Genomic DNA, 72,089 nt, shown 5'->3' with positions numbered 1-72,089 from the left:
AGCACAAACAAGTTTACAGGTCTTCCAACAGCCTTATACATGCTTACTCCGGCTTAAACACGAGCACTCACGCTTCCACGCATGCACTCTGTCTTACTCAAGTTTACAGGCGTGCACATGCGCGCATACCCACTCAGCAAGAAACTTTGGTGTTATCCACAGTATACACCTTCCATTTCTTGGCTTTCCCTGGCCTACCTGTTGACACACCTCTTTCCATGATGTCTAACTGACACCTAACAGATGCCACTGTCCTCCAATGAGCTGCACTACTTTCATACATACCCCCCTTGTGATGTCACCTATCTCCTATTCTGTTCCTCCCCATATCCTACTCCTACACTCCACTGACTGTGCTCATTTGCTATGTAAAAGTGCGATTCACTATCCTAACACTCATTTACATAGGATTGCCTACTAATGTTTGGTTACATGTCTTAGACTGGGCTTCTCCCCTTAGCAACCCCTACTCGGTGGCCATGTTGTCTTCAGCCTGCTATTCCCTTACATTGTAATTTGACAATTTTCATAAATTCCATGTTTGTGGCTTTTATTGCCTTATTTTATGATTTTTATAGCACACCCCGTTTGCTGCGCTACACTTAAACATGGGAAATCGGTGAAAAAAATATATTTTTATTTTAATTTTGCATCAGGGAAACTTTCCAATTGCCATATATTTGGCCATTGGCATGCTTCCTCAACCATATGCAACCTTTATTTGGAGCTGACAAGGCTCCATTGTGCTATTTGCAGAAGGGTACTCAGTTGTCAACTGAGTACATTTCTGCAGCTAACACATCTCCTACTCAGACAGGTTTCTGCTTCCTGGATCGCAAATTTACCTCATTTGCATGCCTTTCGGCTGCAAGTGAGGTAATTTGCATATCACAGCCCTTTCCGTGTAGGAGACATGTTAGGAGCTCTCTTACATGCCCCTACAGGCTGTTTGTGGATCACTCATCGGACATGATGGCTGCATGGGGTCTTACTCTGCTCGTGGACTCCGTGCAAGCCATCGTGAATCTGGCCCTATGGCTTTTGCATATTTTTGCAGGTATTCTGCAGGTAGTAGTTTGCAGAGAGGATGGTAGGTTTACGTTTTTGAATAAGGGTGCAGACAAGGGATGTAGGAACAGGTTGAAAGTGAAATGATGGAGGTGTGTTAGAGATGGAGGTGGTTGAAGGTGAGGTGTCAGGGGATAGCTGATTGGCAAGAGATTGGATGGTCTCTGTGAAGAAAGTGTTAAAGGTATTGGCTATTTGCTTGGGACTATTGTGTTCAGAGCCTAAAGGGATGGGTGTGACTGAACGACCTGGGTGTAAGAGTTTATTAATGCCTGACCAGAATTTTTGTGGTTTGTTTTGGTGGGTTTGTTGGAGCTGAAAGTAAAAGTTTCTTTTGTCCAACAGTATGGCTTTTTTAGTTTCATTTCTTAGCTATTTAAACTTTAATTGATCTGCAGGGTGTTTAGTAGTACGCCAATTGGCTCAGAGTTTGTTTCCAAGTATGATTTTTTGTTTGGTAGCTTTTGAGAGCCATGGGGCCGGTTTAATTCTAGTTCTAATTGCATGTGTTGTTGCATGGTGGTCTAGAATGGTTAAGAATTTAGAATTAAAGTACTTTACTGCTTCCTCTAGAGGTAGGTATTTTAGGGGTGACCAATCACACGCTGTAAGTTTTTTATGAAAGCTGTCAGGGTTAAAATTCTTGTTGGTCCTTATTGTCCTATAGGTGGTTGGGTTTGGAATGTCACTCTTATATCTGATTATGAAGGTGAGTGAATGGTCACTTATATCTTTGGGGGAGGGTCCCTACTTTGTAAGTTTGGTGATGACTATTTATGAGAATCCAATCTAAGGTGCTTTCCTTGTTATTAAGTTTATTGGTCCTTGTGGGGGATGTAATGGTATGAGTAAAATATTACAGGTTAATATGAGTAGTTGGCTGCTCAGAGGTACAGCTTCTTCAGTTGATATTAACGTCACCGAGTACTATGGTTTCTTGTGGGTAGGTATTAGAAAGCCAACTAAGGATATCCTCTAGGGTGTTAGAGTTATTACCTGGGGGAAGATAAACACAGATGATATAGATGGATTTACATTTATTAAGTTGCATCTTGGAAATAAGGATTTATGCATTACTATTTATTGGTGGTTTAGAGTCTATAGAGGTCACCTGTAATACAGATTTATATAGAATAGCTACTCCCCCACCCTTCTTAACTTTATAGTCTAGTCTCAAGATATTGTATTTGGGTGGAAAAAAATCATTGTCTTGCGTTGCTGTCTTGAGCCATGTTTCAGTGAGACATAGGATGTCAAATCAATGTACATCCATGAGAGCATGCAGGTGGGCAACTTTATTATTTATGCTCCGAGTATTAAGATGGGCTATCAGGAGTGAGTTAGAGGGTCTGGTGAGCACTTGTGTGTTAGCAGGAGTTGGGGTGTTAGGACTCTGTAGTTGTGGTAGGGTTTGGACCAAGATTTGGGTGAATATCACCATCTATTAAGGAGTGGACTTGTATTCTCATTGTAAGTTTTAGAAGTTTACATATTAGGTTCTGGAATTTCCTAGCTCTTGGACTATAGAATGTGATGTGAGTCAATCTATGATATTTAGCTGGTAGGTAGTTTGGTGTGCTGGGTGTGTTTCTATAGCTATGAGAGACTACAAGTGTTGGTGTGGAGGTTTGCCTTATGGGGAACTGAAATCCTAGGCAGTTGAGGTGTTCATAGAATGTAAGTAGGTAAAGTATAGATAGAAAAGGTTGGAGTGAGAATAAGAGTAGGAACATCAGGAATGGTGAGGTAGATGTTGGTGGCATAATGGAGGTATTATATATAGGTTAATGTATAGGGATAAGTACTGACAGTGTTCTATGTTAAAGACCAGTGGGAAGTAGGTTATATCACTTTAATGAAGTGGATCATGTGATTGGTTGTATGGATGGGGTGTGTGGTTAGGGTGTACAAATGTAAAAGCACTGGGGGCGGGGGAGAATTGGGGGCAGGGTAGGGGAGTGAAATGAGCCCGCAGGGCGAACGGAGCAGATAGAGCCAGTGAAGGACTAAACCCTTTGAGAACAATCAGTGGAGTGCTGACTGCTAAGATAAGTTTAGGAGGAGATAGGCAGGGTAGTTGGGTGATGTACAGTAAAAAGTAGAAGGATAGAGTGGGACTGCAAGTAAGATAAGTATAGGAAACACTGGATGCCTGAGAGTTATTAAGATAGTAAGGTAGATGTTCAAGGAGATTAGTCCTAGGAAAAGGGTGTCATCTAGTGGGCAAAAGGATATATTGCAACCTTGGCTACTCATAGAGGCTAGCAGGTCTAGAAGTAAAAGGAGGGAGAAACAGGAGATATATGCAGAGGCTATAAGAGGGGAAGGTATGGAAGTTGGGAGAAGTGAAGGTTTTGGCTGCTGGCTGTCCTGGCTAGGGAGTGTACATTAAAAACCTGGAGTTTCTTTAAACAAATTAATTCTTTACAACAATATTTTAGTAAACATACTTTCTTGTTTCCTTGTGGGAATGATGCTCAGGGAGAGGTTTGGCTCTGTTCCTTAGCTTAGGGAAGAGACAGCAGTTTTTATTTAAATATAAGGTTCTTGGTTGTCAGACAGGGCAATTTCCCAAACCCTAGTACAGGACATGCAGGTTGGAGAGCTGGGTACATAAAGGGTGAGAGAAAACAAATTGGTAAAGTAAACAGTAGGTTGGACACACTTACTAAGTAAATAACAACTAAAGATAATGAATATATAAACCCAAAATTGAGCAATACAAGTTACAGGACATTCCTCTGGCTTTCTAATATTATTACAGTGTTATACTAGACTGCAGTGACAGTAGAACATACATGCATGGAATCGAGCCATACTGCATATATTAACAAAGCTGTATTTTAGAATCAACAATCCCAGTGAACATATTTTATTGCTATTGGTTTGAAATATCTGTGAAGTCCACACACAATATCTGCCCATGGACTGGGCTTCCTTACCCATATACTTTATTACCTGATGTCTGAGGAAGAGAGACCATTATGTGACCAATATTGGCCTGGAGACAGCGTTGGATAGTACTATGAGCTAAGCAATACAGTTTGTAGGTCATTAGATTTACTGGCTACAGCTATTACAGTGTTGCACTTGACTGCAGCAACCTTAGCATATACAGTCAATGCATACAGCTCAACTGCAATGGTTTTAACAACATAATCCTGCTGAACAATATTCTGCTTACTGTTATTGGTATTGTAATTGTTTTATTGAAATACAGTTCTTATAGTTCATTTATTGCACTACAGCTCTGCAGCTCTAATCGACCATTTATTGCACTACAGTTCTATTTGCCCATTTATTGCACTGCACTTTTTCTTGTGTATACTTTATTGCAGTAAATGCTTTACTCTTTCTTACTTATTGTACTACTGCTGGCATACTAAATCTGTACTTACCACACTCACAGTGCAACCTGGCCAGGCACCTGGCATGTGACTCGATACTGTGAACCCTCTCAGCTGCAGCTGTTGAGAGAGAAGTACACTATTATGCATATCAGTTTTGCAGACATTCTACTTGCATTTTGGTAAGACAGAGGAAGACATACATACTTGTGGTGCATTCTCATCTCAAGTTTCCTGGACCCAGGTGTCCAGGGTTCCCCTCTTTCTCCTTTTCAGGTCATAATAATGGCAATGACACTGCTGACCTGTGTGGGGATACCAGTAACACTGATAGGTTCCCTGTCTAACTACTCCCAGGGCTCTGCCTTACACTCTTGAGCCCTAGAATTCACCCTGCATCAGCTAGGGTTCATGGTTTTGAACAAGGATCGTGACCATGACCCTGGACTCCTGAATGCCCCACCACTGCACCTGAAAGTGCACACCTTTGCTAACACCACCACCCATGCCATCAGTTAACTGAACTCCAATGACTTGCAGAATTTCTGACTGTTGGGCTTAACATGGGCTATTTTCCCACCCTTACACACCATTCAGCAACATTCAAAAAAGCACAGCATGATTTAGCAGCACACAAACCAACTACATGAAGCCAAGCAACATTAAAACTCACAGAACCATGATTTTAGTGAGGCTTAGCACTGCTCAAACACTGGTAGCTGTTAGCATGTTTATGCACTTCTTACCATGAATGAGCAGTGCTTAGCAGAGCGCAGCAATGCCAAAATTCACAATAGTTTCATAAAATGAAAAAAATATATATATTACATTCATTTAAAGTCATACTCTGCCTGTTATTGGCTTGAACCCAGCAACTACTACACATAAGGCCGTAATTCTACCCATGTAGCTAGTTGGATGTTATAAAAGCTGTTATACCTTCACATGTATTACTAGCCTACCTGTTATCATTGCTGAGCACCATGCTGTACCACTCAAACATGCTTAAACACACGTATAAATAAATAATTAATTGTATCCAGTTTAAATTTTTGGATGTCTGGCTGGTGTCAGCTAGGTTTGTATAAGATCATCTTGTCTCTGCTGCACTCCATACAATGCAAATGAAATTTAAAATAAATAAAAAATATATCATTATGATAATTAATTACACACAGTTTCTATTTTTAGATGTCTGCCAGGTGTCAGCCCTGTACCGCACCTCTTTAACATGCAGTAAAAATAAACAAATAAATAAATAATTAAAAAAAAAACATAGCACATCATAAAAATGTCATATTATACAGTTGACACACTTCAACCCAGCCACTGGGGATGCACAAGCCAGTGCATTTCTCTGTGCCAGTCCCAAGCCCGGATAAATGGGGAGGGTTGCTTCAGGAAGTGCATCCAGTGTAAAACCTCTTTCAAATTACTTATGCGGAGAGCATTTCATATTTCCATACTGGATCAGTCGAGGTCCGGGTTAACAACGACTGCCACCAGTACAGTTAGCCAACAGGGTGCTGACGGAAATTGGGCTACTGTTGGCTGAAGGAGAAGAGGAGGGGGAAGGCATGCCCGAAGGCAGGAAGAGAGGAGGAATGTTAAGAGTGTAGTAGTGAGGGTAGGAACTTTGAATGTTGGCAGTATGACTGGTATAGGGAGAGAGCTAGCTGATATGATGGAAAGAAGGAAGATTGATATATATAGGCCAGGTATATAGGAGGCGGGTTCAAATTGTTCTGTAATGGTGTGGATGGCAGGAGAAATGGGGTAGGGGTTATCCTAAAGGAACAGCATGCCAAGAGTGTTTTGGAGGTGAAGAGAGTGTCTGATAGAGTGATGTTTATGAAGCTTGAAATTGATGAATGTTGTTAGTGCATATGCTCCACAAATTGGGTGTGCGATCGATGAGAAAGAAAATTTTTGGAGTGAGTTGGATGAAGTGGTGGTGAGTGTACCCAAGGGTGAGAGACTAGTGATTGGACTGGACCTCAGTGGGCATGTTGGTGAAGTCAACAGAGGGGATGAGGAAGTGATGGGTAGGTATGGTGTTAAGGAGAGGAATGCAGAAGGTCAGATGATTGTGGATTTTGTGAAGAGGATGGACATGGCTGTGGTGAATACGTATTTTAAGAAGAGGGAGGAGCATAGGATGATGTACAAAAGTGGTGGAAGGTGCACACAGGTGGATTATATCCTATGTAGGAGGGCCAGTCTGAAGGAGATTGGAGACTGTAAAGTGGTGACAGGGGAAAGTGTAGTTAAGCAGCATAGATTGGTGGTCTGTAGGATGACGATGGTCATCAAGAAGAGGAGGAGGTGTGTGAAAGCAGTGTCAAGGATTAAATGGTGGAAGTTAAAAAAGGGTGATTGTGAGGTGAAGTTCAGGGAAGAGTTAAGACAGGCACTGGGAGGCAGTGAAGAGTTACCGAATAGCTGGGAAACTACAGCAGAGCTAGTAAGGGAGACTGCTAGAAAGGTGCTTGGTGTGACATCTGGACAGAGGAAGGAGGACAAGGAGACCTGGTGGTGGAATGAGGAAGTACAGGAGAGTATACAGAGGAAGAGGCTGGTGATGAAGAAGTGGGATTGTCAAAGAGATGAAGAAAGTAGACATGAGTACAAGGAGATGAGATGCATGGCAAAGAGAGAGGTGGCGAAGGCTAAGGATAAGGCGTATGGAGATTTGTATGAGAGATTGGACACTAAAGAGGGAGAAAAGGACCTGTACCGATTGGTTAGACAGAGGGACAGAGCTGGGAAAGATGTGCAGCAGGTAAGGGTGATAATGGATAGTGAGGAAAACGTACTCACAAGTCAGGAGAGTGTGTTGAGTAGATGGAAAGAGTACTTTGAAGGGCTGATGAATGAAGAGAATGAGAGAGAAAGAAGGTTGGATCATGTGGAGATAGTGAATCAGGAAGTGAAACAGATTAGCAAGGAGGAAGTAAGGTCAGCTATGAAGAGGATGAAGAATGGAAAGGCTGTTGGCCCAGATAACATACCAATGGAAGCATGGAGGTGCTTAGGTGAGATGGCAGTGGAATTTTTTAACCAGATTGTTTAATGAAATTTTGGAAAGTCAGAGGATGCCTGAGGAGTGGAGAAAAAGTGTTTTGGTACCTAACTTTAAGAATAAGGGGATGTGCAGAGCTGCAGTAACTACAGAGGGATAAAATTGATCAGTCACAGCTTGAAGTTATGGGAAAGAGTAGTGGAAGCTAGGTTAAGAAGGGAGGTGATGATTAGTGATCAGCAGTATGGTTTCATGCTGGGAAAGAGCACTACAGATGCAATATTTGCTCTGAGTGTTGTTGGAGAAATACAGAGAACGTCAGAAGGAGTTGCATTGTGTCTTTGTGGACTTAGAGAAAGCATATGACAGGGTGCCTAGAGAGGAGTTGTGGTATTGTATGAGGAAGTCGGGAGTGGCAGAGAAGTATATAAGAGTGGTACAGGATATGTACGAGGGTAGTGTGACATTGGTGAGGACTGTGGTGTGAGTGACAGATGCGTTTAAGGTGGAGGTGGGATTACATCAAGGATCAGCTCTAAGCCCTTTCTTATTTGCAGTAGTTATGGACAGGTTGACAGATGAGATCAGACAGGAGGCCCCGTGGATGATGATGTTTTCAGATGACATTGTGATATGTAGTGAGAGTAGGGACCAGGTTGAGGAGACTCTGGAGAGGTGGAGATATGCTTTAGAGAGGAGAAAAATGAAGGTCAGCAGGGCTAAAACAGAATATGTGTGTGTAAATGTGAGGGAGGGTAGAGGAATGGTGAGGATGTAGGGAGTAGAGTTGGTAAAGGTGGATGAGTTTAGGTACTTGGGATCAACAGTTCAGAGTAATGGTAAGTGTGGAAGAGAGGTGAAGAAGAGAGTACAGGCAGGATGGAATGGGTGAAGAAGAGTGTCAGGAGTGATTTGTGACAGACGGGTACCAGTAAGAGTAAAAGGGAAGGTCTACAAGAGGGTAGTGAGACCAGCTATGTTATATGGGTTGGAGACGGTGGCATTGACGAAAAGGCAGGAGTCAGAGCTGGATATGGAAGAGTTAAAGATGTTAAGATTTGCACTGGGTTTGACTAGGATGGACAGGATTAGGAATCAGTATATCAGAGGGTCAGCTCAGGTTGGACAGTTTGGAGACAAAGCAAGAGAGACGAGATTGCGTTGGTTTGGACATGTGCTGAGGAGGGATGCTGGGTATATTGGGAAAAGGATGCTAAGGATGGAGCTGCCAGGTAAAGGAAAAGAGGAAGGCCTAAGATAAGGTTTATGGATGTGGTGAAAGAGGACATGCAGGCGGTTGGTGTGAAAGAGCATGATGCAGAGGACAGGAAGAAATGGAAACAGAAGATCTGCTGTGGCGACCCCTAATGGGAACAGCCGAAAGAAGATGATGATGACAGTTGACACACTTCACAACATTACAACAGTGGTGGGGAGCATTACAGGGAGCCTCACTCTCATCTGCAGCCACGGGTAGCCACTACAACTCTACCTACATTCAATATCCATGTTCCTCGGCTCTCCCTTGGCAGCACGCCATCATTAATATGCATGGTGTGCTGCCGAGAGGGAACCATGGCCTTGTACACAGATACATTCCATGTAGGTTCTACACTGTGCTTACACGGATTTTATTAAATCCCGGGAACATTCTTTAATAAACCATTCTAAATGCTTTACATTACAAAGCCAATCCAAAAAAAATATATACATCTGAAGATAGAAGGCAATTTATTTCCATACCTGACATCCTTTACATTTTCAAGCCCTAAAATGTTTGGAAACAGTTACAATAAATTCACTGCTCACTCCAAAACAAGAATCTCTTTGCTATTCATCACCACAGAACATTTTGACAAAGAATTCTCCATCAGACCTCCAGCCCGCAGACCTATAGCTTCTATAGCCCACCACAACATATCCCTTCATTCTACATCAAAAATATATCCTTAAAAGAAACCATAAAATCTTTATCTCATCATGGTTATCTAAGTTCTAATGGACTGCATCCATGATTCATTAAACAATATACAGAATCTCTCTCCTTTCATGTGTACCACCTATTCAATCTCCCACTAATGCCACAAACATTCCCTGGACTGTGAAGACAGACCATAATCATTTTCATTCTTAGATCAATCGCTAAAACTATATACAATTAGCTAGCTGGCTTTATTTAGTACTTTCTCATCACAAACATGGTTTTATGAAAACTAGAAGTGTGCAAACTGCTCTTCATGCACTTTTTCCCACAATATTTGCTAACAGTGTGAATGGGCTATTCACTGGAGAGATTCTTACAAACTTTGTTAAAGCCCATGACTTATTATTTGTAAACCACTTTGTTTTCATTAATTCCCTAGTATACTCCAGCTTTGGGCACCCTAAAATGAGTGTTTTTTTAGTTACTTCAATAGCAGAAGCTTTACTATAAAAAAACACAAATGCTACCTACTCACAGCATAACATCACTTTATAAATAGTGACAGCACACAATGTTCAATCCTTGCCCAAATATTCTTCTGTATATTCACAAACTCACTACTCTTTGACCTCAGATTAACTGACCATGTAAGCATATGTAGTGTAGATGCCCTCATTTTATTTGACTACATCCACAGCAACCATCCATCCAACATACTCTTAAGGGCATTCTTAACAAACTCCATTAATACTTTGATAAAAATGAATGCTTTGTACAAAGAAAATTAAATTGATGTCCTTTGGCACACCCTGCAGATTAAAAAACATTCTCCTGTTGCTCTACACATTGTACAGATCAACCAACTCACCATGCAGGTGCACTATTTTGAGTGCTTAGGTCCGTTGGCCAATACCTCTCTTAATATGTCCTTAGACACAGACAACATTAAGTCTAAGATTAATTCAACCCTTTATGGCTGCAGCAAAATTGTACACTTCCTCAATCTTGAAGGCTTTGCAGCCACTGGTAAAAATATTCTATGACCCCAAAAGGTATATGGCCTATTAGGGCTCGTCTACAGCTCAAAAAAACTGTCAAAGGCTACCAGAATTTTTCCAATTGAAACTGTAGTTTACTTCCTCAAAATGACCACCACTGTACACCTCCCATGTGTGCCAAATGGCTGTTTATACATGAATGGGCATATCTTCTGTTTCTTAGTGTAATGCTTCTCTTCTAAGCCACAGACTATGAAAAAAAATGTTATGCCTGTTTTGCTCTACTGCTAATAACATTACAGTCCTAATTAGACTTGTTTTCTCCCATAACAGCTCCATCATGCATTCTCCATTCTAGGCCCCAAACTATGGAATGTACTTCCAACAGATATCCATGGCTCCAACAAATACGATAAATTTATGCAAATCAATGCTAATTATCTCAGTAAGAGAGAGCCACTTGTCACTGCTGTATTGGTAAAGCTCTCATGTTGTCATCCTGTACAGTATATTTCCCCCAGTTTTGTACCTCCATTCTGTACTCATCATCAAAATCTTTCTCAGCCTGTCTCTGTCTTCTACTCCATCTTCACTTCATCATAGGTTCATAGGTTCATAGGTTGGTACTGGGCTATTTGCCCGAAGGCATATATTAGTCCAGCCACATTGTGCGGTATTCACCGCCCCTTTAGTAGTTCCCTAGACCCTTGTACTAGCATCTAGTACCCTTGGCCCCTATCTAGTAGTGCTGTTGGTTTGATCCCCGGTGTGAAATTTCTGTTACCCATCCACTCATCAAGGTTCCTCTTGAAGAGTGATAGTGAGGGGCTCTGTCTTATGTAGATCGGGACCCTATTCCATAGTAAGGGAAGTCTCTGTGAAGGGAATCTATCCCTCCAGCATGTTCTATTCATTGTTGTGTTGAGGTTTATATCCCTAGAGCGTGTAGCTCGAGTAGATTTGGTTTTGCTAAGATGGTGCATGTTCAACAATTCTGGGTTGGACATGGCTCTATATGTTAGACAGAGATCACCTCTGAGAAAGCGGTATGCAACAGAGAACAGTCTTAGCTTTTTCAATCATGCTGCATAGGACAACTGTTTGAGGCCAGTAATCCTCTTGGTTAGGTACCTCTGTGGTCTCTCCAGCTGCTGGAGATGTCTAGGCAGGTACATTCCAATTGGTGCATAGTACTCAATAATGGGTCTGATTAGGGAAGAATAGAGGGGCACCATTATATCCTTAGATCTTGATGCGAACCCTTTCGTGATCAGATGGGTCACATAGAAGGATTTTCTAACCACTTTGGCAACATGGTTATCAAAGGAAAGCTGGCTATCTACTTGGATCCCTAGATCCCTTATATCTTCTTCCGATTTCAGGGGATTACCTCTTATGTTGTAGTTTGTGGGTACTCTGTTTTTTCCAAAGGGGATTACTATGCATTTCTTTGCATTTAACTTGAGATCATGGCTTTGACACCATGCATCAGTCTCATTTAGGCCCTTCTGGAGGATCTCCATGTCGGCCAGAGACTCTATTATAGCACCCAGTTTGCAGTTGTCAGCAAACAGTCATCCTCCTTATTTTGTCTTATACCTCCTTTGTGGTGACCTAGATGCAAGAAAATAACACTATCAACTTAATTCCATATTTGGAAGGAACTTTTTTCTGTGCATGTGTATATATCTCACTCTTTGTAATATAATACTTGGGCCATTGCTGGGTAATCTTGATGCACCTGTATTTGTTAAAGTTTTCATTTTATATAGCTTTTGACCTGTAACTAAAATGGGTCCTTGTAGATCAGACCACTTGTCTACTTAAAAAAAAATCATAAATGAATAAATAAATGAATGAATGAATATACAACCCACATTCATTTTCATTGCACTGGCATAATGGGCATGTAGCTCTGTAATGGAATATGAAAGAAATATGTGGCCATGGAAAAACTTGAGAAAACTGCTTTGAGGAGTGGCACCTAAAATAATAGCAGGAAAAGTTAAAATAGAAGGCTGCAAACTATGAATGGTCACAGAAAGAATTAAGTCATAAGTCGAGGAATATACCAGCAGTGTCTCTTGAGTATTTGTTTTTTTTTTTTTTTTTTATAAAAGCAGTCTCCATTCCATTTTTTTTTTATTTTGGTTAACTAAGATCAAGAATGAAACTGGCTTTGCATCCCATGTGTCTTTAGAGTACTGGCCTTCATGACTAACATGCTCAGCATTATAAAACACACGTGGAGATACATATACACACACACACACACACACACACACACACACACACACACACACACACACACACACACACACACACACACACACACACACACACGCACACACACACAGACATGCACACACAAACACACACACACACAGACACACATGCACAGACACACACCCGTGCGCAGACTGACAGATATGCACAGACAGACACACACACACAGACACACATGTACAGACATGTGCACACTCACAAACACACAGACATACACACACATATACACACATACACGCACACACAGACATGTACACACACACACACACACACACACACACACACACACACACACACACACACACACAGACATGCATACACACACACACACACACACACACACACACACACACACACACACACACACACACACACACACACACACACACACACACACACACACACACACACACACACACACACACACACACACACACGCACACATGCACACACACACACACACACATGCACACACAGAGACAAACATGCATCTGCCTATGGTATCCATTCCTTTTGTTGACTTTTTTTTCGGGTGGGGGTCGACCTATGAATTGGCTGAGTCTTTTTGCTGGTTCTTGGGTCGCCAAATGTTAACTAACTTTGAAAATGTTAACAGTGGTCTTAAGGGATTATTCACTTTTCCCCACTGCTGTGTGACCTCCGAGTTGATATATTTAAGAAGAAGGTGTGTGCGGGAGGAGTGTGCATGGGGGCTTGTCCCCATGCCAAAAAAAAAATATAACATACATTTTGCATAATATGTATTTGTAGAAGTGGGTTCAGTATTTTTGTGTTCATTAACAGTGTTTTGCCGGTATAGCCCTATCTATCTATCTATCTATCTATCTATCTATCTATCTATCTATCTATCTATCTATCTATCTATCTATCTATCTATCTAGCCTGTCAACCTTTACTTCAAAGCAAGAAATTAGGGGGAATGATCCAAAATTAGGGTTACTTTTTGAATAGTTATTAGCACAACAACCCAGGGTATACCTCCAAATGAAAGTATAGAAGTCAGAAGGTTTTCAGTAAGCTAATATATTCTCAGTTAAGCATGCCTGAAGCTGTGCATGTAGAACTCATCTATAATATCATTAAAGACATATATGAAGAACATGGTGCTTTTCTTTTAGGAAAGAGGCATGAAAAAGGGAAGCTTGCCAGTACAAATAAAAGAATACCAAATAATTTGTGCAATGCTCTTTTAAATGTTTGTATATATCCTCCTCATAGCTTTATATGCTATTCTTTCTAGCACACAGGCCAGTGTATTTGTGAAAGCTACTGGCATACCAGCTGTTTAGATTATATATAATTACTTATAATTTTAGATATCTCTGTGCCTTGGTTTCCAGATGCAGACACCTTAAGGAATGAGCAGCAAAAGTGTAGTCACACTGGTTATTTCACTTATTCATTTACTCCAGGGTCTCACTCATGCAAACCTTTTTTGAATTCACTTATATAGCATATTACTTCAGTGCAATCAATTACATTTTATATTTAACATTCTCTCTTCTCAGTCCTTGACTAAATTATTTTTAATTGCCAGGTCTTAATCACTCAGTAGAGCTGGGATCAGAAATCCCAGTGCAACAGATTATTGTCTTTCAATTAATTCATGCAGTACTTTTAAATTAATTCATTGCTGCCACTGAAGGAGATCTGAAAATGGATGACAGAATCTGGGCCTTGCATAGATAATGACAGTGATGCTGTAATGAAGATGGTTTTGGATGATGCTCAACTGCATTGACTTTCTTCATGTGGGCTGGACACGGCTGCTGAAATGATGTTAAACATGGCAGCAATAACTATGCAGAAAATATACTCATGAGCTACCCTGCTGTTGCTGACATGATGGTATGTTGAATATTCTCTAAATCAGGTATAACAAGTTAGAGTCTATTTTAATAAAGCCCTACAGAATGTTTGCTGCAGTCATCAAGAAAAACAAGTCTCTGCGCAATAGTATCTCTTAGTGAAAGTATTTGTAAATGCATGCAGTTGTTTTATGCTCAGTTTTTATTTCCCATTTGAAAGATATGCATTTTACAACTATAATATATACAGTAAGAGCTGGTATATCACACTTCTTTGCAGCAGTGCAGTACCTAAAGGAACAAGGCAGCATAATGAACATACTCTGAAACAGAAGGGTCAGAGTGTAAAAGCAGGAGGAGTTAAAAATCAAGAAAATGATTTTACAAGAGTAAAAGCTTGGGGGGACGAAGAATGGCAAGCAGCAGGAACAGAGCAGTAAACAGCTGAGTAAGTTGTTTAGGTTGTGGGCAGCAGCTGAACACTGCGATATTTGTGGTAACTGAAAAAGGTCGATGGGAGACTGGGTAAGCTTCCAGAAAGTATTTGGGCACTGCAGAGGGCAGCCAGCAGACTAGAGGATGCCAAGTAGACAGGTGGCTTATCAGATTGAAAACATTAGGAAGGAATGGGTAAGGAATAGCTAGACATGGGTAAAAGTTATCAGGACAAAGTAAGACACTGAACAGTAGACATGAGGAGACCTGGTGTATTTAGGGAGTTGAGAATAAGCAAGAGCATAAAGGCAAGGAAGCTTGTAGAAAAGGAAGGAAGCCAGAAGAAAGCTACAGATGAGTATGAACCTAAAACAAAAGGAAAGGCAGACATCTTAAGTAACACAGGAAAGACAGAGCCAGTGGTGATCTAGCATGAAACAGAGCTGAAGGAAATGCAGGATAGCCTGGGGGAGGTTGGGGATGCCACCCATATCATTTGCGGTTTAATTTCTCCAGCCCTTTTGGGATTCTAATATCATGACAGGAATGGACCCCATTTCTAAGTCAAAGTATGATTAAAGATTGTAAAATTAGTATTGTTTCAGTTTTTTAAGTTAGCCAAAAGTGCTCTTCTCAGCACCTGCAATGTGCCCAGAACTGACTACTTTTGCAGTTTATACAGATTATCAGTTGCATATCTAACTACGACTGTAAATTTTTTTTTTATGAGACCCATTGTTCCAACTATTTTCGGAAGTGTTTGTCTATCCTTCCACATTCCTCTCATTTCTACCTGCAAATCCCAGTATTTTATGACTTTATGCCTCTCTTTTGTAATCAGTGGATGCAGCAATTTCGATGATCTATGTTACTTTTGTCTTCTTTTCATGGAGTTCTGTATCTGATTTTCTCGTACCTGTTTTTGAACTGTTGATAATGTGTGATCCCATGTGATATAAACTTCATCGTTCTCTATAATGCTTTGTGGCTCATGTTTTGAATGCTTTTCACCTACTTCAGTATTGTAATGTTTACACAATCCCCAATGCAATTAGGCCTTTCAGTATACAGATCCTCTGCCATTAGTGTATCACACCCAGCAACAAGATGTGGGACTATTTGCAGTTCTGTTTTACACAACCTGCATTTGTTTGTTTCTTCCACATGTTCAATGGACTTTGTAACCCAGTGTGTACATAGTCCACTATCTTTAGTCACCAATATTAACCTTGTTTTACATTAACCTCTCCTTAACCATTCCTGCATATGGTCATGATTGATATGGGGATTGTTCTAGAAGTTTTCTCTGCTTGCAATTATATTTTCCTTTGCCACATTTCTTGTCTTATCATCTGATTCTTCTCCTTATATCCTTTCTTTTGCTTTTGGCACATTCGGTTGCTGCTTGATTTTTGTCTTCTTGTTTGATTTCAATTCCTGCTTGACCCCGATATGCTTCTGCTAAACTAAGCAGAGAAGTCATCTTAGACTTTTGCACCTTATGTTTTAAAACTTTCACTGTTTGGATCTGGTGAGGTCAGCAGATATGCATGCAGTCTTACACATGCAGATCTATACGTGCAATCAGTTTTGAGGAGGCCCATGCCTCCTTCAGAAAGTGAAATACCTTATCTTGGTATACACTGAATTTTATATAACATTTGATAAACTTGAAGCATTTTTCTTGTTTTCCTGTTCGACTGATCCAATCCCTTTTGGGGCTAGTCAATCACCCCAAAACTGTAAGTTAGAACAGGAACAGCAAATTGGTTTATAGCTTGTACCTTGCTCCTAGATGTCAAGGCTATTTCCATATTAATTTTAGTCTTCTAAAATATTCCTTATTGAGTTTTATTCACATTTGTTCATATTTTATTATCAATCCTTCATCAGTTCCAAAATATTTATAACTCCCTGCTCAAGTTCCTTTACATCATGTTCCTGTTCCAGACTGATACTGTCTTGGTGCTTCATCTTTCTTGCTTCCAGTATGTTGCTTTTGCACATTTATCAAGACCAAAGGACATTCTTATATCATCTTAGAAAGTTTTGACCACTTGCAGCTGTACTTTCAGCTCCTCATCTGATGAGCTGTATAGTTTTAAATAATCCACAAAAAGAAGATAAGAAGTCTTTACACTTTGTTGTTTTCTGGGACCCAAATTATAATCATGATCTAATCTGTTAAGTAGACAGCTTAATAGGTTAATGGCAAGACAAAAGAGCAGTGGTGACAAAGAGTGACTCTGGAATATCCCCCTTGGAATTTTTATCTCTGGGACACTAGTTTGTCCTGTATCATGGCTTAGCTGCAAAGTGGTTTGCCACTGTTTCATGGTCACTGTAATGTAATTGATCATTGCAGGGTATATCTTATACATCTATAAGCGCTCCTTTATCCATGAATGTAGGATTCTGTCAGATGCTTTTTTGTAATCAATCCATGCCATAATTAGAATCCTTCCCCTTTTACAATTCTCCATTATGACTTTATTTAACAACAAATGATTATTTGTTCCATACGGCTTTCTTTCGTTACCCTTTTGTTCTATTGCCATGATTACGTTTTCTTTTAAATGACTATAAACTCTGTTGGCATCAGTTTTAGTATATTGTTTATACATTTTTGGAAGGCAAGTTATTGGTCTCTAGTTTTTAAGAAATCTTACAAGTTCACTCTTAAGAAGGACTATTGTTTTTCCTGTTGATAACCAGCCTGGCATCTGTTCAGGGTGCAATATAAATAGTTCTTACTCAGGGCCAAATCTTCATTTAATGATGTTAAGCCTATAGCCAGAAGTTAGGAACTCCACCTGAGCCTGGGGTTTTCTGTTTAGAAGCTTTTATTATTTTGTTTCAGTTTCTCTAGCCGTTACTTCATTCCCTTTCATCCTGTACATTTGAAATTCTTAATGTTTCTTTTATGCCTTATATCCATTCAGCATCTTTGTTATGTTCAATAGGATCTACATATATATTTCTCCAAAATGTATCTATTTTTTTTCTTTTTTTGGTGGTGCTTATATTCCTTTTGCTTTGTTTTCAAATTCTCTATAAAACGTTTTGGGTTGACAATAAATTGATTATTTTGTACTTTTCATCTATATTCATCTGCGTATAACTGTCTGTGTTGACAGCTATAGTTTATCATTTGCAATAGTGTACAATCGAGATCCTGGTCTCTTCTGTTTCTGGGCATTGCTTTCATCATGCCTATCTTTCTAAGTATTTTTCTTGATCTGTTCCATCTTCTGTGTCTTCTAACAGCGACACATCTTGTCTTAACTGCGTTTTTGTTTTCTCTGTTTGAGACTTCCATGATGGCATTTGATTTCTTCCCTTCCATTCCCTTATTGCCCTGTGTTTTTGTGGTAAGACTTTATCTGTTATTAATTTAACTGCATACTTCTCAACTGTCTAGATTTTTGCCTCATATTTGGGCTGTCCCTCATAAATCTTGTAGTTTTCTGGATTTTTGTGGTAAATCAGTGAGGATTGAATTCAGTAAATAATGACAGGTATTTACGTTGCAGACTTCATATCCTTCAGAAAATGCACGTTAACACAATATATTTTCTTCTAGCAACTTTCTAAGTTTATACCAGCAATATTTAAAAATTGTCCCTATTTTTGGATCTTTGTCCCACCCCCATTAGTTTTGTCTTTGTCCAGACATTTTGTTCTAAGAGGTTAAGAGATGTGCTGCACATGTCTCTTAGATTTGGCCTAGAAGGCTTAGATCATTTTCTCTTAACAACCTCAGCATATGATGGTTTACTGAAAATGCTATGTGCATTGTGTGTGCGTGTTTGTTGTGCTTACCAAATGTGCTTTCTGGTGAGGAGGTAGCTCCCACGTTACTTCCACCTATCACACACTGAGTCATTGCACTTGATACAGAGGATTAAGGAGTTCTCAACAAGCTTTTGCCAGGGATCCAGAGTTTGATTCCATCAGTCTCCATTGCCTAGCTGTGACTCCTAGCAAGTCACTTAACCAGACAGTATTACTGGGGTGAGTCTGATAAAGGCCCATGGAGATTAGTGGTCCGCCCCAGTAAGCAAATACAAATAATATACAATAAAAATAAATTATCAGGTAGCAATAGAGAGTTTTTGTTAAACATGAGGGACTTACTAAGCTGTCTCAAAATACCTAGTGCTATCAGGCTGGCTAGGGCAAAAGCTGACTGAGATTCTATACTGGTCAATACATAAAATGGGGTAAAGCAAAACAGGATGGGTTACTAACCTATTCTTGGTATAAGATGGACAGAGGAAGAGAGAGAGAGAGAGAGAAAGCTGGTAACAATAATGGATCTGGCTAAAGGATAAAAAATATGAGACCTGCCTAGTGTAGTAGTGACATCCTGTTCCTTCACAGAACAAAGGTTTCCTTAAATGCCTGCTTAAAGAAACAAAATATTCATCAGCAGATAAGACGTGTTGGCATGATAGATTTATATCCCAATGCATTTCCCACCTATGGAACAAACTTGAACTGCATGTGAAGTAGTGCAGTAACCTTGCCCCTTCAGGTAACCTACATAAGCAGATAAGCAGCCTAGAATTCTCTCCTAGTCTATCTTATGTTGCCCCAGTGACAGATCATGATCAAATGGGGCCCTAGATAGAGTAATGGATCACCCCTACAGCAGCCCTGCTCCCAGATAACCATTCCAGTATCCCATTACTTGGCTATTTCTCCCCAATTACCATAAACACTGTTCAGACCTGTCAATGTGCATATGATTTTCTTCTTTACTTGTACAATGATTAAACATATTTGGATTTAATTTAAAACTCTTATTTCATATTTTGTAGGATGAAAACCGATAGCCATTTGCTAAACAAAACAATACAATCTTCTTAGCATGAAGAGTAAGCTTCTCTGCCCTTGAAACTCACATTCTTTGAAATGTCATTGAAACTGATATTCAAAGAAAAATGCATCTGGTCAGTGTGGATTAAGATGACCTTTGGGCTGTTTTCAAACTATAGGCCTCTTGCACTCATTTTCAGGACAATACATGTATGCATGTGTTCTTTGAGTCACCTTCCTGATTGTATTAAATTATATTCCTTGTATAATACAGCACCACTTGTTAGAGTGTGTTTTAAATTTGTAGATTTGAATATTTTTCCAGTAAGCAATGAAACAAAACTTATGAAACAATAATGACAAAATTATTGATTTCAGAAAAGTTTAACCATAAAGGGCCAGTCAAGCTTCTCTCATTACAATCCACCAATATCAGTAAATGTGGACAATCTCTGCAGAAGTAAAAGTCTTCTGAATAATTCCACATTAAAGAGATATGTAACTGAAGACACTGCTGCTGGCAAACAACTTTGCATTTCATTGTTTCATGTACAAATTCAGTACCTGCTGCCCATGAAGAATAAATTGTCTGTTTTAAATTAAAAAAAATGCTAAACTGGTAATATTGTAATAGGGAATCCCTGACAAATCAACAACAGCTTCATAGTTACTAGGCATTCTGTGCAAGCAGCATATTCTGCGAAGGAGAAGGGAAAGTTAAGTGTGTGTAAGCGGCAGTGGAAGAGAGTTGTTCCATAGTGGAGTTGTTCTACATTCTGTGCGAGCAGTGGAAGAGAGTTAATATAGCAATAACCCACACCTGGGTGTGGGTAATGCTAAATTTACCCACAGTTGGCGTGGTTCGCCCGAGGGACCAAACAAAGCCAACCGTGGGTAAATTTATTACCCAGAAGTGGTTATTGCTATTATATGACATTATTTAAGAAAAGAAACTATTACTTTTCTTAAATAATGGCATAGTATAATGCCTGTTTATTGCCCTTCCGCAGATGTGAAAGCAAGATCTCCGCTGCTTTTTTTTTTTTTTTTTATTATAGGAATGGGTTTATTAAAATAAGCAATGGAGATCTCCTGTTAAACCCATTTAACATAGCGAGACAGTGTTTTAAAAAACCGAGTTATACTAATGGAAAAAAGTCGATTTACAACGGGCACGCTGGCCAATCAGCATGCACGTTTTGGGGGGATCATGGTATAATCTACATTTGAATTCCATGTGAGCAGAACAGCACAAGAAGGGAAAGTTAAGTGTGGTGCATCCCACACACACACAGTGTAACTGCATGCATGTTTTGTGACACACATAGAAAAAGAAGGGGAAAGTTAAGTTTCCATGCGTGATGCAAAGTGAATCCTTAAAGAAGAAATGTTTTTTTTTTCTTTTAATTAAAATAAAATATTGTGGCATCTCCTGGCCAGTGGACCCCAGGCAACTGCCTGGGTTACCTAGAGCTGGATCCTGCTTTGTGTTTCCCTCCTATAGGCTGAAGGAAAATTTTGAATATTGTTTATTGGCTAAGCTTGTAATGGTCAGTAGACTGACTGTCTAGTACTTACCTATGAACATTTCAAGAGTATTTAATGAATAAATATTAAGTGACAGCAAGCTGGTGGTTTGTACACCAAATGTGCAATAATGTGCAACTGCTTCAATTTTGTGTTATTTGAAAGAGGTTGCTTTATGTCAGAAATAAACTTTCCTCCATGATACACTGGCCATGGAGATGACAGTATTAAATAAAAGTATAGTGGAGCAAAGCTCCATGAATTAGCTATGGAAGGTAGAGTTGGAAGCTTCTCCTCCTACAAGGAAAGAAAACTTTACAAATGTTTAGTAAAATGACACTTCAGTTAGTGTTCTTTTATCCAAAATGGCATTCACACAACTGCCCATTGCAGTTTGCTCTGGGCAGTACAATTTAAGGTTATACAGTAAATTTATTGGCTGACAAATATTTATATTGGAATGAATGGAAATGTGATGATAAATTAGTGGAATTACATATGGTAATCAAAATGTAATCCTTAGTTTGGTATTACATTTTTATATTGCACAAGTTACATCTCATATGGACAAGGGCAAATCTAAACTCACCACATATCCAGACCTCTTAAAGGCATTCTACATCATTGCACACTATGGTACTGTAGGTAAACTCTCCAAACTATATGTCAATCCCTGTGTAACTCATTGGATAGCAAACTGAGTCACAGATAGAACCCAGGTAACAAAGGTGGGTGGCTATACCTCTTTCAAAACATCTGTCACTACTAGTGAACCCTCAGTTTCAGTCCTTGGGCCATTCATGTTTGGCATTTTATTCTCAGAGGTCAACGTTAATGTTAAGGGCTTGTGGCTGACCAGGTTTGCAGCTGAGTTTAAACTTGGTACCATGATAATCTCCTCAGAAAAAAATCATGGTCCTCCAAGATGCCCTGTCCCAAACAAATAGATGGTGTCAAAACCATGGACTAAAACTAAATACCAAGAAATGTATAATTGCATTCTTTGACAAGCTTGACTAGCCTTGTAACTTTCACATTGACAACACCCCCCCAAAATTGATACTGTAGTAAGGAATCTAGGAACCTATGTTGATAATGAACTGTCCTTTGATTACCATTTCATTGTACAGCTTATATTTAAATGTGTAGCATCCAGGTCCAAGGTTGTGATCATTTCACTGTACTCAGCACTCATTAGGATGAACATTGAGCATAATGACACATTTAGTATGTACTTGTCCAAACACTGGAATGATCACAAAGCTTCATCACTAAGAAAATCAAGGGCCCAAATCATATAAATTATTTAGACAATATCAAAGCCTTGTCCCTCATCTAGGTATCATACATGATTGTGAGTCGAGCTCTGCTTCATGCATATATCCTCAACAGACCCTATCTTGTTAGACCTATTACACATTTGTAAGTCCAGTGGTGGCATAAACACCCACTCAAGGGATCTCAGTCTCTTGTGCAACATAAATAGAACGTGCTGGTCGGACAGGTATGTGTCACAAAGAATTCCATTTCTATGAAACTGTTTTCTACATACACATAAAGCACAGTACCAGTTTGGACAAATGGATGTGTAACCATGAATTCACCCCTAGTTTAGCAGCCTTGTCCCTCCTAAATAGGGACAACTTGTAAATGTCCCAGCATATCATTGTTCTGCCCATTTCTGTGTTATTTGTACACAAAATATAAGGGCTAAAACTACCATGGGAATGTAAGGCTGGGCATCTTAAAAACCTCGTTGATCAACATACTATTAAGTATCTATTTACACATGAGCCTATATGTAGAAATAGTTCTATGAATGGTAAATGGAATGTGTGTATGGGGGACATGAGAGGAACAAAGGAGATTTCAGAAAGAAAAAGTAGAGACCATTGCTGATATTTTATGTGTTTTTAGTTAAAAAAAGCAACGACAATAGGGGTATTAGAACTATGTAAAGAGACAGATGTGGAAAAAATATTAAAGTTAGCTGAATAAATACTTATGGGAGTATGTACCATTAAGTAATTGAACTATAGGACCCATAATGCTGAGTGGCATAATTACAAAAAATAAACGTAAAACAACAAACAGTAGAGTAGATATAAAAAGTCACTATCAGACATGAGAAATAATATTTGTGTTCTTCCACATGGGGGGCTGTACTTCTTTCCCTCCCGCTACTTACATACACTGATTCTGAGCTGCTGCACCTCAGAGTAAGGGAAATACTGTAAAAAACATTAACTCAGGCTGGCTACACATGTACTCCTTTTTACACAATTAGCACTCCCTAACTTGTGATAGAAACAGTTTATGTCAGCAGTCATGCCAGCAAACAGACAACATCAACGTTTCTAATCAGCGACTCTGCAAAACAGGGAAAGCCAGCATGTCAAAAAGCAGATATGAACGCTCAAAGTAGCACCTTAGAGCATATAAAGATCTAAGACTGAAGAACTTAATTGCAAACAGGGTCCACTGGTTCTTCATTACTGTAGTGGCAGATGACACAGTTCTTTGAAGGCAGCATCAAAGGTTTGGGCCCACCTACACAGAAACAATGTTTTTATTTTACTTTTCATTGTGTAGACTCATTCCATAAAACGATCATTATTTTCTGTGCTTGTGGGTATATTTTCTGACTAATGCCTACCTTTATTTATTTATTTATTTACTTACTGTTATCCATCACGTTTGTTATTTCATTTTTTTTTAATTATTTGCTTCCACAGTCTTCATGCCACTACCATCATTTCTTTATGTACTTATTTACTTCCTCACACCTTCTTTTGAGTGTTCCGGCAGTCACTATTTTGCATTGCCATCACTGACATGCCTATTGATGCTAAGTGCTTTGATCACAAGTCAGGAAGCCCACAGTTTGCCTCACTGTTCAAAGGGCTGCAGTTACATGAGTTTCACCTTCAAACGGTTATCCACAGATAAACAGGTGACTGAGAGTATAAAATCTTAAAGGACAGCAAAGAGAATGATGGCCATAAAATATGGATTTATTGGTAAAAGGTAAGTTGAAAAGGGGAGATAGCAATAGGAAATAATTATAAAAAACACAGACTAGATGCAAATAGGACAGACAGATGTTTCACTGCTAGTCTTTATTTATATTGCAAGTATTTTTCCTATAAGCATGGATATTTAAACAACATTTTTAGAGGAGTTTTTCTGGGTTAATTTGACAAATAAAATGAAAACATTGAAGTACTGTATCTAATGGCAGACTACAACAGAATGAGGATGATTAAGCCAGTAAGTTTTATTTTAATTTTCCTTTGTTTCTGTGAAAGTCATTGCCTAACAAAGTTGCCACATACAAACATTTATCCATCCATTCACAACTCTTTTTTCTCATTTTTGCATGTGGGTTTGGGGTGTCAGCAAAACAGTGACAATCATCTAAAGCCAAGGTTCACACCAAATATACTGCTGTGTATATGTGACTGTCCTTTACATAGGACACACATATCACTGACACATTTTTTACTTTCTGGCATATCTCATGCACACAAAACACAGCATGCATGTAATACATGAGGACTGAACAAGCAGTATCCTATACATTTTCTCAATGTTAAACTATACTGAATTTAATCACTCCAGTGGCATAGAAGGATAAAGCACTGACTATGGCCCAGTCAACCCAGGTACAATTAGTGACTTGGGTGACTGATGAAGCAGCAAGGAGGGATGGGTGTGTACATCTGGGAGGGGGAGGGTTGCGTGGGAATTCCCATCAGTGATCATCACAGAGGTGAGGCAAAATGCTGCACATCTCCATTGCATGTCTGCCCCTTGGGTATAACCATGTGATCTTTATTGGGTGAAGGGAAACAGGTAGGTTAAATAAAAGTGAAAACTCCCTGATGGAAGGTGAGAGTGAGACCCCCAGTGATGCCCTTATATTCCTCGACAGGCCCAAGCTTAATCAGGGTAGAATGGGAGAGTTCAAGGAAAAGCTATCAGACCCAAGAATGTATGGTGGCACAGGGGTAGGAGGAAATAGGATGATGCAGGGGAGTACAAAACAATAACTCCAAGCATGTTTAACTATACTGAATATACAAATATACTCTTGATTGCTTTATAAAACACAATCCATTTCACCAAGACCGATATAGTCAGTATAACGGATAACAAATATGAGGTGGTATTTGAAAACAATTAGTGCACTGCACTAGACAAAGAGTGCAATATGCAGAGTGGAGGCAATTCAGAAATGCATTTTGCATAATTGTACTACCACAAAAATAACTGCAGTCAGCATCATTTGCAAATGAGCATATAATGGTATATAAATTAAAGATATTATGGAAAAGAGATCAATTGCACAAGCAAATGAGGGAAGAAAGCACAGCGGAGTGATTCAGGAAATATATAAAACAACACATCTATGCATCATGAATTTCTGGTGAACAGATACACTGACCACTCTAAGATACTAGGATTAACATTTGTATTGGCTGTATCATATGTGGGTTCTTTTTTGGATGACCTACTACCACTTTAATGACAAGAATATATCTAATTACTATCATGTGGACAGTGACAACTTAAGGGAGCTTGAAAACATGTGCTGTCTTCACATGGAATTGCATGGGATACATGGGAATTCCTACCTCTATAGTTGGTAAGGTCTGTGTAGCATGACTTTCTAGCACCCATCAGAGGCACAGTAGGAGTTTCAAAGGCAACTGTTTCATGAATCCTACACATGTTACTTGATGTCATGTTGCACCATGTAGAGAAGCAAATATAGTTCTGAGATTTCAGATAAATGAAACACGTCTATGTAGAAGTTTCATAAAATACACCATTCCATGCATCAAGGCATTGCATTGTCCACATTACACCTAGAATGTCAGCCAGAAGTGTTTTCTCTTCAGCATCTGCCCAGTAGTGTCCAATGCACAGGGTATAATAAACAAGGTGTGCACCAGACAGGATGTTTGCCACAGTTTCCACATATGGGACATATGTAACCTATTTCAGTGCTTTGAGGGTGACATCTCACTGGAACATCTAACTGGTAAGTAAGCACTTTCCACCTGACTTCAAAAATATGTCAAGATGTGTGTAGACAAGAATCGACTCATAAAGTTGTTTAGTGTTGTAAGTTGTAGGTGATGCCAAATATGGCCTGGGGTTGCACCCTCAGGCCATGTTGAAAATGTCAAACAGCACCACACCAGTGGAGACTTGCAGTATGATTGATCATGTTTCTGAAGTGCTGAAGGCCCACTTCTGTTGACTAGATACTTTTGGCAGTGTACTGTAGTATGACCTGGAGACCTGAAGCAAGGTATTTGTAGTCTATGCTACACTGCAAAACATAGTTCTATGCAAACAGCTACAGTATGCAGTCACCATCAGAGTCCCAGACAGACTTGGAACCAGCAGTGGATGAGATACACGGTGAGGTGTCATTGGAAGAACCAGATGCAGAGCAACCCCATGGAAAGCTCAGGTGGATACAGTGCACAGCAGTGCTGGCAAAGAAGTGACACCATATATAACATACAGTAAAACTGAAGCAGGGAGTATTAAGCTGAGTCTATGTTGTACAGTGCACTGACTGGTCATGCTGTACATAAGACATTACCTAGCCCGGATCCCCTTCAGAAGCTCAAAGTTTCAAAACTTCAAACTTCAAATGGCCAAGGCCATAAGATCAAAGTTTTGAAACTTTGAACATTTTGAATGGAATTCATCATACAGCATAGAATGGAATATTTACCATTTTCATCACTGTAGTGAGATCTTGGAGTTGGTATATTTTTTGAGAGGGGGTGTGAGGGTTGCAGTGAGGTTTACCCCCTGCAAAAACATTAAAAAATATAATTTCTTTCTTTCTTTCTTTCTTTCTTTATTTCTTTCATTCAATTTTGTTTTCAAAGTTTCAAAACGTTGATCTTCTGGTCTCAGCCATTTGAAGTTCAAAGTTTTGAAACTCCAAGTTTTAGAAGTTGATCCCCTAACCCATACAGCACAAAGGGATGGTTAGGCCACAGTTGTCATCATCAACTGCAGTTGTGGGGAGAAACTCAGTGACAGGGATCAGCAATGGCTATATAGCTATACAGGAGGAATGGAGGAAGGAGTAGGGGAGGTGGTTGTGTTATTCAGGGATACAGTTGGAAGTTTATGGGAAGCTGGGCATAGGCATTGGGTGTAGCTTCCAGCTGGGATGGCAACAAATAGCCATGTTTTTATGTAAGTACTAGTCTAGCTGCCTTTGTGGGCCATTTCAAGTGTATCAAAATTCCCTTAATAGTGAAAATCAAGGCCTGTACCTTGTGTCTGTGAGGTGAACACCTTCACTATTATGCCATTCCTCAATCCACAGGATGGTCTGGGTGGCTGTACATTAGTGGTGCAGGGAGATACATGTGCAGCACATGGGACTGTACTGCAGGAGCATGAACATTACATATGACATGGGTCCACAGGTGGGTAGGATGTAGCCTATGGATAGTTACAGTCTCATAGAAAGTCCTTTTCATGGAATGGTACTGCCATCACCACCCCGTGCAAGGATGGTGTAAAAGTGTATGACCTTGACTGCCTTGTCCTGGCTTTTGGTACACATGAAATATCTCATTCTTCAAAACTCTTAACATACACCACCACCAGAAAAATCCCCTAGGCATAGCCCAACACTATATTTACCCAGGACTCATGACAGATCCTACTCTGCTTCTCCACTGAAACCATTATAATAAAGTTTTAATAATAGATTTAAATGCTGGCTACTTTATTTACAAACATCTCATCCATAATACCAGAGGAGCATTGGCCAAAAATTTGCTTATTCCAAAACTGGAATGTGCTTTCCAGTAATTACTCTACACACATCCCGTAATACCCAAATGATTTAGTCCACAATTAATGTTTCCCCACCACAGCCCAATCCACTTTGCTGCTGCCAACCTTGTCCTACAAACTTCTTTATGAATACTATTTCCTCTCACTAAAATGCAAGTTGCAAATCAAAAATTCCCATGCTCTCTTCAGTGATACTAATAATGCCTTCAATCATCAAAAAAAGAAAAAAAGCATGCCGTTGTTCTTCTGCCCCTATTAAATAATAGCAATGGAAGAGAAAAGCTACAGTAAAATCACTTGTTCAAATTGAAATCACCACAAAATATTAAACAAATAGTTATAGAACATTCAGGAAAAAAATTATCTGACATCTAAAGGAAACCTATATATGCACATACAATATGGACGATGACCAGTATACCTCATTTGTCCTCTGTCCATCCTACTCTGCACCCTGCTTCTCCTTGAGCTGCATCTGCTGCATCTTCCACTTTTGTGTCATATGTATCCTCCTAATCTACATATGCAAACACAGTGGGAAACACTAGGAAAACTGCTCTTTTTCTACACCTACATTGACTGTCCTTCCTCCTTTTTCCTCATCTTCTTCACTCAACACACTTCCTTCATAGTCTTCCTCCAGCTTACTTGTTTCTTAAAATATTTATGTCTTCACTCCTTCAAAGAGTATAGACTATAGAAATCTCCTTTATGAGATAAAAAATATTGTAATCAATGTTATGTAATGATGGTGGGCTGCAGGACCAGGCAACATGGTGGCTGAAACAGATAATGACCTTAGCAGGTGTGTATACGTAATCTCAGTATGCAGGCATTAGAGGCCCTTGCATATGTCATCTCGTATGCTATATATCACACTAATTATTTTCAACATGACATCAAAGGCATCTATTTGTGCCTGGATCACTGAACTGCAAGTCCATTGACTGATACCCAATGTAGCACTAAAGTCTGGGACATGGTGGGGGTCATGGTACTAATGCTCGATGACATGCCTCTCCCTTGAGCTTTGTGTTCACTCTGCATTGACAGCACAGCCCACTGCTCTCTCGTGCATAGTCAAAGACCATGCACCATATGACAGGCTGACAGTACCATACCTAGGTTACATGTGTAGGCAAAGACCATGTACCATATGACAGGTTGACATTACCATACCTAGGTAACATGTGTAGGCAAAGACCATGCACCATATGACAGGCTGACAGTCATCATCATCATCTTCTTTCGGCTGTTCATGTTAGGGGTCACCACAGCAGATCACCTGTTTCCATTTCTTCCTGTCCTCTGCATCTTGCTCTGTCACACCAACCACCTGCATGTCCTCTCTCACCACATCCATAAACCTTATCTTAGGCCTTCCTCTTTTCCTGTTACCTGGTAGCTTCATCCTTAGCATCTTTTTCCCAATATACTAAGCATCCCTCCTCAGCACATGTCCAAACCAACGTAATCATGCCTCTCTGGCTTTGTCTCCAAACCTTCCAACCTGGGCTGACCCTCTAGTATACTTATTCCTAATCCTGTCCACCCTCGTTACACCCAGTGCAAATTTTAACATCTTTAATTCTGCCACATCCAGCTCAAACTCCTGCCTTTTTGTCAATGCCACTGTCTCCAACCCATATAACATAGCTGGTCTCATTACCCTCTTGTAGACCATCCCTTTCACTCTTACAGGTACTCATCTATCACAAATCACTACTGACACACTTCTCCACCCAGTCCATCGTGCCTGTACTCTCTTCTTCACCTCTCTTCCACACTCACCGTTACTCTGAACTATTGACCCCAAGTATTTAAACTCATCCACCTTCGCCACCTCTACTCCTTGCATCCTCACCATTCCTCTATCCTCCCTCTCATTCACACACATATATTCTGTCTTAGTCCTGCTGACCTTCATTCCTCTTCTCTCTAGAGCATATCTCCATCTCTCCAGGGTCTCCTTCTTCTGTTTCCTACTCTCACTACAGATCACAATGTCATCTGCAAACATCATAGTCCACAGGGACTCCTGTCTGATCTCTTCTGTCAACCTGTCCATCACCATTGCAAATAAGAAAGGGCTCAGAGCTGATCCTTGATGTAACCCCACCTCCACCTTAAACCCATCCGTCACTCCCACCACAGACCTCACCACTGTCACACTACCCTCATACATATCCTGTACCACTCTTACATACTTTTCTGACACTCCTGACTTCCTCATACAATACCACAACTCCTCTCTAGGCACCCTGTCATATGCTTTCTATAAGTCTACAAAAACACAATGTAACTCCTTCCGACATTCTCTGTACTTCTCCATCAACACTCTGAGAGCAAAGATCACATCTGTAGTGCTCTTTCCTGGCATGAAACCATACTGCTGATCACTAATCATCATGTCCCTTCCTAACCTTGCTTCCAGTACTCTTTCCCATAACTTCATGCTGTGACTGATCAATTTAATCCCTCTGTAGTTACTACAGCTCTGCACATCACCCTTATTCTTAAAAATCTGTACCAAAACACTTTTTTCCCATTCCTCAGGCATCCTCTCACTTTCCAAGATTTCATTAAATAATCTGGTTTAAACTCCACTGCCATTTCACCTAAACACCTCCATGCTTCCACAGGTATGTCATCTGGGCCAACAGCCTTTCCATTCTTCATTCACTTCAGAGCTATCCTTACTTCCTCCTTGCTAATCCATTTTACTTCATGATTCACTATCCCTACATCATCCAACCTTCTCTCCCCCTCATTCTCTTCATTCATCAACCCCTCAAAGTACTCTTTCCATCTCCTCAACACACTTGCCTCGCTCATGAGTATGTTTCCCTCATTAGCCTTTATCACCTTTACCTGCTGCACATCTTTCCTAGCTCTGTCCCTCTGTCTAGCCAATTCGTACAGGTCCTTTTCTCATTCCTTAGTGTCCAACCTTTCATACAACTCTTCATATGCCTTATCCTTAGCCATTGCCACCTCTATCTTTGCCATGCACCTCATCTCCTTATACTCCTGTCTACTTTCTTCATCCCTCTGACAATCCCACTTCTTCTTTGCCAACCTCTTTCTCTGTATACTCTCCTGTATACAGAGAGAAGAAAAGGAGCCACTTTTGTGATATTAAGTATTTTCTTCTGATTTTTTAAGTTTTAGTGCTTTGCCGCCTACTTTTTGGCATTTTCTGGCTTGCTAAAGTTTATATCTGTAACAGTAACAGTACTTGGAACACATCTAGAGCCTGTTTACTGCATTTCCTGAGTTGCACTTAATTTAAAATTGTTTTTTTCTCTAAAAACTGCATTTTACCTGATTTTGGCCTAGCACTCAAGTGTGGGGTCATTTATTGCACTGTTGTGATTATTTTGCTGCTTGTGTATCTCTGCTACCTTTAAACTACAACAAAAAGAAAAAAAAAAAAAATCTTGCTTTTTTCCCACTTTCTGAAAGTTAAGAAAGTTCAGTTACAGATTTGCTGTTTTGAACTGTTTGGAAGTTTCTAGAAGGCCAGTGCTTACTTGGACTAAAGGGAAGTCTCCGTGTTCACCAGTGGGAGTGGTTAACACTGAACAGCCTGCCTGTCCCTGGAGGAGTGGCTACTACCTAGAAGCTGTAGTTTTATTGGCCATTTTGGGTCAATTCAAAACTCCTTGATCTGCCTCTCTTAAAACCTGACTGCCTCATGGTTTTGGCCTCTTTTCAGGCTTGCTAGTTGTTGCTGAAGCACCTACCAAGGGGAGAAAATGCTGAGAGAAGAAAAGGAGCTACTTTTGTTATTTTAAGTATTTTCTTCTGATTTTTTGTTAAGTTTTACTGCTTTGCCACCTACTTTTTGGCATTTTCTGGCTTGCTAAAGTTTATATCTGTAATAGTAACAGTACCTGGAACACATCTAGAGCCTGTTTACTGCATTTCCTGTGTTGCACTTAATTTAAAATCATTGTTTTCTCTAAAAACTGCATTTTACCTGATTTTGGCCTAGCACTCAAGTGTGGGATCATTTATTGCACTGTTGTGATTATTTTGCTGCTTGTGTATCACTGCTACCTTTAAACTACAACAAAAAGAAAAAAAAAACAAAATAAATCTTGCTTTTTTCACACTTTCTGAAAGTTAAGAAAGTTCAGTTACAGATTTGCTGTTCTGAACTGTTTAGAAGTTTCTAGAAGGCCAGTGCTTACTTGGGCTAAAGGGAAGTCTCTGTGTTCACCAGTGGGAGTGGTTAACACTGAACAGCCTGCCTGTCCCTGGAGGAGTGGTTACTACCTAGAAGCTGTAGTTTTATTGGCCATTTTGGGACAATTCTAAACTCCTTGATCTGCCTGTCTTAAAACCCGACTGCCTCGTGGTTTTGGCATCTTTTCAGGCTTGCTAGTTGTTGCTGAAGCACCTACCAAGGGGAGAAAAGGCTGAGAGAAGAAAAGGAGCCACTTTTGTGATTTTAAGTATTTTCTTCTGATTTTTTGTTAAGTTTTACTGCTTTGCCACCTACATTTTGGCATTTTCTGGCTTGCTAAAGTTTATATCTGTAACAGTAACAGTACTTGGAACACATCTAGAGCTTGTTTACTGTATTTCCTGTGTTGCACTTAATTTAAAATCATTGTTTTCTCTAAAAACTGCATTTTACCTGATTTTGGCCTAGCACTCAAGTGTGGGGTCATTTATTGCACTGTTGTGATTATTTTGCTGCTTGTGTATCTCTGTTAACTTTAAACTACAACAAACAGAAAAAAAAATAAACTGAAAACCTTGCTTTTTTTCCCCACTTTCTGAAAGTTAAGAAAGTTCAGTTACAGATTTGCTGCTCTGAACTGTTTGGAAGTTTCTAGAAGGCCAGTGCTTACTTGGGCTAAAGGGAAGTCTCTGTGTTCACCAGTGGGAGTGGTTAACACTGAACAGCCTGCCTGTCCCTGGAGGAGTGGCTACTACCTAGAAGCTGTAGTTTTATTGGCCATTTTGGGTCAATTCTAAACTCCTTGATCTGCCTCTCTTAAAACCCGACTGCCTTGTGGTTTTGGCATCTTTTCAGGCTTGCTAGTTGTTGCTGAAGCACCCACCAAGGGGAGAAAACGCTGAGAGAAGAAAATGAGCCACTTTTGTGATTTTAAGTATTTTATTCTGATTTTTTGTTAAGTTTTTCTTCTTTGCCGCCTACTTTTTGGCATTTTCTGGCTTGCTAAAGTTTATATCTATAACAGTAACAGTACTTGGAACACATCTAGAGCCTGTTTACTGCATTTCCTTTGTTGCACTTAATTTAAAATTGTTTTTTTTCTCTAAAAACTGCATTTTACCTGATTTTGGCCTAGCACTCAAGTGTGGGGTCATTTATTGCACTGTTGTGATTATTTTGCTGCTTGTGTATCTCTGCTACCTTTAAACTACAACAAAAAGAAAAAAAAAAAAAAAAAAATCTTGCTTTTTTCCCACTTTCTGAAAGTTAAGAAAGTTCAGTTACAGATTTGCTGTTCTGAACTGTTTGGAAGTTTCTAGAAGGCCAGTGCTTACTTGGGCTAAAGGGAAGTCTCTGTGTTCACCAGTGGGAGTGGTTAACACTGAGCAGCCTGCCTGTCCCTGGAGGAGTGGTTACTACCTAGAAGCTGTAGTTTTATTGGCCATTTTGGGTCAATTCTAAACTCATTGATCTCTCTCTTTTAAAACCCTACAACTCTCTTTTTGCGTGGTTTTGCGCACTGAGCAGCGTCGGGCAGTGCTGCCTAAACAGGGTTAAACTATTCCAGGCTCCACAAGGTCTGCTCTTCACTTTTTCCCTTAGAACTGTTCAATCTCTCAAAGTAATCACTCTATTCTCTTTCTAAAGCCCTGCACTTGCTCAGCTCTTATAAGGAAACACTAACTAAAGCACTTCACCCTCCTTGACTTCTTATAAGTATTAGGCTCCCGATTGGTCCTTCCTGATCAAGTGAAAAATTAGTTCCCTTCCCTAATCTGATCAGTAAAAAAACAGTTCCCTATACTAATCTGGTATGTCCAAGAGTCAGTTTCAAGGTTACCCTCCAATCCAGTTGGTGAATCTGGGAATTTTGAGGCAATGTTACAATTGCCTTATGTACACAGACAACCCTCTCCTCCTTCTAACAAACACTAATACATGTGAGAGATGCAGTTACACAGCCAAACTGGAGGCAGAGCTCTCTCAACCCAAGACTGGCACAGTCAGTCAGGAGGAAAAGGTAACCACCCACACCACAAATCCAGTCTCACATAGACCTATTGCATCTGCATACCCAACACATAAACACACAAAAACATACTCGGAGGCTCTAAATAAAAATCTGCATAAACAGCAAAGACCTCCTAAGCAGATATCCAAGCAACAGCCACCCCTCAACAATACCCAAGAATCACATATCTCAGAAAATCAGTGTGCCTCACAGTCACAGCCCTTAAGGCCAAACAACACACCAAATACACTTGTTATAGGGGACTCTATTGTCTGGCACACTGACGTCCTGCTCACCAGACTGAACAAGGAGAAGGTCACTGTAAGCTGCCTGTCAGGTGCCAGGATCTGCCACATAACGCAAGCACTCAGGTCACTCCAAAGCAAGTACAAGTATGACTCCGTCATTGTCCATGCTGGTGTGAATGACCTGAGACGTACCTCCATGGACGACATGAAAAGAGACATAGAGGAGCTCTATGACCATGTAGCCCAGACTGGTATGACCCTGACCTTGAGTAGCATCTTGCCCTCACCAAGAATGATGCCACAGTATAAAGACAAAATGATCAGTTTCAACAATTGGCTGAAGTATTGGTGTCATTCAAAGGGGATCCAGTGTCTGTCAGCCTGGGATGACATGCTTGACAAGCCACATTGCTTCGCTAGGGACGTCTTGCACCTGTCACCCTTAGGCTTTCGTATACTGGCCAAGGCTCTTGCCACCCCCATAGTGCCTTTTTTAGGCAAGGCTCAAAGGCCAAACCCACCTCCATAGACAACCCAAGGATAAAAAAACTAAAGGTAATGCTACTCAATGCCAGAAGTCTAAACCTCAAGATGCACACACTCGAGGCTCTCCTCAGTATGGAGAAAATCGATATCTGTGCAGTAACAGAAACCTGGTTCAAGGCTCCTGAGAGCACCCCAGCACTACCAGGTTATAACTCATACCATGTGTTTCGGCCCCAAAACTCGGACCAAAGCACAAAAGGAGGGAGAGTATCTATATTCATCAATGATACCTACACCTCCAGGTTAGTGGCACTGCACGAAGCATCGGAAACCATCCATGTGCAACTAACAGCAGGCAAAACTGCCTTTCAGTTTGTAGCATGCTACAGAACACCCTCCCTATTACAGGAACCCCACTTGGCATTCCTGAGAACACTGGAGAATATGAAGGTCTCTCCAAACACTATGTTATTGGGTGACTTCAACTACCCAAACACTGACTGGGAAAACTACTCAAGCCCAAACACCCTCGCCCAACGGTTCCTTGAATTTATAAACTCTAACGCAATGGAACAACTGATCACCACTCCCACAAGAGGGAACAACATATTGGACCTGGTCATCACCATCATGGGGACTCTATCTTCCACACCAGAGGTAAGCCCCTCATTGGTAAGATCAGACCATAAACAAATTTCCCTGGACATTGATATCCCGTCCCCAACCCCAGCCAAGGAAATCACTGTAAAGAATTTCTCAAAAGCCAACTTTGCACTTCTCAAGACTGAGGTGGAATCCTTCAAAGCCCCTGGGCCAGAGGATAATACAGCCCAATCCGCAGAATCCTTTACAAATGCATTCTATGAGCACCTGCAGGAATGCATGGATCGTGCTATCCCAAATAAAACCAAGACTTACTCCTTCAAAAATAGGAGACTGGTCTGGTGGAACCCAGCCATAAATAAGCTATACAACAGAAGGAGGAAGCTACTACATGACAGAGCAAAATCCCAAAAAGGGAAGGCATCTCTGATCAGTATTAGCAATAAACTTCGATCCCTCATAAAATCATCAAAGGCCATTTTAGAAAGAAAAATTGCCCTAGACACTAAAGATAATCACAAGGCCTTCTTTAGTTATGTCAGGAACATGGGCGGAAACTCCCAAATATGCTCTGAATTGTTGCATAATGGTACAAAATATACCGAACCTACAGACATAGCCAACATCCTGGCAGACAGATTCAGCGCAAACTTCTCCCCCCTTTCCCCCCCAAAGGAGCAAATGCCTATCCCAACTGAATGTAACCTCCCTGACATCACAGATGCACAGGTGAAAGCTGCCCTCTCCAAAGCAAAAAACACAGCATCTATGGGACCGGACGGTGTCCCAGGCTGTGTCTTACACGAGCTCCAAGAAGAACTGAACCTCACATTAAGTCACTGTTCAAACTTAGCCTTACTACAGGATATGTACCCAAAGAATGGTGTACTGCTACAGTGGTTCCACTCCACAAAGGTGGTGCCACAACGGACCCCGGAAACTATCGCCCCATAAGTCTGACTAGTCTGGTCTGTAAAGCTATGGAGTGTATTGTCATGGAACTCATAAACAAAGACATTGGGAGCCTCCAGACACTGGACCCTACCCAATTCAGCTTTGTTAAGGGAAAATCTTGCCTCTTAAACCTAGTTGATTTCTTTGAAATAGTTACCAAAGCCATAGATGAGGGCAAGGTAGTCCACACAGCCTACCTGGACCTCACAAAAGCCTTCGACACAATACCCCACTCGGGCATCATAAATAAGCTTACCAGCTTAAATATCAACCCCTATATCACAAGATGGGTAGCAAACTGGCTCAGAGATAGAACCCACATGGTCAGAATCGCAGGTGCTGTGTCTGAATCCAAACCAGTTACAAGTGGCGTCCCACAGGGCTCAGTTCTGGGACCTCTCTTGTTCGGTATATACTTCTCTGAGGTTCATGCTAACACGGGGGGATTATGGCTGACAAAGTTCGCAGATGACTGCAAACCGGGGGCCATAATCGAATATCCAGCTGACACAAGCATCCTCCAAAATGGTCTCACAGAGATGGATGCTTGGTGCCAGAGCCACGGCCTCAAGCTAAATGCTAAAAAGTGCATAGTCATCCCCTTTGGGAAAAACAAGGTGCCCACAAATTACCACATAGGTGGTAATCCATTAAGTACGGAAGAAGTAATTAGAGATTTGGGGACCGATGTAGATAGTAATCTCTCCTTTGATAATCACGTTGCCAAAGTGGTTAGACAGACCTTCTATATAGCCCACCTTATCACAAAAGGGTTCGCATCTAGATCAAGAGAGGTCATTTTGCCCTGTCTACTCATCACTCATCAGGCCCATAATTGAATACAATGCCCCTTTTGGAATGTACCTTACCCGACACCTGCAGCAACTGGAGAGACCCCAAAAGTACCTCACCAAGAGGATCATGGACTACAAACAGATGTCCTATGCAGCTCGACTAAAGAAACTCCAGCTCTACTCAGTTGCTTACTGCCTACTCAGAGGTGATCTATGCCTGATGTACAAAGCCATGTCAAACCCAGAATTAATGGACATGCTCCACCTCAAAAAATCCAAGTCCCTTAGAGCTACACGCTCCAGGGACCTAAGCCTAAGCACAAAAATAAATAGGACATGCTGGAGGGACAGATTCATTTCCCAGAGGCTCCCCTCACTCTGGAATAGAATCCCAATTCATGTTAGATATAGCCCCTCGCTCACCCTCTTCAAGCGAAATTTGGACACGTGGATGGGAAATCGCAAATTCACCCCTGGGATCTCTTCTGTGTCCCTGCTAGACAGAGGCACAGTAAACTAATCTTAAAAGGGTACCTTCTGTGACCTACTTTACAGAGGCACAGTAGGCTAATCTAATAGCGAGGCGGAAGCCAAATACACTCTGGCTAGGCTTATAAATGCCTTAGGGCAGATAGCCTAGTATCTACCTATGAACCTATGAACCTATGTACTTCCTCATTCCACCACCATGTCTCCTTGTTATCCTTCCTCTATTCAGATGTGATACCAAGCACCTTTCTAGCTGTCTCCCTTACTAGCTCTGCTGTAGTTACCCAGCTATTTGGTAACTCTTCACTGCCATCCATTGCCTGCCTTAACTCATCCCTGAACTCCACCTCACAATTACCCTTTTTCAATTTCCACCATTTGATCCTTGGTGCTGGCCTCACACTCCTCCTCTTCTTCTTGATAACCAACGTCATCCTACAAACCACTATCCTATGCTGCCTAACTACACTTTCTCCAGTCACCACTTTACAGTCTCCAATCTCCTTCAAACTGGCCCTCTTACATAAGATATAATCCAACTGTGTGCATCTTCCTCCACTCTTGTTTGTCACCCTATGCTCCTCCCTCTTGTTAAAATACTTATTCACCACAGCCATGTCCATCCTTTTCTCAAAATCCACTACCATCTGACCTTCTGTATTCCTTTGTTTAACACCATACCTACCCATCACTTCCTCATCCCCTCTGTTCCCTTCACCAACATGCCCATTGAAATCTGCTCCAATCACCACTTTCTCACCCTTGGGTACAATCATCACCACTTCATCCAATTCACTCCAAAATTGTTCTTTCTCATCCACTGCACACCCAACTTGTGGAGCATACGCACTAACAACATTCATCATTACACCATCAATTTCCAGCTTCATAAACATCACTCTATCTGACACTCTTTTCACCAGCAAAACACTCTCAACATATTGTTCCTTCAGAATAACTCCTACGCCATTTCTCCTCCCATCCACACCATGATAAAATGTGTAGGCAAAGACCATGCACCCTATGACAGGCTAACAGTACAATACCTAAGTTATCCGGCACCTTGCCCAGATACCTTTCTTGGTGTCCCTCCTCAGCTTTTCTCAAGGTTGATGACCAAAAAGCTCTTCTGCTCTGAAACTGTAGAAAGCCACTTCCTTCAACTGCAGCAAGTGCCTTGATACAATTAAAATCCCATGCTTGAAACACTTCAGTACTTCATTACTATCTGCAAATAGAGTATTGACATTCATTTCTGAATACTGATAATACACTGCCACATCACTGACATCTAACTATTGTTCACCCTAACACCTTGCACTTAGGTCTGCTGCCTCCTCTACCCTGTCCTAGTTACATCTATGCAGGCTGATATGTCTGGTTGGCCCCCCATGTACATGAGGAATGCATGGATGGTGTCCGCAACCACCACAGGTATGTTGATAGATGTGGCTTGTACTGTAGCCTTGATTGTAAGTGCTGCTAACATTGGCACTGTACTATCTGACAATGATATATGAGTAGGCTGCCCACATCATCATGAACCAGTGATGCATCGACATCAAGCATAGCCTGACCTGCTGTGCCTGACTCTTTATCAGTAGAACATGTGAAGGCAATTATAGAACACCTGTGTTAGAAGTGAGCATATGTGATGATCCCACACCTCTTTACTACAATTCTAATACATGTAAAAAATGACAAAGAAACGCTACAAAGGAACAGAGCATATACATACCTTGGAGAGCAGGAGGCTGTGATGTTCCTTCAAAAGAAATATTGTGATCTCTACCTTTCGTATGTTTATGATAGTGTTGCACCACCAAACACTGATAGTGGCACATGGGCATACCAACCCACTGTGCACCTGAGAGGCACATGTGGTGTTGCCTCTATCCAGCTCCCCCATTCAGGCCTGTTCAATCTTCCCAGATATGGATACCAAAAACTCCTCAGTATCTGTGAGGGTGGTCTGAGATGCTAGCACTCTACCTGTGACCATCTATTCCTTGGCAATGGTCTGTGATTTTCTGAGAACTTTGTAGATCATGTCTGTAACCTTACCATGAGCCTCTGTGTGAATGCAGCGATGATGAAACTAGTAAGAAAAGGAGAGTAGTACTGCTGGAAATGAGTTCATCCTCAACTCTTGGAGAGTACCTTCACATGGTGGATCCTGTTTTCACAAAATCTCTATAAGACAACATTGATATATATATAAACTGTATTTTATATTATATATATCATGGAAAGAGGTAGGTTAAAAAATAAAAAAGACAGCTGGATGCACAGGCCGCAGGATAAAAATGTGCCAATCCTAATGTATGCACTAGTGACAGGACTGGAAAAAATGGAAGTGCTTGGAGGCAGCAGCTGTAGACCCTACTAGATAAAGTAGGGCAACATGAGCTAGTTTTGATACTGGATGACTGGAATGCTCTTATCAGGGCAGACAGAAAGACATTCAAATAGAACAGGACATGAGGACTACCTGGGTCCATATAGGTGGGTAACAGGAATAGAGAAGGAAAGGGTATTCTAGACTTATGTCTGGCAAATTAATTGATTGTGGCCAACACATGGTTCAGCAAGCAAGACAGTCACAAGATTACATGCAAGACAGGTCAATATGCAACTAAGGTGGACTTCTTCCTATTTAGCAATGGGCACTGAGGTAGAATCAAAGAGTGCAACGTTATCTATAGTGAAACGGTGAGATCACAGCATAAACCACTGGTAATCACAATCAGCTTCAAGCCATGGTGAGAGAAGGCTCTAAGGTCAACAGGGACTAGGCTGAAAGCCTGGATGTTGACTGGAGTAAAAATACAAGAGTTTAAGAAAGCACTCATTCCTCTAGCATCTCAGGAAGAAGAGTAGATAGGTAGATTTGAAGAAGAATGCAGCATCTCAAAACAGCCTGTGTGAAGACTACAGAACAGATGTGTACCCAAGCCAGGTATGTAAATAAGGAGACTAAGGAAAGCTAGTGGCAGAATGCAGAAGTCCAGCAAGTTACTGAAATAATTAAGGAGTGCAGGAAAAAGTGGGAGACTGCCTTTGCATTTAGGAATAAAGACCAAGCTATAAAGCAATTTGCTCTTCCTGTTCTAACTTACAGTTTTGGGGTGCCTGACTGCCCTCAAAGATATTGGACTAGTTGGACAGGAAAACAAGAAAAATGCTTCACGCTTATCAAATGATATATAAAAATCAGTATATACCTCCTTAAAATTGATTATATGTAGTGATCTGCAGTAGTGGGAATGTATACATATCTGCTGACCTCATCAGATCCAACATAGTGAAGGTTTTAAAAATGAGAAGAGGAAGGCAAAGAAGGAATTATGTCGGGCTAACAAAGTGGCCACGAAAGTAGTAGCAATAGCAAAGAACTAGCCATCAGTTTCTGAAAAGTGACCCAGCAGATGGCACAAAAAAACTCTATTAGGTTGCAAGGAAAAGACACAAAGATAAAATACATAAGTCATTCAACATTCTTCATAAGGGATGCCAGCAAAAACCTGCTCACCATTTCACAGGACATCAAAGACAAATGGAAAGAGTATTTCTAGCAGCTTCTGAATAAAGAAAACTCCACAGAAGCAGTACTGTCCAGCACACAGTGGCACAGCCTATAATGGAAAAGGAAGAAGACCACACCCTGCAAGAAGTAAGAATGGCCTTAAGAAAAATGAAGTCAGGGAAAGCAATAAGTTCAGATGAGGTCACAGCTGATGTGATCAAGATGTTGTGTGAGTTAAGAGATAAATGGCTTTAGATGGCACTTGTACTATATGGATATAAAGACATATTCCAGATGACTGCAGAATACGTATTCTAATGTTAGTGTGCAAGAAAAAAGGGGCCATTCATAACTAGCTAATGCTGTGTTTAATGGACTATCACTACAGTTCAGTTCCCCTAAGGCCTGTCTTTTGATTGCTACTTCCGGCCTGTTCTTGTGTAATATTTTCCTTATATGTGTTTCCCTGACCACTTCAGGGTGATTTTTGCAATGTCTCAACTTGTTAATACTGCATTTAAACAAAATTCAATGAACAGGATAATGGGTTCAAATCCCGTCCGGGTTGGTGTTTTGTTTTTCATTACATTTACACTGTAGTACAGGTACAGTGTTAAAATCACAATATGATAATGTCAGGAATGGTGTGGGTCAGTACATCGTGTTACTTTACTGTACCCACCCTAACCTGTCTGATTTTCACATTGTCTATGCTCAGGATTTCAGCTGGATATCTATGTGTATGTGTCATACTCCCTTCTCTGTAATGCTCTGCATCCCAGCTCCTTTTGTAGTCTACTGTCAGTTTCTGTTTTTTTTTTTTTTAATTTTCCTACTACTACCGCCTCTATACTCAAACCTTAACAGTCATAGCCTCACTGTGGTCCATAAGATGTTTTTCTGCATTTCTTTTGTCTTGATTCACAATAATAATTCATCACCTTAGTATCATCGTCTTTTTGTATGGTTTCACAAAGACTTTACTAGATGCTTGTGCATTGTCAGTGTTTACATCAGCTGCTTGTACTTTACTGTGGCTATATGTTGCTCTAACATGATTTTCCCATGTGTCCTTACTTTGACCGTGATGAACAGTTAGTCATTGAATACACTGGCCTGGCTGCTTGCATCCAAAATGAGCCTTGGAGTTCATCACACTTGTAGGAAACAGTGCTGACTTGGCTAGAATTGCAGATGTGGCATTTTTGAATCCCCAAGACAACGTTGTAAGCACAGCTATGTTTTACATATTTGACTTTGAAAATGGTGAGCTGTGCTGTTATAAAGAAAAATATTTAAGTTAGCTTTTATAATTAAAGATTCAGAAAGCATGAGTTGATCATTTCATGATACTCAAAGCAAATCATTTATTCATTCTTTGAGTTCTACAGGATAACATTGTTCAGTTAAGTTTGGGTCTACTTTTGTATATTCAAATGCAAGTGTGCACAAAAGATTTAAAAATGTCTGTGAGTGAATTTGCACATTTGAATGACTGCTTACATGCATATGTATGTATTTGCATTTAAAATTAGACACTTCTGCATGTTTGTTCTCAAAAATGTATATGTGTGTGTGTTTTATCGTGTGTGTGTGTGTGTGTGTGTGTGTGTGTGTGTGTGTATGTAACACACACACACAGACACACACACACACACACACACACACACACACACACACACACACACACACACACACACACAATTCTATGACACAAACCTGAATAGCAACCTAAGCAAAACCAATAATCATGACAAAACCTTTACCAAACACAAAAAATCACAAAACGTACATACATCAACATATAGAACATCACAAATAAACAAATATCTAAATTAAAAAAAATTGAAGGATGCAAGTCCCCCTTCACCTCTTGAACTGCATATACCAACTCATGATCACACAAACAAAAAAAGGGAGAAATCTTCCCTAAAGAAATGAATGACTACCAGCATGTGCTTCAAAATTACGCTGTCAGTGAATTTCTTTATGATACAGTGGTTGTGAATTTCATTAATAAACACTAAACAAATACAACACCCTGTCTCTACTTCAAAATACTTATCTGTATAAAATTACCTTAGAAGTGCAAAACACAGGGTTTAAAGTAATAACCACTAGACAAACAGAACCCTCTACAACATTTAACATTCAGTCTTTAAGTGGCATAATGTCATACCCTGAACATATTCAGTCATTACCTAATTTGATCAACTCTCTTGCACCTATCTATATCTATATCTATATCTATATCTATATCTATATTCTGACCTATTATTGATTACCCATGTATTACAGATCTGTTCAATGGGCATGTAAAAATAAGTACTCAGAAAGAATAGCTGTATCAGAAATAACAGGAAGTTTTGAAGCAGCTTAGCCTTCTCAGAAATGGCTTTTTGCATTAATCTGTATGCAGTACTAGACTGGACCTTAAAAGTAAAATGTAGCCAAACAGCAAAGAAATAAAATATTAAATGATGCTTCTATGACTATCAAACTGTCATTGCACTCACAAGCATAGCAGATTTTATTTGCTGGCAGTGGAGATGTCAGGGGGGATTCAATAAGCCCTACATGGTTATGAATTTTAGATTCAGTAAGTGCCGTGTAGAGGAGCACACCCCCATGCAAACAAGGTAAACATAGTGGCTCGCTAATTACAGCATAAGCAGCTGAATTGCATGCTGATCAACCAATGCAACATGGCAGAGCTATTCAACAAGCTATAGAGCATCCATGCAGACTGTGTGCTGTTTTTTTCCTGCGAATTCCAAAACTGTTTGAATACAGCCACAGAAAAGAGTCTACATGAAGAGAATGTTAGGGGCTACTCCTGCTTTAATTCATTTGTATATGCTACAGGCTGAAGCCAATGCTGTTGCTGCTGCTAATAGGCCTAGGCTGTGTAAGAAAAGAGTTTACAGGCCCTGTTTAACTTTTCACAACCTACATGATATGGAAATGGTAGAGCTCTACAGGGTGGACAGGGATACACTGCAAGAACTCTGTGATCTCTCCTCTCCTCATCTCAGAGCCAGAGCCAACTGAGGGTGACCCATCCCAATGGAGACAAAGGTATGTATAGCCCTTAGAATCTTAGCTAAAGGTACCTTCCAGAGACCAACAGGGGATATGCTGGGGATGTCATAGTCATCAGCATCCAGGATCCTCCACCAGTTCCTGAATGTTATGCTTCAGCATGCCAGTGACCACATATATTTTCCCCGTAGTTCTAAGGAGAGGGGCAGAAATATGCAGGAGTTCTACCTTGAAGCACATTACCCTGAAATACTGGGTGCATAGATTGTACACATATAGAAATGAAGGCACCACTTGGGGAACAGGGTAGGCTCTACATAGACAGAAAGGGCTACCACTCTATCAACTGTCAAATAATGTGTAATGCCAAGGGAATCATCTTGAACATATATGCTGGCAACATTGGCAGTTACATGACTCACATATTTGGCACACCTCCCAACTGTACCAGATGTTTGATAGGGGGATTATATCACAGGGTCATTTACTGGGGGATACAAGCTAGGCACTGGAACCATGGCTGATCACACCCATCAGAAATGCAAACGCACCTTTGGAAGAATGTGATAATGAGGCACACAGTCAAACCTGAAATATCATATAACATGTGTTTGGATGCTGGAGTCACAGTTTCAGTGCTTGGATTCATCTGGAGGAGCCCTGCAGTACAATCCATGGACATGTACAGAAATATATACAGTATGTGCTATACCACACAAAATAATTCTGAGGAAACAGCTTCAGCAGGATCTGCAAGTGGAAGTGGCACACATCCCACCACCAAGGCCAAGGTCACCACAGCTACAGGCAGATTAGGAGTCAGATGGAGAAACCACCAGCTGCTGTGGGTATAGGTTGACGTAGGTATGCTCAGTATGTCCTTGCATTGGCTAAGAGACAACACATTGCACACTCACTCACGACATAGGGGCTTAAAACCTTCCTCCTACTCACATACATTTAATAACATCGATGCCAAGCAAGTCACACAACCGTTACCTCCCCATGTATTGGCTGTGTACTGCTTGCGTTGGACAGAGTCATCCCTGAACTAAACCTGTGGCAATTGCTGCATTTACAAGGTAAGTCATGAACCTGGACTGAATTGTTTAATAATATGAATGTGTGGCATACCCTTGTATTTCATTAGTTGGTATGGTAAGCAAGTAAAAGGTGGGAGACTTGTACTGAAATGACCTTAGCATGTGACAGCAGAGACTTGTTTGACTTAAATGTGTCCATAACTAAGAAGTAGGCCTTAGGCATGAAAGATTCACACATACCTCTCCAAAGTAATGATGATCACTGCATGCCCTCAGTTTAGCACCATACGTTTGTACTGAAAAATCATTAAAGAGAGAAGTTAGAAAGTAATAATACACATTGCAATTTCTGACTTCAAAGCTCTCATGAAAGCATTCACTATAAAGCTGGGAAATTTTGATGTTATCAACTGTCTAACTTTCCAAGGCCAATATAAGTCAAAGCTACAATTACCAGTTCAACACCACGAATGCAGATATAATATATACTAGGTCAGCTATCCCCCCTTAGCATCAGACAAAAAGCTTATGTATCCTTGAATCCAAAAGATAGTAAACACTGATATGGCATTGTTATCATCACTTGCACAGGGTGTTGTGGGGGGGGGGGGCAGGAAGCCTAGGCTGACACAAAAAGTCACTGAGTGTGTATGAGTAAGAAAGAGAAGCAGGCAGACATTTGGACAAACCAACAAATGGTCAGGGAGTCAAAATGAGTAACTGTTGGTCCTCTAGGGGAAATTGGTGTGTGAGTGTCCATGGGAATACAGCCAAACCCTGTGTTGGCTCTACATCTTAGTGTGCCAGATAGGTGTGAGCTGTGCATGGCAGAGGTGGCACATCTACACTTATGGTACCTAAGTGTGACTGATGTATGCTGGATGAGCTCTCTTCACAAGGACACCCAGGACCATGACTCCATGGCCTGTGACATCTGGGTGTGGACAGCATACTCACTGATGGAGCCCTGGAAGTACTGCCACTATGGGACCATGTTCAGTCACAGTCACATTGGGTGACAGAGAATGATGTAGTTGACCTATGCCCACTAGGATGCCATTCCCCTCATAGCAGATGTTCCATCACAGACAATGCTCATTCCATGACAGACAACCCTTGTTCCAACATGCCATTTATCTGATTCATAGAATCAGCAACACAGTGGAGGCAGTCACCCATGTCAGACTGTGTGACATCTACAACCCTGATCATTTGTCTGGAGCATCTATGGGAACATGCCTGTGTCTCCATGACAAGTCTAAACATACATTAAGTGGCACAGGAAGAGACATCTGCACCAGGTGGAGGAGAGAGAGCAGGCCCCCTCCAAGCACCTCTATTAACCCTCCTGGGTGGCACCTCACCCACACTTTGGCTAAGACCAGAGTCAACAGGCAAGAAAGCTGCTGTAGCCACACTTTTCTGATCAATGGCCTCACCCTCTATCTGTCCAATATCTGAGGGCTCACTAGAATGGGTAGGCATAGGCCTACAGGCTGTATCTGATGGAAATGCATGGGATGGCTGTATGTCAACCTCAGTGTCAGATTCAACCTCTGCATCCCTCGACTGTGCCTTAGTTTGGCCACCATCATCATCAGAGTCTGTTGATACACTGACATCAGGTGGCAGAGGGCCCACACTCACACTGCCATGATCACCTGTGATAAAAAGCAATAAACACAGGAAATAATTAATACCCAAACTACTATAGTTCAACATATGCTAACAAAGTAACAGTGCTGCCACTATTGCAGACAGTAGAGCAATAAACACAAAAGGCCTGACATCAACAATACACACTAAAATATTTCTATAAATTGCTCAGCAGTACTGACATAAAAATGCTTGGCTTACCGTCTGCAGATGAGATACTTCTCTAATCCAGACTGTCTTGGAAAAAGTTAAGCAAGAGGTAAGGGCAACATCATCCCAGTTAACAGTAGCACAGGAGGTAATAATGTTACCCCTTTATATGTCCATTCACTATACTTTTAACAAAAATGTGACTGACAACTGAAACATAAGCTAATAAGTGTAGCAATCTTGAATACCCCCAAAAGACATGTGACATGGAACTAACTTTTTTATCACAAGTGTTTTACCATACAACAGTATTCAAGTGTTGAAATACCAAAGCCTACCTGGGAGCTCCTCCTGGGACATGTTTGATGTCTCTGAAACTGTTGATCTGCTATCTAGCACATGCTGTACTGCACTCTCCTGGGAGCTGTCTGCATCCCTGATATTGGCCAGGAACTCTTCATTGGATGTTAGTGGGGGTTCCCTAGGAGGCCGTACCCTGATAACCACCTGGCCATGACCCACTGCAGCTGCTGTCCTCTGTGCAGATGTGATCATGTCAGTGGTTCTGTAATGCACCTCATCATATGTCCTGCCATGGCCACCCACTGCATTCAGATCATCCACTATCTGTTTCCACATTTGCATTCTACATGCCATATCACCTCGTCCCCTTTCCAGCAGAAAAGCAGCATCTTGCCTAAAGGCATACATTACAACCTGGTTCTCAAGATTGGTGAAGGGAGGGTCTACGAGGATTGACACACCTGGGTTGCATACTCCTAGGTGTGTCAATAAGTCAACAGAGGGATAATATACATAAATATCACATAACTACTAAATAATTGTTTCCAGATAAAACAGAAAAGGTAGCCAGTCAGTATTACTTCCTGGAGAAACATACAACAGTCACAGATGTAAAATATGAACAAATGAGCAACAGGCAGGATGCAAAACAAGTAGAGTAACCAGAGCAACATATCCTTGTTTATGCCATAACAGTCACTTTCTTTTGCTTCCACTCTCCAAATTAACAGTCTATCCTGGTCTGTGTCATAGCAGTAACTTACCTTTGCTCCTTCCCCAAAAGAACAGGAAAATTACACATTTTGCTAACAAACCATTTTTGAAATATTAAAAGTGGTGTCAAAGGAACTGTCCCTGAAACCTTTGCACATATTTATCACACAGCATTCCATTTTCATGTATTGGCAATCATGTATACCTCTGAAATGGATTGACAAACATGCCCATGATATCAGTACTCTTCTAACTAATGTGTACAGATAAAAGTTTAAGTTTAAAGATTTTTCTTACATACATTCCAGTATATGCAGAATGTAGCTGACAAAATAAAAGCTTACCTTCTGAAGTACAGAACTCCTCTATACAGCTATATCCCGAAGAAATGGCTTATGTGCAGTCTTCCCAACATAAACAAATCTTCTCACTCAGTTTGCCTAGCTACACAGTTGCATTTTTATATGGTGTAGATTCATGGTTGTTAGCATAGTGACGATGCAAATGAGGTCTGAACTCATTAGATTTGCTGAATCTCAGATACTTGGATCCATGTAGGATATGTAAACATAGTGCAATACTCCCTCAGTATTTGCTTTTAATGGATTGCAACTGTGAATGATTAGTGGTTGGGAGAAGGAAAACACAACAGCACTGCAAGTTGTCTTACTTCCATTGGTTGTGTCAGGTTAAATCTACAAAGTGTTAGATGTAAGGTTGAAAATGTAAGTAAGCAGCACAAAATTCACAGATCACTTTCCTTAACATCCAATCTGGCCTTCATTTATTGGCAACTGCATATGATGTTATTTCTACTTAATATCCTCACACATTTTAAGACCAATGATGTATAATGGCTTACACACTATGTCTCAGATTACTGGTCAGATAAATGAAGAATGGCCAAAAAACACAGAACTGTAAGACATAGCTGTATATTTGGAAGCAGTAATCATGACTGGTTGTGTGATCACTAGGTGTACTACATCTAAGCATACTAAATGTACAAATAACTCTTATATTGTTTGATATCACTGTAGATGCTGTTGCAGTTTTTTGTGTGCAGACTGAGTGCAGACTAAGTTCAGTTCTTTGCTGCAAAGCTGCTTGTGTAGCAAAGAGGGATAAGGCATCCATCCTGTGTTCTGAAGGTGCATTGGAGTGAGAGTTTAAATCTAGATCTGTGTATACATAGCTAATGTGAGCCATCATTTTCTTGTGTGCAAGTCATACATCAATTTTCTTCATTCATTTCAACTACTTTTTCTCCTTTTCTGTCTTTGTTAGTCTAATTTTTTTTGGTCCAGTGTTTGCTTGATCATAGGATTATAGGATCAAAGGAAGTTACTAGGCTATTGGCCCTGAGGTCCTTACACTCCTAGCCAAGAATTTAGCCCATGTTCCAATAAGTCAACACCCAATGCACCTGTCCAGCAGGGACACAGGTGGAATCCCAGGGGTGTATTTTCTTTTCCCCATCCAGTTATCCAGGTTGTGCTTAAAAGGGGTTAATAGGTACTCTGCTTGATGTAGAGAGGGAGTCTGTTCCATTGAAGGGGGAGTCTCTGGGACACAAATCTGTCCTACCAAGTCCTATTGTTGTCATAGACCAGGTTGAGGTCACGCATGCTGGTTACTTGAGTGGAGCTTAACATGCAGATATGCAGCAGTCTCATCAAGGTGGGGTCTAAGATTGTTTTGTATGCAGTTTAATTTGAGTTTTGATGAAATGTTTATGTGGTAGTAGTTCTTACCTGATGGCATTGTCTAAGAAAGGCACTATGGGGAGGCAAAAGTCTTTGCCAGAAGCCTGAAGCCCAAGTGAGACAGATGCAGGCCATCTCTGGCAAAGCATCATGGTCTGTCAATGTTCCCAAGGCTCCATATTAGGTACCCTACTTTTCTCATTATTTACAAATAACCTCCATAGCTCAGCTCCACAGGCCTCTGTCATTCAATACACAGATGACTCCACAGTAATATGTGCTGCCCCTACCAGACAAGAACTACAATCACTTACACAAGAGTCCTTTCTAGCAGTAAAAACTTAGCTAACAAACTCCCACCTTATCCTAAACCCCAAGAAAACCAAACTTATGTTGTTCCACCACACTAAAACTTCTGTATTTCTCCTCTCTTTTAATATTATATCAAAAACAACACCATCATCATACCCACTGACCACGCCAAGCTACTGGGGGTTGAAATAGATAATAACATGAGATTTGACACCCACATATCTCAAACCATAAAAAAACACACAAAAAGCTAGGTACACTGTACAGGAACAAACTCTACCTCACAAAAAACACAGAAGCCACTATAGCTCAAACTCATTTAATCTCAACTCTACTCTACGCAGCACCCATATTTACCAACCTAAGAAAATCTGATCTAGCAAAACTATGGACATGTTATAACAAAATGCTAGATTTGCCACCAACATAAATTGTAGGTCACATCACTATACAGCACTCAAACAGCTCAACTGGCTACAGTTTCCTAAGCTCCTGTTATATAATCAGCCAGTCATGGCCCAGAAAATACTCTATCATAAAGACAATACACCTGCCCTACAAAACCTACTACAGCCATACTCCAGTACTAGAACTCTATGATCCAGTAACAAAACCCTGATAAAAATTACCACTGGCAACAATCAAACTGGTGAATCCCTCTTCTCCAACTATATAGCTAAAGCTTGGAATGCACCACCTCCCAACATAACATCCACCACATCCTAAGCACAGTTCAAATTACTGCTAAAATCTTACTTAACCCAAAAATGGCTATGTCCACGTACTACACCTGATTAATCTACCTATTCCTAATAAACATAACTACTTCTTCTACGTTGACTAAATCTCAACACTACTACTTTTTATACTTAGGTTTTCAAACTCTGATGACTATGAAATACTAATTGAAAAGTAATATACTGTTGATACTGTCTCATATGTATACATTTCTAGTCATGCTTCTTTGAGTACATACAATATAAAATCATTGTTAACTATGCCTGTATGTGAAACCTTGTATATTTTCCATCATCTACAACTGTGTATGTTATAAATATTGTATGCAAATCTTTTGTTAACTATGAAAGTTTTATTGTGGAGCTTTTCTCCCAGGACCTCCGCTGAAAAAGGACCTATGTCCAGTCGGACTTTCCCAAATAACAAATGTAAAATAAAATAAAATAAATGTCTTCACAGGCTGTCAGGTACTGGATCCCCTTGGAATGACACCAGAAACTAAGCCAATTGTTAAAGTCAATTATTTCTGTTTGTATTGAGGCATCATTCTAGGTGACAGTAGAATGCTGCTTAGAGTTAGGAACATACCTGCCTGGGACACATATTCAGCGAGCTTGATCATGTCTCTCTTCATGAAGTCCAGGGAGGTACATCTCAAGTCATTTACGCCAACATGGACTATGACAGAGTCATAACAGTACCTGGTATTGAGACACTTGAGTAGATGGATGATATGGCGAATTCTGGCACCTGACAAACATCTAACCATGACTTTCTCCTTATCCAGCCTGGTGAGGGGCACATTTGTGTGTCTCACAATGGAATCTCCTATGACTAATATGTTGGGTTTATGTTTAGGTCTTAGTGGCTGTGAAACACAGGTGTGTGGACTTTTGTTTGGGTATGTTGTTGAGGATCTCCATACATTTGGGTGTGTGATGTGTAGGTGTGGGTGGTGTTTGAAGTGTGGTGTTTGTGTTGACATCCTTCTCAGTGCTAGATATACTGGCTTGTGAGGGAGAGAGCATAGCCTCTAGGTTCTTAATGTAACTACATATCTCACAAATTGTGTTCCTAGGTGGTAGTAGTAGATGGTTGTCCATGTACATGAGGCAGTTGGTACACTGTCTCAGGATGCCCATATCAACCTGACTGACAGGAAAAACCATAGAAAATTGCCCATCCATATTTGTCAGAATCTGAGGTAGACAGGTCGGAGAGAGCTAAGGGATAATGGGTGTAAGGTCTATGAGGAGTACTACTAGGTGATCACACAAGTGCTACTAACGGAAAATTTGTAGCTGAAATACCTCAAAATGGGTTAAAAACAGTGCACCTGCAGTGCATAACATGATAACATGTACAAACCAGCTCAAATGTAGGGTTTAAATACCACAAAAAATAGAAAATTCTAGTAACACAGAAATCTGCCTAATCCTGCTAGCCCCTGCTTTCTTTACCAATCAGCTTGTGACAAACAAGGTCCAGACAGCTGTGCTACTGTCACTACCAGAGAAGATAGCCCCTTACCAACATACCAAGGTTATATCACCAAGGATATTCACACCTCCAGGCTAGTTGCCCAACACAATGCATCTGAAATTCTACAGGAGCAACTAACACTAGGTAAGACTGCAATCCAAATTGTAGCTTGCTACAGATCCCCCACCATGCCCCAAGATTCTCACTACACCTTTCTAAACTTTCTAAACATACTGGAAAATATTCAGATACAACCAAACACCCTAATACTGGGTGATTTCAACTACCCTGCCATTAATTAGGAAAACTACTTGGGTACCAACACCTTTGCCCAACGGTTCTTGGAATTCATAAATCCCAATGCCCTTGATCAGCTAATCCATAGTCCCACCAGGGGTTCAAATATCCTAGACCTGGTCATTACCAACATGGGAGATTGATACTCCACACCAGTGGTCACCCCCTCATTGGTCAGGTCTGACCATAAGCTAATCACCCTTGATGTCCACATCCCACCCCCATCCCCTAGTAGGGAAACCTCCATAAAAAACTTCTCCAAAGCTAACTTCATGCTACTCAAGTCAGAAGTGACAAACATTATGACACCCATGCAGACGAGAACTGAAAGTTCGACTGCTGAATCCTACACTAAGGCACTGTATGAGCGGATCCTCTTGTGCATGAATCATGCCATTCCAAATAGAACCAAGACGCTCTACTCCAAATAAAGGAAGCCAATCTGGTGGTCCCCTGCTATAAACAAACTATACAAGAAAAGGAAGAAACTGTTGCAGAAAAGAGAAAAATCCCATGATGTAAAATACTCCCTTACCAGCCTCAGTAAGAAGCTGAGATCCCTCATAAAATCCTCCAAAGCTAGTTATGAAAATAAAATTGCCAAAAATTCCAAGGACAACCACAAGGCATTCTATAGTTATGAAAATAAAATTGCCAAAGATTCCAAGGACAACCACAAGACATTCTAAAGTTATGTCAAGAATCTAAACGGCAATGCTCAGATCTGCTCTGAGCTAGAACAGAATGGCATTAAATATACTGATCTCAAGGATATTGCCAATATCCTGGCAGATCAATTCAGTGCTGATTTCACCCCCTCTCACCCCCTAAAGGGCCCATCTCAATACCAAAAGATTGCCAAATTCTGGTAATCATGGCCACACAGGTAGAAACCATACTCTCCAAAGCTAAGAATACAACATCCATGGGACCAGATGATATCCCAGGCAGTGTACTACATAAACTACAAAATGAACTGGCACCTCACCTAAGTGTCATGTTTAAATGAACTGGCACCTCACCTAAGTGTCATGTTTAATCATAGCCTCACCTCAGGCTTCATACCCAATGAGTGGTGCACAGCTACAGTTATCCCACTCCACCTTGGATCCTGGGATCTATTGTCCCTTCAGTCTGACGAGCCTGATCTGCAAAGCCATGGAACACATTATCCTGGAACTTATAAACAAAGACATTGGTGACTTTCAACCACTGGACCCCACCCAGTTTGGTTTCATAAAGGGCCAATTTTGTCTCCTCAACCTGATTGACTTCTTTGAATCAGTCTCCAGAGCTGTGGACGAGGGCAAGGCAGTCCACACAGCCTATCTGGACCTCGCCAAGGCCTTCAACACCATCCCACACTCTAGAATCATAGATAAACTTACTAAGTTGGGCATTAATCCCTACGTCACTGGATGGATTGCCAACTGGCTTACTGACAGAACTGACTCAAAATCCAGCTCCAAACAAGTGACAAGTGGAGTACCTCAGGATTCAGTCCTGGGACCACTCTTGTTTGGCATCTACTTCTGTCAAGTACAGGCCAGCACTAAGGGACTCTAACTAACAAATTTCACAGATGACTGCAAACTTGGAGCTATTACTGAATCACCAAATGATGTGGATATAGTACAAAATGGCCTTACAGAAACAGATGCTTGGTGCCAGAGCCATGGGCTCAAGCTCAATGCCAAGAAATATATAATTATCCCCTTTGGGAAAAAACATGTACTCATAAATTACCACATAAGTGGCAGTACACTAAACACCAAAAGTGTGATAAGGGACTTAGGGGCACAGGTGGACAGTGGTCTCACCTTCAATAACAACATCGCTACAACAGTCAGGAAATCCTTCTATGTGGCACACCTCATCACTAAGGGCTTTTCATCTAGAAAAAAGGAGATTATTGTCCCACTGTACTCATTCCTCCTTAGACCTATTATAGAGTACTACGCCCTGTTTGGTATGTACCTCACAAGACATCTACAACAACTGAAAAGGTCACAGAAATGCCTCACTTAAAGAATCACAAGCCTAAAGCTGATGCCCTATGCTGACCGTCTAAAAAACACCAGTTATACTCTGCACATATTGCCTACTTAGAGGCAATCTCTGCTTAACATACAAGGCCATGTCAAACCCAGAGCTGTTGGACATGCTACACTTAAGGAAATCCCAATCTCTCAGAGCCACACGTTCCAGGGATCTACACCTGTTCATCACAATGAACAAAACATGCTGGAGGGATAGGTTCCTGACCCAGAGACTCCACATACTCTAGAATAGACTGCCCATACATGTCAAGCTGAGTGCCTCTTTGGCCCCCTTCAAAAGGAACCCAGACGATTGGATGGCAGATAGGAAATTCACCCCAGGGATCACGTCAGTCACTCTGCTAGACAGGGGACCAGGGAAGTAAATATTCTGAGAAGAAATAGCCAAGGAATTGTTATGGCTAAGCTTGTATAGGCCCTAGAGCTGATAGCCTAGTACCAACCTATGAACTTATGAACCTATGAACAAGATGGCTCCCAGAAACACAGAAAACAAACACAAGATGGCTGCCAGAAATACAGAAGGCAAACACAAACAGCTCTGGATGCAGCAAACCTGCATCCAGACTATGATACTCAATTTAAGGGTTAAGAACACAGTAAAACACATAAAAAAGCACAGATTAACCACTTAGACAAAAACAGAACTCACATTATGAAAACATACAGTTAAACAATAATGAAATACAGTAAAATGCAGTAAAATGCATTTAAACAGTAATGAATTGCAGTAAATATTGATGAAATACAGTTAAACAGTAATGAAATGCAGTTAATCTGTAAACTTCTTTAAAACAGTGCAAATGTGATAAATAAGCTCACAATCACAACAGTAAAAACAGCTCAAATAAATAGTGGCATGAAGTTAATCAGGCTACCGAAAAGCAGACACAAATGCAACAAACTAAATGCAGTTGAACACCTAAGCACAAGCAGCAAAATGAAGTATATATATATATATATATATATATATATATATATATATATATATATATATATATATATATATATATAAGATAATTCAAGGTTAAGAAACCAAAGGGGTGGGCCTTCACAACTGATCACACTGTACTCAGTAGAATGAGCTGATGCAATGGATGGGTCTTCACAACTGATCTTAGTGTACTCGGTAGAATGAGCTGATGCAAAGGAACTGGGAGATGTGTCCAATTTCAAATTTATAGTAGAGGTGGGCAACTCAAAAGCCATCAGTCTTTAAGACCTTAACAACAGTTGGGTGGGTGGGGATACAAGATCAGAACAAAGGTAAGGATTCAATTCACTAAGCCTAAAATACAGTTACACAGTTTAAACAGATATGCAACAAATATTAGTTTAGTTAATCAGAAGTGCAGAAAACAATTGAAAATAAGCACTTATCTTTTGTAGTCTCACAGCAAGTTTTTAGAAAACAGCAGAGCAAGGGCAGAAGGCCTAACTCACTGCAACTTTGAGCAAACAACCACAAACAGGTTTAAACATTGCTATTTAAGGCAGAGAAACAAGAACCAGCTAAAGTTCAAATTATCCAATCAAAAACAACATAAACAGAGCCCTGTAGCAGTAACTCTAGTTAAATCAGACCAAACTGAAACCCCTCTCCCATGAATCAACAGCTAGGCCTTTCTAGACAAAAGATTAATTGCACTACAAGCTCCAAAGGTCACAAACAGTGCTCGAATCAGCTGTATGCCAGTGCTTTTCAAATGCAGCAACAAGGGCCTTTTTAAGCCTAGCCATGCATCCCAAATCTTTGCCAAGGTCTGATACCCTTGATAAGTATAAGCATGGGACGGGGAGATGAACCACTTACAGGTTACCTGTGTCCATTAGAGACATAGGTGCCAAACCAGGAATGAATTTCTGGTTTCCCATCCAATTGTCCAAGTTGCACTTGAATTGGGTTAGGAAGGAACTATGCTTCATAAGGAGGGGGAGCATGTTCCATAGATGGGGTAGTCCCTGGGATACATACCTTTCTCTCCAGCAGGTCCTATTTATGGCACAGCAAGGTTTAAGTCTTTAGAACAGGTAATACTGATGCTGTTTGTTTTGTGGATATATGGAAGTTCCATCAGAGTGGGGTGTGACAACGCCCTGTATGTCAGACATACATCTCCTCTCAAACACCTGTAGGGGACAGAATACAGGGATAGGGTCTCGAGGTGGTCTGCATAGGAAATTTTACTTATGCCCTGTATTCTTTTAGTCAGGAACCTCTGTGAACATTCCAGTTGTTGGATATGCCTGGTTCCGTACATACCAAAGGTGGCATTGTACTCAATGATAGGTCTGATGAATGCCCAATACAGTGGAAGAATGACTTCTTTGGACTTAGATGCCATACCTTTGTTTATAAGTTACACAACATAGAATGATTTCCTCACCAATGTAGACACATGACGGTCAAAGGCTAGATTACTATCTATGTGTGTCCGTATGTCCCTGACTACTAGGTCAACTCTAAGGGCAGTGCTGTCAATATGATAGTTACCAGGGATGGATGACTTCCCAAAGGATACTATTATGCATTTCTTGGCATTTAGTTTTAGTCCATGGCTCTGACACCAGTTGTTTGTGTCAGCCCATCCTGGAGAACATTTGTGTCAGTGTGAGATTCAATGACAACTCCTAATTTGCAATCATCTGCAAAATTAGTCAGCCAGAGACCACTGACATTGGCCTTGACGTCTGAGAAGTAAATGTGAAAAGGAGTGGTCCAAGGACTGATACATGAGGGATTCCACTTGTGACTGTCCTCTTTGTAGAAGTGGACTCCCCAGTTTTAACTTTCTAGGTCCTGTCAGTGAGCTAGCTGACTATCCACTGGGTACCATATGGGTTTGAACCTAAATTCTTTAGTTTGTCAGCAATGCCTGAGTGGAGCATTGTCAAATGCCTTGGCCAGGTCAAGGTAGGCAGTGTGAATGATTTTGCTTTCATCCATTATTTTGGTGACCTTCTCAAAGAAATGCACCAGGATGAGTAGGCATGATATGGCCTTGACGAAACCAAATTGGGTTGGGTCCAGTGTCTGAAGGTTTACTATATCTCTGTCAATAATCTCCATGATAATTCTTTCCATGGCTTTACTTATAAGACTAGTGAGACTTGGTTTTGATTTTCTATGTTGGAAGTACCTTCAGTTTGGTATTGCCTAAAATAGGCACTATGGGAGAAAACAATGTTTTAGGAAATATTCGAAAGCCTAGAGGGGAGAGGTGCAGACCATCCCTGACAAAGCAGTGTAGTCTGCTGACCATCTCCTTCCATGCTGACAAATATTGCACCCCCTTATAATGATACCAGAAACTAAGCCAATTATTAGTCAAACATCTTTTGATCGCATTGTGGCATCATCCTTGGAGAAGGTAAAATGCTGCTCAATGCTAGGCTCATACCAGCCTGAGACACGTATTCTGAGAGCTCCATGTCTCTCTTCATATAGTCCAATGAAAAACACCCTAAACAGAGCCCTGTAGCAGTAATTCTAGCTAGATCAGAAAACTGAAACCCCCTTCCATGAAGCAACAGATAGGCTTTTCTAGACAAAAGATTGACTACTACAAGCTCCAAAGGTCACAAACAGTACTAGATTCAGTTCTATGCTAGTATGTTTTCAAGTGCAGCAGCAAGTAAAATGAACAGAACAAGCAGAGAAACTAAATGGAGACAAAGATCAGAACAGAGGTAAGGATTCAATTCACTAAGCCTAAAACAGAGCTGCACAGTTTAAACAGATATGCAGCAAATATTATTTTAGTTAATCAGAAGTGAAGAAAACAGTTGAAAATAAGTACTTATATTTTCTAGTCTCACAGCAGATTTTGAGAAAACAGCAGAGCAAGGGCAGAAGGTCTAACTCACCACAGCTTTGAGGAAACAAGCTCAGCTGAATCACGGGAACACAGGAAATGAATGCTGGGTTTAGCTGCACCAACTGGACCCCCCAGGAAGCAGACAGGTCCCAGACAGCCAAAAATAGAAACTAGATACACTCAATAAATGCTATTAGGGATCATGGAAACCCACTAAGTGGTGTTGCACAGTGGTTAACAGTGAGACCTTAAGAATGATTAGTAAAGTAGGGGCATGTCATGCATCTAGTCCTGTGCAGCAGGCGTACAGGGGGTCCTGGGTTCTAGTACAAGTTATACAACCCTTTTTTCACTGTTGTGACATTGCAGTCTATACCAATGAACTGAAAGATAGACAAGTTTTATTTCAAAATTCTTGTGGTAACAAGTGTAAATGTAGGACTGCTATACACATGATCCTGAGTTTGAATACAGGATATTCCATGCAATTTTACTGTTGTTCCACTTCCTATTATAATCCCTCTCACTTACAACACTTGAGATAGTGGAGCTGATATTAATTATATGTATGAGGCCTGAGACAGTAGTATTGTGCTATTTATTTATTTATTTATTTATGTATGTATGCATCACATTTGTTATTCGATGTATGACTGTGGGTATACTGTGTACTACATCCCTGTAAGTATAATTCTGCTGCCGGACTGGCATGGCCTTCTTATTTACCTAGCACACATACACACATGCCTGTACATCAAATTACCTTGGAATTGTAATTGCAGTTATGTAATGCCTCACTGCTTGGTACTGTTGTTTTCTGCTTGCCGTCACCCAACATGGTGCTCAAGGGGTGCGCACTGCTGAGCACTGCGTTAGTGGGATGGCAATAGAAGCGCAACACTTTCAAACAGTGTGCACACTCACAGTTAATGCAATAACTGGAACTGATGGGAAAACATCAGTCTCCCTTGCTCTAGACCCATGACAGACAAGGCCGGCATTTGTGGGGAAGGTGCCAGGTTTAGTGCACAGAGGTAGGGTGTCCAGGAGTCCAAGATTTTTATTGGACTTCTAGTTAAGAACCACAGCAACAGACTTCTGGAGGGGGACTATACTGGCTTGGGATAGTTTAGCATGGGCTGTATCCAGTGCCAATGGTATCCCATGCACTGGAGATCAATGTAGGCATCATTATAATGACCTACAGAGAAGGAAGAGGGATACAGTCAAGCACTGGATTGATGAATTTAGAATACAGGGCATCCCACACCTGTGTAAGTATCATCTACAGAGAGTACTTGTAAAACTTGGAAAGCTGAATATAGGCAACAATGGTTTTCATAATGATCTTCTGTTCTGTTCTGTTTTTTCCATAGCTGCCAGTGATCATGAGTGCAATATCCAAACCCACGGGGATAGATTGGTGAGGATGATGGAAGCATGTGGTATGTATACAGCAGAAGAGTATTGTTATTGTAGCTTTAAAAGTTAAAGATAGCTTGTTTGGTGTTTTATAGAGCTATATAAAATTGAGCATGCATATCTCAAGTGTAAAAGCAAGTATGTGTGCATTAGTCTGTAGCACAAACTAGCAGTACAATGTTAGACATTAGTCAGAGATTGTGGGGTCCAAAACCACACTTCCCAACTATACAATACTGTTAATTCTTCAATAATATTTAAATTAAATTAAAACCTCTATCCCAGTAGCACAAATGCCTTGGTGTAAACTGTAATCTGTATAATTGGAACATGCATATGTGCAATATATGCACATGTCAAGGATTATTTGCTCCAGTCTGTAGTATAGCGGGCATCTTTTAGGAGGTGGTAGTCTTAAATGTAAAAGTTCAGATAATAGAGTCAAATAATTGTATTAATACATTGTATGTCACATATGAAGGTACTAATCTTATCTCTTTTTTCTCTCACCCCTGCCTTATCTCTTTTTTATTTTATTTCATATTATTTATAACTAAATATTTTTGTGTCATTGTTTTATTTCATTTTTTATGAATATTTTTATTTTATTTTTATTTTATTTTATTGTAAAAAATTATTTTTCTTTTCGGTTTTTATTTTATTTTATTTTAACTTTTATTTCTTTTTCTAATTTTATGTGTCATCAAAATGTGTCCATGTCATCCATGTACTTCACATCACTAAATGGTCCACAGCACAGCGGGTAGACCTGTCACATAGGATCCACCTGGCCCCCCTCCACTGGCTCCAGTACCAATGCCCAGCACATCCATGAGCTAACCTGGCAGCCCTGCATCTGCTGCCACTGCACTACCTGCATCCTCAGGTAGTTTTGCCCAGGAGTCTGGTCCTATGGTACCCTCTGGGAGAAGTGGCAGAGGAAGTGATTTTATCTCTCTCACCAAGTTGTCAAGGATGGTAAGTAGGGTTGTGTGCCACTCCATCTGTTCATACCTATGTTGGCTGGATAGGCGTCTCTCCCTCATTTTGAGAAGTACTAGGAGGAGGAAAAGGAGATGTCAAGCACTCCAGGCAGTGGAGGAGTGAGGTGACTATGATTACAGTCTAGTGGGTGAAGACTCAATTCTCACTGTCACCCAGCTTGACAACTGTGGGTTTGGGATGTCCCCACCCTCATACCGATCATAGTCTCTCCCAAACCTTCGGTGTCCATTACTGTCCCTGTCTCTTGTCTTGTTTTTCCTGTCTGTCTACAACTGCTTCCTCACCTACTCAATGTACCTGACCCAGACATTCCTGCTTCCCTACTCCAACATTCCTATCTCTCTGAAAAAAAGAAATAAAAAATGGCACCTGTCTCACAAACAAAATAAAAAAAAAATCATCCTATGCATAGTTCTCCATTTCACGTATGTGTCTTCTTGATGCACCTAATTCAGTCCAATTGGCTATACAACATGATTGTGTTGTGGTCACCCATCTCTCTAGAGATGACAGTCCAAATACAGTTAATATTTTGCACACATATTCAGTTTACACTGTTAATGAAATGTATAGCCATGGTTCTTTCCTACTTCTCTCTTGCACATTCCAGTACTGCTTTCCTTTGTTCTTCCTCCTGCTTGCTCCCCATTTCACCACTTTCCTATCTATCCCATTTTCACACCTTTAATCTGGTCAAAAAATAGAATCAAAGACAGCACACATAAGTTGCTGGAAAAGCAATGGATCACTTCCCTTTTTGGGCTCCATGTCTGTGCAGAGGTGTGCAGTGTGCACCAACATGCAGCAATAGTGAGCAGGGGCAAGCAGGTGCAGTTACCCCCATGCAATGCTGCTTAACACTGTGGTGCTATGCCAACACACAGCAACACATATTGTATAAACAATTCATGTCATAGCATTATCACTCTGTAATGCAAAGTATTTCAAAGTATTAGATACACCTGCATTTAAATTCAGTACCATCTGACCCCAAAAAGGAGTGTCTCAACACATTAACACATGCTGCCACAGAGTCAGTTAAGCAGCAGGTGCATTTCATAGACTCAATATTAATTGTCACACTTTGGCAATGCATGTATCTTGCATGTGTATGCACTTTGCTAACAGTCGCACAAACCCGCTGCTCACCGCACTAGGGAAATGTACATATTATGCTCTGTTACTGCTGTTTACTGTCCCTTTTCTGTGTCTAACATAAAATTACACGTGGAAACATTATAAATTGAGGGCCCTATCTAACAATATGTCACATATTTACAATACATCCATGTGTTGGTACCATCCAAGCACTGCAACCCTGGTGTCTCACTTCTTTTTCCACACATATATCAACCACACTACAAACTGTAATATCAAATATTGTATGCTATGCAAGGCACATCAATCTGGTAACATGCAGAACTACAACTATTGACCCATATACCTAAAAAGCCTTATCTGCAAGGCTAGGGAAGGAATCAGAATGGACCATATCTACATGGACATAGGTGACGTTCAACACACTTGACTTATTTTGGTTTTGTAAAGGGGAGATCTTGCTTATTGAACCTTATGGACTTCTTGGATACATACTGCCTATGTTAAGTTATCCTAGGCCTTTGGCACTATCCTCCATTCATGTCTCATAGTGCAGATCTCCCATGTGGGAATTAAGCCATACAGTACTAGAGGAATAGGCAACTGGCTGACTGACATAACACACACTCTCAAAGTTGGGGACTGCACCTCCATCACTAGCCACTTACCATTAGAATACCATGAAGATGTGTGCTGGACCCTCAACTGTTTTCACACTATTTGATAAAACACAGGCAGTGATACATTGCCTGTGGTTTACCAAGTTTGCACATGACTATTAACTGGATGCACTAATATAGAGTGCTCCAGTGATGGTAACATATTACGGAAGGGGCTGCCACATACAAATGATTAGTGACAAACTCACAGACTGAACCTTAATACATACAATGCCTCAATTGTCACTTTTTCCAGTAAAGTACCCCTGCTAATTATGATTGACATAGCACCCCTCTAAACTCAAACACAGTGTTGTGAGATTTGCGAACACATGTTAATAATAATGTACACTTTCCTCGCTATGTGTACATAGTGGTGACACACGCATTCTGCATTGCACACGTCATATATATGGACATCACATCCAAGGCCTGGGTGGTCATATCTATTTTGTACTCTATTCTTATCAGACTCCTAATTGAATACAATGCTCCCTTCTGTCTGCACCTCACCAGGCACTTGCAGAAATTACAGAAAACATAGGGTTGTGCCTGGGAGACTCCAGGACCACCAAAAATCACATACATTGAAACACCTGTCGTTGTACTCAGTATCATGTAGGCTGCTGAGAGGTGATCTATGCCTGCCCTACAGAGCAGTCTCAGAGCCTGTCCTACTGGAATTACTGGACATCTGCAAATCAAATGGGACAAGAATAACTTGGCCCAGGGTTTTCATCCTAGCCTATGACATAAATAGAACATGCTGGGGAGACAGATATATCCTCAATGACTAACAATTATCTGTAATAGGCTCCCACTGTGTGTGAAGCAGTGCCCCTCAATGACCATGTTCAAGTGAAACCTTGACTACTGGTTGGGTGATTGTAAATTCACCTCTGAGGTGGCAACTATGTCCATCATGGACAGGGCTAGTTGTTGATGCTCACAAAATAGCTCTGATAATGGCCATCCAACTATATTCAATAAGGGTACTTGTGGTTTTACACAGCTAAGCTTCTAAACACTATAGGACCATTATGCTAGTAGCCTCCCATGAACATATGAAACTATGAGCCTATGCAGGCCTTCCAACATATTGTCTTACACGTGGCCTGCTGATGTTATCTACTGTAAGTTCACCTGCATTCTTAGAAAAGTCAGACTTGTGCTGTGGCACTTGCATAAAGTACTGAGTACTGTAGTCTGTGTACTTAGATAGATAAGGTCGCTGCTCTTACTGCAGGCAACTGTGTGTATGTGCATGTGTGGCTGTGTCTGTGTCTAGCCAAAAGAGCAGAAGTGTGTATCTGACCATTGCCACTCCAGTCCCATGGATTGACAATATTTTGATGCTTGTACATGCCTCCACATCCATTTCATGCAGGCCTCCAACATCTTCTCTCCAACATGCACTGCTGATGTCATCCACTATAAGTTGGCCTGCAGCCTTGTAAAAGTCAGACTTGTGTAATGGTGCTCGCATAAAGTACTGTGTTCTGTAGTCTGCATACTTAGTATGAGTTCTGTTCTCAGTGCAGTCAACTGGGCATGTGTGTCCCTAGATTAAGATCAGAAGTATTGTATTCTACAGTTACTGCTCCAATACCAAGGACTGACAGTATTTTGATTTTTGCAGATGCCAACACACCCATTTCATGCAGCCCACCCAAACTCTTGTTGCCACATGGTCTGTTGATGTAATCTACTATAAGTTCACTTGCAGTCTTGTAAAAGTCAGACTTGCGCCATGGCACTTATGTAAAGTATTGGGTTCTTTAGTCTTTATAGTTAGACTGGTAGAGATTCTAGTCTCACTGCAGTCAACTGTGTGTGTGTGTGTGTGTGTGTGTGTGTGTGTGTGTGTGTGTGTGTGTGTGTGTGTGTGTGTGTGTGTGTGTGTGTGTGTGTGTGTGTGTCTGTGTGTGAGCTGTTTCTTGACATTACAGAGAGAATTTTACACCAGCATGTGGGACATTGTTATATTCTCCTCAACAGACACTACTGATGTAATCAACTATAAAGTGTTGTCTGAGACAGTCCAAGTTGAACTAGAGCTGTGGCACTTGCATAATGTACTGGGTTCTATAGTCTATGTACTTAGGTAGGGGTTCAATTTTCACTGCAGTCAACTGTGTGTGTGTGTGTGTGTGTGTGTGTGTGTGTGTGTGTGTGTGTGTGTGTGTGTGTGTGTGTGCGTGAGTGTGTGTCTGTGTCTGTGTGTGAGCTGTTGCTTGACATTATAGAGAATGATTGACACCACCACGTGGGATACTGTTATATTCTCGTCAACAGACACTGGTGATGTCATCAGCTATAAAGTGTTGTCTGAGACAGTGCAAGTTGAACTTGAGCTGTGGTGCTTGCATAAAGTACTGGGTTGTGTAGTCTGTGTACTTAGAGAAGTATGGGTTCTGTTGTCAATGCAATCAACAGGGTGTGCATTTGTATATGAGCTCTTGACATTACAGAGAGCTAATGGCCCTGGAGCTAGCCCATAGGATTACCCTGGCATCGTGCCACCCAACCTTAGTTCCTAGTGCTCCTGTCAAGTAGAGCCACTGGAGTGATCCCCATGGTGAATTTTCTATTTCCCATCCACGCATCAAGATTTCTCTTGAAGAGGGCCAGTGAGTTGCTCTGCTTGACATGTATGGGAAGTTTATTCCATAGCATGGGCAAAACCTGGGTTATGAATCTGTCCCTCCAGCATGCTCTGTTGATTGTGATAATGAGGTAGAGGTCTCTATAGCATGTAGTGCAGAGGGATTGGGATTTCCTTAAATGTAGCATTTCTAACAGAGCTGGGTCAGACATGGCTTTGTAAGTCAAGCAGATATTGCCTCTAAGTAGGCAATATGAGACAGAGAATAGTTGGAGTTTTTTTGAGTCTGTCTATTTAGGACAAGGTGTTTAAGGTCTAGGATCCTCTTTGTGAGGTACTTTTGCGGCCTCTCCAGTTGTTGCAGGTGTCTAGTAAGATAGATGCCAAATGGGGCATTGTAGTCAATGATTGGCCTAATGAGGGAACAGTAGAAGGAGACAATGACATCTTTCTTCCTGGATGCAAAACCCTTAGTAATGAGATGTGCCATATAGAAGGACTTTCTGACCACAGTGGCAATGTAGTGGTCAAAAGAGAGGTCGCTGTCAACCTGTGTTCCCAGATCTCTTATAATGCCTTCTGTGTTCAGTGGACTACCATAAATGTGGTAATTCAAGGGAACTGTTTTTTTTCCCAAAGGGGATGACGACACATTTTTTGGCATTGAGCTTAAGGCCATGGTTCTGACACCAGTCGTTGGTCTTATTGAGGCCTTTCTGTAGGATGTCAGCATCACTTGGGGAATTAATTATAGCTCCCAACTTGCAATCATCTGTGAACTTTGTCATCCAGATTCCCTTCATATTGGCTTGGACTTCAGAGAAACAGGAGAGGACCCAAGACCGAACCCTGTGAGACTCCACTTGTGACTGGTCAGAAGTCTCATTTGGAGTCAGCTACTTTCACACTGTGGGTTCTATCTGTGAGCCAGTTTGCAAACCACATAGTGATATAGGGGTTGATGCCTAGCTTAGTAAGTTTTTCTATGTTTCCTGAGTGGGGAATGGTATCAAAGGCCTTGGCCAGATCAAGGTAGGCTGTATGAACCACCTTACCCTCATCCACAGCTCTAGTGACTGACTCAAAAAAAGTCAACCAAGTTCAGCAGGCATGATCTACCTTTCACAAAACCAAACTGTGTAGGACCCAGAGTGTGGAGATTCCCTATATCCTTGTTTATTAGGTCCATGATGATGCATTCCATATCTTTGCATATCAGACTCATCAGGCTAATGGGGCGATAGTTCCCGGGGTCTGTAGTCACTCCTCCTTTGTGGAGAGGGATGACTGTAGCAGTGCGCCATTCAGTAGGGACAAAGCCTGAGGTGAGGCTGTGATTGAACAGGGCACACAGGTGAGGTCCCAGTTCACTCTGTAGTTCATGTAGAACACAGCCAGAGATACTGTCAGGTCCCATAGAAGCTGTATTATTTGCCTTGGACAGTGCTGTTTTAACCTGTGCAGCAGTAATACCAGGTGCCTGGCAATCTACTGGTATTGTGATTGGTCCTTGGGAGGAGGGGTAAAGTTAGCACTGAATCTGTTTGCCAGTATATTTGCAATATCTGTTGGCTTGGTATAAGAGATACAATTGTGCAGTAGCTCAGAGGAAATCTGGGTATTGCCATGAAGATGCTTTATGGATGGGCCTCCTTGAAATTGATTACATGTATAGATCTGCATTGTGGGACTCCACACATATCTGCTGACCTCACAAGACCCAAACATAGTGAAAATTTTGAAACATGAGGAAAATAAATCTAAGCTGACTTCTCTGCTTAACCTAGCAGAAGTATATTGGCATAAAACAGGAATGGAAATCAAACCAGAAGTAGATAAAAACAGACAGCAACTGAATGTGCCAAAAAATAAAAGAAAGAATATAAGATGAAGGACATAAATACATGAAAACATACTTGGAGGCTCTAAATAAAAATCTGTAAAAGCAACAGAGACCTTCAAAGCAGACATCCAAGCAACCTCCACCCCCTAACACAAACCATGAAACACAGACTTCACAAAACCAATGTGCCATGCAATCACAGCCCTTAAGGCAAAATAACATACCCAACACACTAGTAATAGGTGACTCTATAGTCAGGCACACTGACATCCCACTCACTAGGCTGAACAGGGAGAAGGTTACTGTTAGGTGCCTGTTGGGTGCCAGGATCTGCCACATAACACAAGCACTCAGGTCACTCCAGAACAAGTACAAATATGACTCTGTCATTGTCCATGTTGATGTGAATGACCTGAGCTGTACCTCCCTGGACTACATGAAAAGAGACATGGAGGAGCTCTCTGATCACCTAGCCCAGGCCAGTATGACCCTGACCCTGAGTAGCATCCTACCCTCACCAGGAATGATACCATGGTATAGAGAAAAAATGATCAATTTCAACAATTGTCTAAGCTTCTGGTGTCATTCAAAGGGGATCCAGTGTCTGTCAGCCTGGGATAACATGCTCAACAAGCCACGCTGCTTCGCTAGAGATGGCTTGCACCTGTCACCCTTAGGCTTTCGAATACTAGCCAAGGCTCTTGCTACCCCCATAGTGCCTTTTTTAGGCAAGGCTCAAAAGACAAACCCACCACCGTAAATAGCACAAGCAGAAAAACACTGAGGGTAATGCTACTGAATGCCAGAAGTCTAAACCTCAAAATGCATGCACTAGAGGCACTTCTCAGTATGGAGAAAATCGATATAAATGCAGTAACAGAAACCTGGTTTAAGGCTCCAGAGAGCACCCCAGCACTACCAGGCTACAACTCATACCACACATTTCGGCCACAAAACCCGGACCGAAATACAAAAGGTGGGGGAGTATCCATATTCATCAAGGATATCTACAACTCCAGGTTAGTGGCACAGCACAATGCTTCAGAGATCATCCACGTGCAACTAACAACGGGTAAAACTGCTATTCAAATTATAGCTTGCTACAGATCACCCACCATCTCCCAGGACCCCACTCCGCATTCCTGGAAACACTGGTAAATATAAAGGTCCTACCAAACACTCTGATATTGGGGGATTTCAATTACGCAAACATTAACTGGGAGAACTACACCAGTACAAACTCCCTTGCCCAACATTTCCTAGAATTTATAAACTCAAATGCCCTGGATCAACTGTCCAACACCTCCACCAGAGGTGACAACATATTGGACCTGGTTATCACCAACATGGGCGACCGGTATTCCACACCAGAGGTCAACCCCTTGCTGGTTAAATCTGACCATAAACTAATCACTCTGGATATCCACATTCCGCCACCACCCCCGGTCAAAGAAATCACCGTGAAAAACTTTTCAAAAGCAAACTTCACGTTACTTAAGACTGAGGTGGGAAGTTTCAAAGCCCCCATGCTAAAGGATAATGCTGTCCAAGCTGCAAAATCCTTTACTAATGCACTCTACGGGCACCTACAAGAATGCATGGATCGTGCTATCCCAAACAAAACTAAGAGTCACTCCTCCAAGGAAAAGGAAACCAGTCTGGTGGACCCCTGCCATAAACAAGCTATACAATAGAAGGAGGAAACTAGTACAGAAAAGAGTAAAATCCCAAGAAGAGAAGACATCCCTGATCAGTATCAGCAAGAAACTACATTCCCTCACAAAATCATCCAAGGCTAGCTTTGAAAGAAAAATTGCCAAGGACTCCAAAGATAACCACAAGGCATTCTTTAGTTATGTCAAGAATCTAAGTGGCAATTCTCATATCTGCTCGGAGTTAGTGCAGAATGGCACAAAATACACTGAACCGACTGATATAGCCAACATCCTGGCAAACAGGTTCAGTGCAAACTTCACCCCCCCCCTTACCCCCAAAAGGGCCCATAACTATACAAGACGAATGTAGTGCCCCTGAAATCACGGACATTCAGGTTAAAACAGCCCTCTTCAAAGCCAAAAACACAGCATTGATGGGAACAGACAGTGTCCCAGGCTGCGTCCTACACGAGCTCAAAGATGAACTAACCCCTCTCCTAAACACACTGTTTAAACTCAGCCTCTCCACAGGCCACATGCCCACAGAGTGGTACACAGCAACAGTTATTCCACTCCACAAAGGTTTAGCCACAACAAACCCCAGGAACTATCGCCCTATAAGCCTGACTAGCTTGGTCTGCAAAGCTATGGAGTGCATCATCATGGATCTCATTAACAGAGACATTGGCAACTTCCAAACACTGGACCCTACCCAGTTCGGCTTTGTTAAGGGTAGATCATGCCTCCTAAACCTGGTGGACTTCTTTGAGACAGTTAACAACGCTATAGATGAGGTAAAAGTCATCCACACAGCCTACCTAGACCTTGAAAAGGCCTAAGACACCATTCCCCACTCAGTTATTATAGACAAGCTCACCAGCCTGAACATAAACCCCTACATCATGAGATGGGTTGCCAACTGGCTCACGGGCAGAACCCACATGGTAAGAGTTGTGGGAGCCAGGTCTGACTCTAAACTGGTTGCAAGTGGTGTTCCTCAGGGCTCAGTCCTAGGACCCCACCTGTTCGGTATATAGTTCACAGAGGTACAGGCAAGCACAGGAGGACTATAGCTGTCCAAGTTCACAGACAACTGCAAACTAGGGGCTATAATTGACTCTCCGGCTGACACAGATATCCTGCAAAAGGGTCTCACTGAAACAGATACCTGGTTTCAAAACCATAGCCTCAAGCTAAATGCCAAAAAGTGCCTAGTCATCCCTTTTGGAAAAAACAAAGTACCCACAAACTACCACACAGGTGGTAGCTCCCTAAATATGGAAGATGTAATAAGGGATCTGGGGACCCAAGTAGATAGTAACCTCTCCTTTGATAGTCCCATTGCCAAAGTGGTTAGAAAATCCTTCTATGTGGCCCACCTAATCACAAAAGGGTTGGCATCCAGATTGAAAGAGGTCATTGGGCCCCTCTACGCATCACTCATCAGACCCATTTTAGAGTACAATGCCCCATTTGGGATGCACCTTACAAGACACCTGCAACAACTGGAAAAACAACAGAAGTACCTCTCCAAAGGGATCACTGGCCTCAAGCAGATGCCCTATACAGCTCGACTGAAGAAACTCCAGCTGTACTCAGTTGCATACTGCCTACTCAGAAGTGATCTCTGTCTGACTTACAAGGCCATTTCCAACCCAGAATTGATGGATATGCTCCACCTAAAGAAAACCATATCCCCTCGAGCCACACACTACAGGGATCTAAACCTCACAACAACAATAAATAGGACATTCTGGAGGGGTAGATTCCTGTTCTAGAGACTTCCCATGCTCTAGAACAAGATTCCAATCTACATTAGGCAGAGCTCCTCGCTAACCCTCTTCAAGAGAAACCTTGACGAGTGGATGGGAAACAGAAAGTTTACCCCAGGGATCACTTCAATGGATCTGCTGGACAGAGGCACAGGGAACTAATTTAAGGGGGCGGCGAAAGCCAACACATTCCAGCTAGGCTTATAAATGCCTTTGGGCAGATAGCCTAGTACCTACCTATGAACCTATGAACCTATGACCAGAAGAGAAGGCAAGAAATGCGGAAAATACATAATATAGTTGCAAGTATAGAAATCTTCTGGAAGAACCTCATGCTGATCAGGAACAAATGCCAAAATGTAAGGAGAGGCAAATTCAAACCAAGAGATGAAGGACTGGATATTGAAAGGCATAATAATGTGGTGAGACTGCTGCACTGGTGATTGTGGAAAATAGTATGGTATTGAAGTGGATGAAAAACACTGGAAACGTGAGCCAAAAAGCATTATAGAAAATGATGAAGTCTACATCACATGGGATCATCCATTACTAACAGTTCAAAAGATAGATGCTAGAAAACTGGAAATAGTGGTCCAAGAAAAGAAGACAAAAGTAGCATTGATCATTGAAATCACCACACCCAGTGACTACAGTCTCCTGCGTACAGAGTGACACAACGTCCTAAAATATCAGGATCTGCAAGCAGAAACGAGAGCAATGTGGAAGAAAGATACCCAGATAGTTCCAATAGCAGCAGGAGCAAGGGCTCTTATAAAAAAGAGTCTACAATCATATTTAGATATGCTACCAGTACATGTAACACCATACAAACTGCAGAAGAAGTCATTACTGGCACATTGTGGGTGTTGTGAAGAGCACTTTTGGCTGACATCAAAGAGTGAAACAATACTGATTTCATGAACTTTAATCATACTTTGACTTAGGAATGGGGCCTATTCTTGTCATTATATTAGAAACACAAAAGATTTGGAGAAATTAAGAAAGGGTGACTAAGCACATACACCTTCCTGATATGGCTGAATATACACTTCAACACACCCTCAACATGGGTTATATTCCCATACAAGGGTGCACATTAACATGCATACATCTGCATAGAGGGGGCAGCACCTGATGCATGCATATATAGACACATCCTGACTCTGGTGGAGCAACATGCTTCATGCATATTAGCCATATTCTGAGTGTGTGCAACAGACCTGTGTGAGTTGTTAATGCTAAATCATGTCTGTTTCATCTGATATATGTCCTCAAAGAGGTCACTGAGGGCATGTATAATGAGAAC

Source organism: Protopterus annectens, chromosome 1.part2, assembly GCF_019279795.1.
Source record: "Protopterus annectens isolate FY-2018-M chromosome 1.part2, PAN1.0, whole genome shotgun sequence".
NCBI lineage: Eukaryota > Metazoa > Chordata > Ceratodontiformes > Protopteridae > Protopterus > Protopterus annectens.
The sequence above is the reverse complement of the archived record's forward strand: the minus strand, read 5'-3'. Positions refer to the sequence as shown.